Source organism: Pyrgilauda ruficollis, unplaced genomic scaffold, assembly GCF_017590135.1.
Source record: "Pyrgilauda ruficollis isolate IOZ18807 unplaced genomic scaffold, ASM1759013v1 scaffold108, whole genome shotgun sequence".
NCBI classification, from domain to species: Eukaryota; Metazoa; Chordata; class Aves; order Passeriformes; family Passeridae; genus Pyrgilauda; species Pyrgilauda ruficollis.
Genome location: NW_024508988.1, coordinates 1,442,048 through 1,514,136, shown reverse-complemented (window position 1 = coordinate 1,514,136; position 72,089 = coordinate 1,442,048). Strand labels below are relative to the sequence as shown.

Here is a 72,089-nt window from a genome sequence, read left to right as displayed (position 1 = left end):
CTCATGCTTTTCAGATCTGTGTGAACTCAATGCAGGCACTCAGCCTGGAAAGCAGGAGGACAAAATACACACAGCCTGGAGAGAAGGCTTACAGGACAGGCTGGGAAATGACCAAAATGAACGTGGAGTGTATCTTATAAAAAATCTAGGAACCACTAATAACTCTTTTATGGACACTAGCATTCAGAAAATGCTTTGAATACTGTGGTTGGGGCACAACATCTGGATGTGTTCATATGATCAGGCCCTGTTTGAAGCCAGTAGATGCTGCATTGGGAAAAAAAGAATGCAGGATGTGAAAAAAGCTCAACTAATGGATGAAAACTGATGATTTTTGCCACAGGTGTTGTGAGATTTTGGGATTATTTTAACAGAGGCAACTGAAAAAAGGACACCCTGCTACGTTCCACAGAAACTGCAATTGAATTGGCCATGACATGTAGGATCTGTCAACAATGGTGAAAAATTACTGTCTGCAGAAATATTCAGAGGGGAAAACCAACCTTTGGTTTGCCCAGGTCTCTTTATAGCCAGTAAAGTTCATTAAGTTACTGATGTCCATTTGCAGAACTGTTAAGGGTTTGTGAAACTCACCTTTAGGAGTGCACCTTTATCTTTTAACATTTAGAGCAGCTTCTCATATAGAAGGGTCATTGGATTGGGCTTCTTGGAACTCCAGTCTGTTTTCTTGCAAAAGCGTAAAACTTCTTGAAAAATGGAAGGGAGGGGGGAAGAATGGGCCACCTCATTTCCCAAAATCCCTAGCAGCCCTATTAAGCAAACAGTTCTAGAGAAGGGGGGAAAATCTCATTATTCAAAAACACACAGGGATTTTTCCCAAATTTTGGGAAATAAGTAATTTCTGATCTGATGCTGAGGTTGTCTTGGTGCTCTGCTAAACACCATCACTGGAGGTTTACCAACTTGATCAGCAGGTTTGCTCACAATTCCTCTTCATGTGCCTTTAATCCATCATGCAGTATAGGTGCTAACAGTCCAAGCATACTCTAAGACTCTCCTGTTCATTCTTCTAGCTGGAAATTGAAAAGAAAGGTCAGAAAGCACAAAACTCTTGTCTTGTACAATACAGAAGCCATGGGGTTGGGAAGTAGTCATGATGTGGACACAACATGTATGTCTGGAATTCTTTTAAAAGTATGTTGGAACTTGTTGAAAAATATTCCTAAGGTTTAGGGCCCAGTGGTGAGAAGCTTTAGAAGAAAGTGCTACACTGTCTTTTTTTGTTGTTGTTGTATCAACAACTATTAGTAAGTCTGGTTCTTAGCTTGTATTCATTTTGCCTCTTAGCCTTTCTCAGTTTCATCTTTTGTGTAGCTTACTTTCACATCTCAAATAATCAGGCATACTTTTTCCATTTAAAAACATTTAAAAAAATCAAGAATTCTTTGCTTAATAGTTTTCTATTTCATATTATCAATTATGCAAATGCATTTTGCTTTACTGAATTGCCAGGTAACAGATGAAGAGGATGATGTCACATCAGATTTCTACAAAGATTTAACTCCCCTGAGTGAAAGTGCTTCTGGCAGTAGTTCATCTACTCATAGTGGTAAACATTCTTCTGGTATCCCATTTTTATTCTCAAGAAAGACACGGGTCCAGGTTACATCATCTTCATCGTTCAAGAAAGCTATTGAAGCCTCGTATGAAAAGGTAGTTGAATATTGCCTTCAATTTCTTTCTTTCAGTTGATTTGTGTCTGCTCATTCCAGAACTGAGCTGCCAAAGGCTACTTTCCCTATCAAGACATTGGCCCACTAGAATTAGGTATTGAAAAAATCCTCTTCTGATACTACAACATGCTCCTGGTTGTAACATACCTTTTGTAATGCATCATGGTTTTCTGAGTTTAGTACAGAAAACATAGGCTTGCTCTGCTTTTAAAAAGCATAGATTTGGCGTATGACATATTCAGTAAACCACTCCTTCCCCTACTCTGATTAGATTAAGAGGGCATAATACCTAACAGCAGCAGACAACTAAAAAAATAAAGGAAGTGCACTCAAGAATGTTATACATATGCATGTACTGGGTATTAATCTACATTATTTTTTTATTTGGTAACTAAGTTGCATATTGGAGTCTCATGTTGGAGTCTCAAACACCAAGATGCATTTGGTCATAAAGATAATCTCAGAAATAACACACCCACAGAAAAGTTTCTCAGAACAGGTAACATTTTTCCCAGAAGATTCTCTGCCTTTAAAGCAAATTAATACTGGTAGGGTAAAAGATTATGTATTTTTATACCTTAATGTCAGTAAATGATGGACTATTGCATTTCTGCATGGGAAAGGCCATAGGAATGAATGAAGCTAAGGCCTGTTGAAACCCAGGAGTTCTAATGCAATAACAGTGAAACTTGGCAAAAATATTAGTCTTAACATTAAGACTTCCTATGATGGAAGTTTGCTGCAGAACTTGCTCACTTGTCCTAATGGTTAAGCAACTTGATTGCTTCAACAGTTCATTGCTTCTAGTTTGAATACAACTATCCTGAAGTTCCAGCTGCTGGAAACCTGCTCACTTTCATGCCCATGCACACAGAGCAGGCAGCTCTCTTGTACAACTGGGAAGTTTATTTTGGGGGAACAGTGGCTTCTTATTGGTTTAAGCCTAGACCAGAGCTAATTATGAAAATGTTAATTTAGGTTAAACTTCCAACAGAAAATTCATTTTGCATATACGTTGGTTTTCAGCATTGTTGTCATGGAAGGTGGTGAGGCACAGGAACAGGTTGCCCAGATAAGCTGTGGATGCCCCATGGTGGGGAGTGCTCAAGGCTGGGTTTGATGCCACTTTGAGCAGCCTGGTCCAGTGGAAGTTGTTTCTGCCCACAGCAGTGGTGTTAAACCTAGATGGTCTTTAAGGTCCCTTCCAACCCAAACAATTACATGACTATGTGAAATCACAGATACCCACCAATAACTTAGTCTGGTGTTGGCTAAAGATGACATGGTTTAAAATCCTTTCTCAATGAACAGCAGGACTATTACCTTGGATCTTCCTTGTGTTATCAACTGCATCAGACAGGAAGCCTCTCTTTTTATCTCTGTCTCCATAAATTGTATTAGTGAGTGTTTTTTTAGGCAGATGTGTACTTGTGTATGTTTGAGAGACCTACGAGTAAATTTGCAACACTTCCTTATAGAGTGAAAAAAGAATACTATATTGATCACTTAAAAAGAGAGGGGAACTTTCCTGTGCTTTGGGACGTTTCATACAGACCTACATGTTAAAATATGTATAAATAAGATGTTAATATTCTTGGCTCCTCTAGTTTCTTCACTTACTTCCCTCTGAATGTGCTAAGACTCCCCTTTTCTTATTTCTAGAACTCAAACTTTATTAGAGTCCATAAAGTAATTTCTGTTGCAAACTTCACAATGAAACAGTCAGATCTGCAGCTATCAGACGTCTTTCTAAAAGCACTTAACCAGTTGCCCCTGGAGTACAACTATGCTTTATACAGCAGAATATTTGATGACTTTGGCACTCATTACTACACCTCTGGGAAGATGGGTGGTTCCTATGATATTCTTTACCAATATAGCTCTGAGGAACTGCAGAACTCAGGTATGTAATCTTTAACAAGAAAATGTAATTATTTGTTTAACAGCTTTTCTTATCCCTGCTTTTAGGTCTTACACCACAGAGTAAGTTCTTCAACAGCAAAAAATTCTTTAGACATTCACAGACTCATTAATTACTCACACTGCTTACATATAGAGCAAGAAGAAATTTTTGCTCTACACTGTATTTGAAAAGTTCAGGAGATTCCTTATTTGGTAAATGTCACTGTGTTCAGTGAAACCACTTAAGAACTTCAGACCAGGTGCCACCAGGAAAAGTTGTTCCAGTTGTTCCTACAGCATGGGACTGAGGTCTGAGAGGTATAAGGGATACTTTTTGGGATGCAGCCAATAAAGTTGATGGTCTGATTAGAAACTACTTTAAAATTTTCCCATGACTGCTAGACTCTCAAAATGAAAATACACCACCACAAAAATGGAAATCTAAAGTGAAAAGCTGTGACCTTTAATGCCACTACTGTAACTTGCATGGCATGGGAGGGTAGCTGAAGCATACCTCTGTCCAACACTGTACGTGGGGCAGCACGTGCCTGCTGTAGTGACATCTCCAGTGGCTGATGAGGAGCATGGGAAGTTGCCAGCTCACCTCAGTGTGGGAGCTTAGGGCATGATGCCCACCATATATCATAGTTGTGCTGATAGAGATGCTGCTGTGTGCTATTTCTAGGCCTGTCTATTGAGGAATCAACAGAGTGTGTCCGAACAGAAACAATCAGGCGTGTGTTCTTCATAAAGAAAAAGAAAGTCAGTACCAAATGCACCACAAACAGGATGACTGTGAAACATGAAGGTGAGCATGATGAGAACAGGACCCATGTCCTGTTACTTACCCTGAGAGATCAATTTCCCTCAGCTGCCCCAGGTGACCTCTCAGCTTTGTTGAACTACAAATGCACTGTCAGAGCAGCCAGTATTTCATTGTCTGGCTCTGATACTCAGAGCCAGACAATGCACTGAAATCAGATTCTCATTTGCAAAAGAAATTATGATGTAGGTGTGTTATTTCTCTGCTCTGAAGTGCCATCACTGGGGATCTGGTATCACTGGCTCTCCGGCTGGTCACAGATCTGCCAAACATTACCCCTCACCCTGGGTCCAGGGCCAGGAATGCTGAACTGAAAAATGAGCAAAGCTAGAAATTTGTGTTTATAACTCAGTCCCTGATCTTCTTTAAGGGTTGCTCAGAGCTCATTGAGAGAGTTGGGCTGTAATAACACACTCCCTGACTTTTCCTTCCCCCCTTCCTCAAGCCAAGCAGATATTTAGGCACCAGGGTGCCAGAAATGTGTCTCAGAAACTGCAGTAAGCTGGTGCATTTTCCATGAGGATGGCAGGAGTCGTGTTCTGCATCACTAAGGATAGGAATTTCATCACTTCCACCATGTTTTTGTCCTCAGTAGTTGATATCTTTTACTTGGATGTTTACAGCAAGGACTGAACCTGCCATGCTGTGCATTCAAGAGGTAGTCTCCTACCATGCTGTGTGCTCTAGAGGAGGCTACTGCATCCTCTGCATTTTCCACTATTGTCTTACACTCTCGATATCCCCATGGCTCAGGTCTCAAACACTTTCATTTGAAATATTATCACAGGCTTCTGTCATAGCAGGCAGGGATTGTTCTTCTGAGATTTTACTTCATTTTTCCAAGGATAGTTTAAAAAAACTAATCTTCGTATATTCTTTAATATCCTCTTATACTTTTTCTTATAGTTGTGTTGTCACATATGTTGTCTTTGGAAGCCTTTTTCTGAAAATACTGTGATGGAATCATCTTTCAGGTTCCATTTTGGAGTCAGCCGAACGATCAATTTCCCTGGTAAAAGGTGGCAGGTCAGAGTATGCAGCAGCTCTGGCCTGGGAGAAAAAGGGGGCTTTTCCAGGACACACAGTCTTCAGAGACTGGCTGGAATCAACAAAGGACAATCCTGTGGTGATTGACTTTGAGGTAAGAGAAGAACAAGAAAAACACTGAGATAACAAAGACTAACTGCTCTTCATAGGGCTGTGCAGATATTTTTTTCCCTGTAAAAAGGAATGATGATGTGTGTGAATGAATGTAGATAAATATGGGCGTAACATAAACATACAGAACTTTTATTAGGACAACTTCTTATGCATGTTGGTTTATAAGGCACACTTGTTTTGCATTGTCCATGGAGAGTGGGATTAAGAGTGAGGAATGTGAATTACTTGCTCTAGCACCAGCCCGAGTTCAGGCATAGGCAGGGGTTAGTTGCTGTGCAGGAAAACAGTGCATGGTATCATTCCCTTGTCAGGCCTATGTTGAAAAGTATGTCACATAGCTAAACTGAAATAAAACAGGAACACCCTCTGTCTCTGTCCTGCTCCTTCAGTGCAGCATGCCGCTGCTGCTGTGAGTGCACCGAGCTGTCTCCCTCCTCAGCTGGTGCAGCAGCTGCTCAGCAGCACTTGAGGCAAACAGCAAAACCTGCCTGAATCCAGCATCCACTGAGGTCTGTCCTGCTGCAGCTGCTGAACTCCTGAAGGCAACATAGGGATGTCTGACATGACAGGGACTGGATGTAAGCAAACCCTACATTGTCACAGACGTATTTTATGAAAAATCCTTTTACCAGGATCTTTTCTCCTGAGAAGCTGGGAAGCTTCAGCTTCTTCAAGTTTTGCTGCTTTGGTATGTGATTTGGAGAACTGTTTACCCAGCATGTGGAATTGTTTTTACTTGATGACCAATGACAGCCACCTGTGTCAAGGCTGCGAGCAATCACAAGATCCTTTCCTTTCTCCTTTCCTTTCCTTTCCTGCCTTCCGATAGATCCTTTCTCTCTATTCTTTTTAGCATAGTTTTAGTATAGCATTTTAATATAATATAATACCATAATATAATAAATCAGCCTTCTGAAACATGGAGTCAAGATTCTCATCTCTTCCCTCATCCTAGGACCCTCAAACACAACCATACTACATCACATAGTGATGTGATGTGTGGTAGAGAGTGTCCTGAATTTTAGGACATAGTATCCCACTTGGTTGATTCTCCCCTTGCTCACAGAGTCCTAAACTGGGGAGATAAAAGAACAGGGCCCATGTCCTGTTACTTACCCTGAGAGATCAATTTCCCTCAGCTGCCCCAGGTGACCTCTCAGCTTTGTTGAACTACAGATGCACTGTCAGAGCAGCCAGTGTTTCACTGCCTGGCTCTGATACAAGCACTGAAACAGGATAACATATATGTATAGCACTGCCGTTCTCCTTTAAAACATCCGTAATTCCTGCGTGATACAGCTTCGTATGTAGCCTCTAGCTCCTTCAAAAAGCTCTGGCTGCCCCAGTGAGGGCGTTGCGGTTCCCGCTGACTGACCAGCTCTCTGCCAGGTGTCGCCCATCGTGGACCTGGTGCGGAACGTGCCGTGCGCGGTGACCAAGCGCCGCCACCTGCGGCGGGCGCTGCGGGAGCAGGCGGGCGGGCTGGACGCGTGCCGCTGCGCGCCGTGCCCCGGCGGCGGCCGGCCCGTGCTCGCGGGCACTCGGTGCCTGTGCCTCTGCCCGCCCGGCACCCACGGCCCCCACTGCGCCACGCGGGCTCCGGGACACGCTCCAGGTAACCTCGGCCTTCCGCTGTCTCTTTGACGGGGTTAATCTGCCATAACCTGCCCTTGCTGAAGGCACAGCGCTTCTTACCACATGGTGATGTCCAAAAAGCATAAGGGTAAATGTAGAGATTGCAAATGAAAAAATCAAACTGGAGAGCCATGACTCCAAGGACAGTGTGAGACATGGTAAAATATTCCTTATCTACATAATTAAGGTAATTTGAAATGAGCGATTCAGCAATAAGGTGAAGCTGAGATCAAAGATAATTGATGTGAAAAATTAAGAAACCTATTGCTTAGTTTTCCCTATAGCCTATTATGCTTAAGACTAAATGGCTAATGAACATAAAAATTGATTACAGTTTAGAAGGAAAACTCAGTTGTCATAAGGAGAGAGAACATAATCACCATTCTGGAAGATTTAAAGAGCAATTTAATGCAAAAACGTTTTTGAATTAAATTTGCACTAGTGCCATACCTAAGGGAAACAAAGGAGACATGATATATGTTTATATTCCCCAGTCAAAAGGGAGCATAAGTTAAAGTCACTCGGGCACGTACAGTTCTCATTGTCTGACCCTGATGGAGGAATATTTTGAAAGGAACAAACAACTGAAGACAGAGATGGATACAGAAAGTCTATTGCATGCAGAAAAGAAAGGGTGTGTAAGGAAAAAAATGATGCATGTTTCATGCTGATACAGATAATAGATGCCAGGGGTTAAGAGAAAACAGTAATAGTAATGTTTTAATGTAACTGGCATAGGATGTAGATTTGGGGTTTAGACATGGTGTTAGAACTCAGTTTTAGTTGAAAACTCATTAAATAATTACCTATCTAAGAAACTTGTCAGTACATGAAAACACACACATCTGTGAGCCCAGTAAAAGTGTAAAATATGCTGCTTCTGAATTTTAATGTTTCTTGCAGCCAAAAATAGGGAGGTAAAGTATTTTTGGCTTTTATGAAGCAGCTGGAATTTAACTGGACAGCATTTGGAAAATTTTATGTTCTAGATGCGAGCTATTCCCTTAACCTTAACTTTAAATTTTCTGAAAATGGCTAATATGAATTTACCATCATCCCTCTCATGTGTGGCCTTAAAAAAAACATTGTGTATGGTACTGGTCTGCCAATAAAATATGGTGTCTCTTTTATTCCTTGCAGTTGCTGTTGATGGCCGATGGGGTTGCTGGTCTGAATGGAGTCCATGCGATGCTTCCTTCAAAAAAAGAAGGACCCGGGAATGCAATAACCCCTCCCCAATGAACGGTGGGAAGCCATGTGAAGGGGAGCGGGAAGAAGAGGAGGACTGTTACATCTCTGTGTTCACAGACAGGTAAGAAGATCAAAAGATCTCCTTAGTCATGGGATAGTTAAGGAGAGCTCCAGAGTGGCTCTGTGACTACCAAGGAGAAATAGCAGACAACTTTGCCCTCTGAATTTCTTTGGTGGAGCATAGAAAAGGCAAACTCTGAAAATCTCTGCAATTTGCTTCGCATTCGGATTTATTAATGTTTTATTCCTAGAAAATTGCTGATTAATTGAATACTAAAGCATGCCTGTAGATCTTGTATGCTGCTTTGCGTGGCTTCTTTTCCAAAGCCAAGGAAAAATCTTTTCCTCCTCTTCATGGGAGTTCACAGTTTCTATTTTTTTCCCTATCCCCTCTTTTCTAAGAGATTTAGATCTGAACTCAGTCACAGAGAGAGTTTGGATGAAGCTACCAAGTTTCTCATATTTCCACTCCAAGTATGCCTGATTTACCATTTTAGCATGGTTTCAATTTCAAATCCTAACTCCAAACTGGCTCAATTTTTTTTCATCTTCAAGCCCAAGGCTTCAGGTTTTTTTCCTTGCTGGAGTGAATAGGAGAAGATTACAAGCAGTGGGCTCCACACTCAGTTAGACACCATAAGAGACCAGCACCTTTAACCACTGCCTTGGGGCAACAGAATTACATGGATTATTTAGAGATGTCCTATTAGGTTATTCTTTGCTGACTCTTTTTCTTGCTGTACGAAAATATTTAATTAATTATGTTGATAGATGCATTTAGTGCTTTTTACTGCTCTCATGCTCTCCCCCTTATCAACCTGCAGTTTTGTCCACCATCTTTTATTTAAAAGAATAAAATTATAGGGGGAGGATGACAGGACACACTTGCAACTCTCCTGACTTTCTGCCATTGTTACTTGGTGATGTGAATGCTTAAGATACAGCCTTACAGCAAATTTTCACTTTTCAGAGGTGCTCCTTGTATAAATGATGATGAAGCCAAGAGAGAAGAGAATGTCTTGATTGGTGAACCTGCATCTGGATGTTCTAGGCCAGAACCACCAGAATACGGCTTTATCAGGGTGAGCATGAACAATGATACAGAAGCAAAGTGTAGTAGTTGCAGAGATTGGAAATTTTGCGCTTCTCTGCTGTATGTGCCTGATATCCAATCTAGCTACCATGCTAGTGGAAGTGCTGTGTTCAAGGAATGCTGCAGGACTCTAGCCCACCACACTACACCAGCAACTGAAGCAAAGTCAAGGTAAAATTCATTTCAAGTGGTCCTTGAATCCTTGTTTGGTAACCATGACACCAGTTACTGCAACTGGAAAAAGTTATCATTATATTGGTGAGTGGATGACTCATATTTCAGAGTAGAAAATGCATGCATTCATTACATCTTATCAGGATTTCACTATTGTTTCCTTTGACAATGCCCAGTCTCGTTACCATAGATCCTCACAGAGCTTTTTGATGTGGGTTTCTTAATTTTTTTTAATTATTATTATTTTAATTTTTTTTTTTTTTTTTTTTTTAAAATGAAAAGAACCAGTATGCTGTTGGAGAGGAAGTTGAAATTGCGTGTGTGAGTGGGCATAGCCTCAGTGGCTATCAATACCTTCGGTGTCTGCCAGATCAAACCTGGACACAGCAACATATTGAGTGCCAACGTAAGAAAGACATAATGAACAAAATGCACAGCAACAAAATAGAAGGGGAAGAAAACATACAAAAAAGATTCTAATAAAGGTCTTTTAGAAATGAATCTCTAACATATCTGAAAAGATAGCATTTTAAGAAGGTATTTCATGTAGACGTGGCAAAAACATCGTGAGTCACTACATCACTCCCCTTTCAATTCAGAAGTGTTGCTATTATGTGCTTTGTAAGGAAATTGTAATATGCAGTGCATTAGAAAATCCTCAGATGGATGCTGCGAGATCCTTCTCTTTTCTAGTTTTAAATAGCTTTAACAAAAGAACTCGCCTTTTGTTTTCAGACTTACATAGATGTCTTTAGGTTGATGCAGTTATGAAGAAGAAATAATTCCTACAGAAATTTGTCTACTGTTTTTATATTAAATGGATGACGTGTTTCTAACTATGACCTCCCAGGCTGCCTTGAAAATCTCTGCTATAAATCAGTGCCTTTAAGAATTTATAGGTCAGTTAAGAATTAAGGATCAGAATCGGTCTGTATTTGCTAACAAGAGAGATTTCAATAGTTTTCTAAAACTTGGTGTATTGACTTAGTCTTCATTTTAACAAAAAGAAGAACCTGAATATACTTATGAGCTTTTTATTGCCATTGACTTTCTTCCATTTACAAAAGGAAAAATTAAAAAATGCTGTTAAATGGCATTCTTACTATTTTTAAACAACAAAATTAAATTACTTATATTGGCATACATTAGAAACATTTTGTCATTATTTAGTTATTACTTGAAAAATATTTTAAAGACTATGACAGTGCACTGAAAATTTCTAGACTTAATTATGCTAATTTTTTATTAGTTTTGAATGTCAGACAAATGTTCAGTATTACTGAGTGTCTTTATATGGTTCTTCAGATAAAGCATTATCACTTTCTGTAAATATCCACAGAGCATTAAACCAACAAGAATTATGCTTTTTTTAATTGTTTGTTACAGCCTCAGTATGCCTCAGGCCACCAATATCTGACAGTGTCACAATTTCCCCATATAAGCAACAGTACAGCATTGGTGAAACAATGAAGCTGAGCTGCCAAGCTGGGTTTATAGTCACTGGTCACGCAAAGTATACCTGTGGGAAAGACTTGTCCTGGATACCTCCTATTTTGAGGTCTATTACATGTGAAAAAGGTTAGTATGCCTGCAGATACTTACTGTTTCCATATTGCTGGTATTAACAGTACTGTCTATTTCAGCTAGCTAGAACTAGAAGGCTGATGACTGGGTTTAAGACATATAGCAGCTGTTCATTAATTATAGTTTTTCTTTTTGTCTCCTATGGTGACAGAATTTCAGCTCTAAACTTCTGCATTAAGTTTAGAATTTTTGGATGCAATGTACTGTAAACTTTAATAATGAAATTGAGACACTGCAACTGTTTGCTTAAAATCAAAACCAAATCAAACTAAACCCCAACTGCATTAACGAGGCTTTGTGAAAGCAAAGTAGGAAAATGCATTCTATTGAAACTTTAGCTGCTCTTGTTATTTTCCAGTGATTTTTACAAAGACTGATGAAAATACTTGTGGCATGCCAACGAGGGAGCTTTTGAAAAGAGAAACTTAGGACAAAGAGAAATAAATCCATTTTAGCTTTTATGGTAGGAGTATAAGATATTTCTGTTCTCTCCTTACTAGTTATGGTAGTTCTCACTTCTTGTTTCAGATGTGCTAACCAAAATTAGAGGTATTTGCAGTCCAGGACAAAAACAGGTTGGATCTCAGTGTGTTTGTATGTCTCCAGAAGAAGATTGTGGGTAAGTGCTGTAATTAGAAATCAAAGCTTCTCTAATGATAGACCAAGAAGCCATTGTGACACCAAACAGGAAGAGCAGGAAAAGACAACTGCAAATCAAGACTACTCTCTCTTCAGATATTACCTAGCTGTTCCCCTGTATTCAAATTACAGTCCTGTTTGTAGCCTATGAAATAAATAAAAAGTTACAGAGTAACAGAATGGACTAGGTTGGAGGGGTCCCCAGTGATCTCCTGGCCCAGCCTCCCTGGTCAAGCAGAGCCATCCCAGAGCACACGGCACAAGCTTGTGTGCAGATTGTGCTTGGGTGTTTCCAGTGAGGGAGACTCCACAACCTCTCTGTGCAAACTATTTCATCCACAACAATCCACTTCTTCCTTCTGTTCAGGTTGAATTTTCTGTGCACCACTCACTGCCCATTGCCTCTTGTCCTATTGCTCAGCAGCACCGAGCAGAGCCCGGTCCCTGCTCTGACCCCTCCCTGCAGACCCCGACAGACACTGATGAGGTCCCCCTCAGCTGTCTCTTCCCAAGGCTGAACAGAGACAGCTTCCACAGCTTTTTTTCTCATAATAGGGATACTCCAGTCCCTTGATCATCTTTGTAACCCTCCACTAGACCTGCTCCAGGAGTTTCATGCCTCTGTTGTGCTGAGGAGCCCAGAACTGGACGCAGCTCTCCACATGTCCCTCACCGTGGCTGAATTGATATGCAGGGTCACTGCCCATAATCTGCTCCCTCTAATGAACCCAGTTACATTACTGTAATGAGACACCACAGCACATCCTTTTAATCTACACTGCTCTCTGCTCCTGGAGACCCCTGGAAAGTCTGGAAACAGAGACTCCTGGAAACTCTTTTCTTCTCTTTATTTCTCCAATGTCATCACCATGCACAAGGAGTATGCAAGAACTGTGATCTCTAAGGTTCCTTCCAGTCCAAACCATTCTATGATTTTATGACCCTCTTTTTGGAAGATGACTAAGCTCCACAAAATGATGCTGCTTGGAAATGCATGCACCTTCTAGGAATTAATTCACTCAGTAACCGAGAGCAGTACAGAAAAAAGTAAACTACAAGCCACGTGACTGTTTTTGCCTGGTCCCTAGACACCTGCGTGTCAGAGATAGAGTTGCACACACAGCTGCAGGGATGCATTAACTCAGAAAACCCGCCCAGGCCCAGTGGAAATTTCACATCCTTGTGGAGGTAACAGCCTCTCCTTTTTCCTGTACAGATACATGTCCTTCACCTCCTAATGGCTGGACAGGACCAAAACTTCCCCATCTCACAGCACTTGTTTTATCAGGTCCAGGTCCTGCAATAGCTAGGGCAGCCTTAGGTCTTTAGGTGACTCTCCATCCTGGCCATGGCTTTGCTGTGTTTCATCTGATGCTGATGTACTGTTTAAAAGTATGGACTTGTTCCATAGCCTGCTAAAATAATTTTTCTTTTCTTTCTTTGGGCAGCCACTACTCAGAAGACATCTGTGTGCTACATGCTGTTTCTGAACAGAATGTGACCAAGCCCAGCTGTCAGTACTCAGCTGAAATGTGCCTTGGAGTGCAGTCATTTCATTTCTTGCATGCTGGCCCTTGCCATGGTAATTCCAACCTGGACTGGGCTATTGAGCGGGCAAAGCTCTCTACAAATAGCGTGAAGAAAGTGCCCTGTGGCTATGACACCTGCTACGACTGGGAGGATTGTCAAGGTATGACTTCTGAATGGTGAGATTCAGCCATCCCTTTGAATCTAAAAGTAAAATGCACTGACTTTCACTGCTCCAAGAACAGGATTTACAGACAGCGTGGTCCCTCTGGGCACACAGAGTGTGAAAGTGTGTTCAGCCATGTGTCCCTGCTACCTAGGGTTACACTTAGATATGTGCCTTTTCCCTTTACTCACAACTAGTGTAGTGTTGTTACTTACCACTAGAAAGGCACAAGAGGAACTTGGAAATTGAGATAACTTTTTCAGGAGAACTAACATTTGAATCTTTAATCACAAAAATGTAGTTGGTAATATTTTCACCCATTCTTTGTAAAGCTACTAGCTCCTAGTTTGTACTTCAGGAATTAATTTGGGCCACACCCTCTATAACATATGATTAAATTGTGAAATTAAATCATGATACTACTTCAAAAGCAAGACTGGGGCCATCAGCCTTAATGGGATTTTAATGGTAAAATTTGCAAAAACACATATGTGAAAACTGTGTCTGTCAAGATTTTTAATGAACTAGCTAAGCTGGTAAAAAAACCTAAGAGGATTATTTTCTAAACAATATTGTGCAGCTTGGCTATTTACTGTGTAACCCGGTGATAAGTAGTAGGTTTTTCTGTAAATGTCTGAGGGGCTGACTGGCTCTGCTCATATCAAGTGTTTGCCAGGTAAAGGCTGAGTGACACACATGCTCACTCCGTCCCTTGCTGCCAGAGACAAATCTGATTCTTATCACACCTGGTCTACTTAATGATAAATAAAGCAACAGCAGTGTGCAGCAATCCCAAGCCTCTGTTTTGAAGATGCAAGATTTCTGCAGCAGAGAATTTGAAGTAAATATGGCTGTAAAATTACTGCATGACCTGTTGTCCCTTGTGGGCTCAAGCAGAGGGCATGACCAGGTATGTCCATCAATGGACATGCTCTGGTGGAGCCTCTAGGTACCATGTGCTCCTGGGAAAAAGGTAGTAATTTTTTTTAATTGCTTATTCCAGAGCCTCTAAGAAGCCTAGTTCTGCTTCTACTGTGCAAGTGTCTTCAAGCTGGATCTTGTGCCAGCACTTCAGTGTTTTTCTCTCAAAAGACTACAGAGGAGATCTGTTCAGAAAAATAAGAGAAAGGGGAGAAAAATGTATTAAATAAAATTAGTTGTCAGTGTGGTGCTCAAGAGATTAGAACTGGACTCTTTACCATCTCCACAGAAGTCTACTTTTCCTGAGTGTGCACAAACATTTAGGAAATGAATGTTTTGTTTTTCCTGAAAGTGAGTAGTTGGTATCAACACAGGAACAGAACATACTGCAGAGAAGATACTGCAGTGTCATGAAAGAAGCTAAATGGAGGAAAGCATACATTTTTCATGTTGTAAAAAACTGAAGGCAGAAACTCTGCCTAGGGAATTTCTGGGAAAGAATATAAAGAGTCAGAACCTGATTAGATCAAAAATGGGTAATGAAATAACCAGCAGGACTGAGCTTTACCACAGGCCAGCAGTAGGTAGCTTAGTATTCATAAAGAGAGCTTTAATGAAATAGGAGCTGACACAATATGGACCTTAAGACTCCATTTCATAGCAAGATTGTGTTCAAGGATAATTGGGAAAAGAAAGTCAACTTAATATATCTTTGTTTAGAAGAAAAGTCAGGGAAAGCCAGTGGATAAAAGCAGTTAGATCAATTCTGCTTTTGTATGGGCCATTGCTGAAAAAAACTGTTATTTAAAGCTGATTATGCCTCTATTCCTAATATCCAACCATCTAGTGAATGCACTACAGGCTTTTTGTAACTAATATATCACAAACATCCACTAGTGTTTTTCCCTGTTGAACTTTGAAATGTCATCAAAGTATAAAATCTGGTTTTAGTCATCACATTTGCTGCTATATTTCCACACATTCATTCCCAGAGACGCAGACCCAGTGCTCCTGCCTGATGCCTTACCAGTGCCCCAAAGGAGAGATCCGCCCTCACTGCATCCAAATGGAGACGACGGGGAGGAGGAGGACAGTCAGTCATTGCATGCTGGCAGCCATGAAGTGTGCTGGCATCAAACTGCAGGTGCTGGAGCAGGGGAGCTGCCTACCATAACCCATTCGCTCTCTGCACACACCATGATCATTGCATCAAATGCAAACTGAGCCACCCGCGGAAAAGCTTGGTCGGTTATGAAAGGATAAATGGATCAAAACAAAAGGATGATAAAAAAAAATCCAGCTTGTTAAACAGCTTTCTGGGAGATGGGTGGCAGTGACTTTTTTCTGTCTGAAAATGACCTGGGCTCAGGGGTATAAAGGGCAACTTGTCATTGCTGACACCTCTGGCGATGTGCAGAGGAAGGGAGGGGAACAAATGGAAAGGGAGAAAAATAAATATTGCCTTTGGTCTCCCCTAGATCTGCATAAGACTTTTCCTTTCCTCAGCCATTTGTTGCTTTGTCCTTGTGCTTGTGACTGCTGTTCACTCTTGTCTAACTGGCTGAGTACCTGCTGTATCACACAGGCAAACAGAACAAGCACTTCAGCACCACTTCTGACATCAAATGGGGAAGGGGTAGCAAGAAGCTTCCTGCTTACCAACAAACATCAGAACAATGACAATCAGGAAAAAAGCCCCACACATTCATAGAATCATAGAATTTGCTGAGCTGGAAAGGACCCGTATGGATCATCAAAGTCCAGCTGGCCCTCTACAGGACACCCCAAGGATCACACCATATGCCTGAGAGCATTGTCAAAATGCTTCTTGGACTCAGACAGCTTGATGCTGTGACCACTGCCCTGGGAAGCCTCTTCCAGTGCCCAATCACCCTCTGGGTGAAGAACCTTCTTCTAACAGCAACCTAAACCTCTCCTGACACAACTCCAGGCCCTTCCCTCTGGTCCTGTCACTGGTCACCACAGAGAAGAGATCAGTGCCAGCCTCTCCTCCTCTTCTCATGAGGGAGTTGTAGCTTCAGTGATGTCTCCCCTCAGCCTCCTCCAGGCTGAACAGACCAAGAGACCTCAGCTACTCCATGTACAGCCTCCCCTCCAGACCCTTCACCATTCTCATGGCTCTCCTTTGGACACTCTCTAATAGTTTCATATCTTTTTTGTGTTGTAGCACCCAAAACTGCCCCCCAGCACTTGAGGTGAGGCCACCCCAGTGCAGAGCAGAGTGGGACAATTCCCTCCCTTGCCCAGCTGTTGGTGCTGTGCCTGATGCCCCCAGGACAGGGTTGGCCCTCCTGGCTCCCAAAGCACTGCTGGCTCACCTTCATATTGCCATCAACCAGGACCCCCAGGTCTCTCCATGGCCCTGCTTTCCAGCTTCTCATTTCCCAGTCTGTCCATACATCCAAGAGTGACCTGTCTCAGGTGCAGAATCAAACACTTTTTTCTCGTGGAACTTCATAATGTTGGTGATTGACCAGCCCTTTCATCAAGGATTTCTCTTCCCAAATTAGTATCCCTTCCAGTCCTGCATCCAAAGTTGCTTTTGAAGATGCACAGGGTCCATGATAGAGCCCTGAAGAACTCCATATGTGACCAGTTGCCACTCTGATGTGACTCTATTCACTACAACCCTTTACATCTGACACATCAGCCAGTTGCTCACCCATTGAAAGGTGCCTGAGAAGTATCCATTACTGAACAGCCTGCCCTGTGTGTAAGTGTCACACCTTGCCAGAGGCTGGGCAAAGTCACCTGGGAGCTGGGAGTGGGCTGGATGTGAAGTGGCTATCTTTACCTACAAAGAAACATATCTGGAATGTTGTCAAGCTCCTTAGAGCTGCTCCTAGCAGCAGCTAGTCTCAACTTGATGGAGCACAAGAAAAATAAGAAATTAATCCTGCTGCTAAATACAGTAAATGTATGCTTTCTTGCTTAAAATTTATAGTAAAAATTATTATAAAAGCCTGAGATAGGCTTTTCTTTGTAGTTCTATAGTGCTTTCCTCCAGCTGAAAATCTATAGTAATATGCTAGTGGTGACCTAGGAGTGAGTTGCAAATTTGATTATGTTTAGATTGGATTTTAGTGCCCTTGTTTCTTCCTGCTGGTTGCATTCTGTGGAGAAAGAATCACTCAGAATGGTTGTGTATGCACCACCAACAAACAATGAAGATTTCTTGCTTCTGATCCTCTAACTTTAATACTAGCTTTTCATTACAGGCCTCTGATTCCAGTCTAGCAAAATTTCTGATAAAGGGAATTTTTTATCCCTGATACTTTTCACCATGATAAATTGTCAGATGAAGTTATTTCCTGATAAACAGAAGGCAGCCAGGTGCTCTCTGACTGCCCCCACTTCTCCATCACCTCTGGTCTCAGAGTGGTTGTGTGCTGTGCAAGTGTTCACAGTAAGTCTTGCTTTGTTCTCTCTTGCTGATGGGGATAATTCCCATAGTTTCTGTTTTGCAGTTGAGCATCACAGCAGAGAATGGAGACATCACCTGCCACTCACTAATGAGGGGATGATTCTGCCATATACTGAATCCAGAGGATTCAGCATGCTGAAATAAGTGGGATTTTTACTGCTGGCTTCAGTAGGGTCCAGACTGCACTTCACAAGGACTTTGGGTTTGCTCCTGTGCTCTGTCACAGGGGTCCCCCACCCTTAGACCAAGGACTGAAGTTCTTTAATATTTCCTCCAACATCTGTCTTTTCCTTAGATGTGATGACTTATATTAGGTAATGACAGTTTTCTTGTTCACTGTGGGCAGGAAATGCCATCCCTCCTTTGCCATTGTAAGTCCCAAGTAACAGGTATACCTGGCCTGATGGATCATTGCCTTGGGCCATAACTTATAATTGGAGAAGATACAGCAAACCTGAAGTTAATCTGTCAGGGTAACCTAGGTCACAGAGACCTTACCAATTCTCAAAGGACATCTTTCTTGGTAATGCAGCTTCTCTAATGCACAGAAAAAAACCCATCTATTTGGTCTTAACATTAGAGAGGAAGCATGATCCAAAATAAATATAATGAGCCTTTCCACACAAATTTCTGTAGAAATTCCAACATTTCTAATTTTTCACTAGCACAAGAGTGGGTGTGATGTATATAGAATACACTTAACAGGGACGGAGACAGCTGAGGCATGATTCAATGGCTGGACAATTAGCAGTGCTGTTTGTCTCACCACGGCTTCTGTATAAATGCTTACGGTAATGTAGAATGCAAAATTTGAGAAAATATAGAAGAGAACTGAATAGTATCTGTTATAATGTTTATCCTTATGCAACCTCAGAAAGGGGTAATCTGGAGTTTTCTTCAAAGGTTTGAAGGAAAATCAAATATATAGGTTTAAATATCAACTGCCAAACTTTTGCTGAGGAGCCACAGCTTAGTTATAGCAATTATTATTGCTTGTTGCAAATGTGAAAACATCTGGTATTAAATGTTTGAATCCTGATGTCTTTATATTTCAGATGCTCTGAGAGTGGTATTTCTTGATTTAAGATTTTGGTGCAAAATAAGACAATTGAATGCAAAATTGCTAGACAATGTAAACACAGTAGAAAATAGGTGGTTTTGCTAGTAACAATTTCCCAGTGAATGATAAAACAGAGATTATCTCAGCCAGTGTCTTTCCAGCAAGTTCTGGCAGAGCTCATTACTGTCCACTGCACTCTCAAGTTTGTACTCCAGAAAGGGCATCTCCAGCAGCAATATAAATTGTGGCATTCATGATAGCTCCAGCTCAACATTTTCAGTTGTGTATTCAGAGGGAGCAAAAGTCTATCACATTTCTGCTCACACCGATGTCCTTGAGCAGTGGGTTTTGACTATTTTTTTCAGAAAAGGGAAGCTTCAACTGTATCTGTAACAGAAACAATTCATTTTCACTGATAAAGGGTTATGGAATAAAGATGCCACAAATAACATGTTTTTAAAAGCAAAACTGAACTAAATTAATGAAACTTGTGCTCACAGATGTCAATCTTACTACAAGGGGGGTCTTTGAACAGCTGTGTTCGTATGTGGGTTGGTGTGAAGATTTCAAACACAGATAGGACTGAGCAAGCTGATCTTCATTCCTTGATTATCACAAATGAGATGCCTCCAAAAGGTGTATGGCTGCACCCAAGTTAATCATCTGCACCAAGTTAATCTCCTTTTAGTCAGCAGAGGAGAGAAACAGACTCTTAGAAGACAGAATTTCTGTCTTAGACATCTCAGGCTGGGTGATTCATGTCCTAATGGTGCCTGCCTTCCTGTGCTGACTTTGAAGGAAGGTGAGGGGTTGACTAGGACAAATACAAATGTTTATACTATAGATTTCCAAAACTGGATAAAACTTTCCTACTTCTGTTTCTGAAACAGAATATGTTTAAGATATTTAATTTATACTTAATTTCCAGCACTAAATTATTTTTCTTCCAGATCAGCACTATTTGTATTATTACTTCTTTTCAGAAATAACTGGCTCCATCCACGAAAGACCAAAGCTGTTGTGGGGTTCAGCACTGTGATAACTTATCCTGAAAGGGTGCTGAGCACCAAACGAGGTGCCTGTGCATCCTTCCCATTGCATGTTCTGTCAGAGTTATTTGCACATGGGTAGAAGAGATGAAGGTGTCTGTATGAGACACAGCCAGACATGAGCAGAACAAGGATGGGGGACGAGTGGCTGCTGTGCATCCTGCCCAGCTCATTGCCCAGAGCCCAGTTGTTCCTGGACCTGCAATAACCAAACCCAGAGCAGACAGAACTTGATATCAACTCAACCTTTGTTCATTTTTTTAGTTAAGCCTTGTTGCTAAAATTCCCATTTTATCTTTGGAAGCTGTTACTTTCATAATGTGTGGGGTAGCGGACCCTTTCACTCAGCATCATCCTTATCTGGGGAAATAATTTACCCAGAGCACATATGGTATCTCAAGCATTAGGGCATGAGGGGTGCAGGCACACTTATGGTCCAGACCAGCTTCTCATGAGAATTCCCCATCTATCCATGGCCCAGGAAACTGTTTCAGCCTCCCAAAGCTGTCAGGCCCTGCTCCTCCTGGTCATTGACTTTGCTGGTTGGGATCCCTGCCCACGGACCAATATACCAGGCTGGCCTTGGCTTGTCCCTATCCTCAGGAAGGTGCCCAGGGCTGGGGCTGCCTGGCTGTCTGGGTGTGGGGTGGAGGCTGGACCTGTTGGAATGAACCCAGAGGAGGCCACAAAGATGATCAGGTCCTGGAACATCTCTCCTATGAGGAAAGAATGACAGAGTTTGGGCTGTTCAGCCAGGAGAAGACTCCTGGGAGACTTTGTAGCACCTTCCAGTATCTAAATGGGGCCCACAGGAGAACTGGAGAGGGACTTTTTACAACAAGAGCATATAGTGATAGGACAAGGGGAAATGACTTCAAGTTGAAAGAGGGCAGATTTAGATTAGATGTTAGGAAGATATTCTTTACTGTGAATGTGGTGGGGCACTGGAACAGGTTGCCCAGAGAAATTGTGGATGCCTCAGGCTGGATAGGACTCTGAGCAACCTGGTCTAGTGAAAGATATCCTTGCCTATGGAATGGGGATTGGATTAAAAGATCTTTAAAGGGCCTTTCAACCACAAGCATTTTATGATTGATTTAAGCTACCAGATATTGCTTGCTGCCCTGGGGGTCCCTAGGGAGGCACGGCCCCTATGGCACACAGCAAGATGAAGAAGTGCACATTTATCTGTACATCAAAAACATGTCAGCAGGTGCAAACTTGCAATGATATTTTCTATACTGAGCACATAACCTGGTTACCAGGGACTTTCTCCCTCTCATGTTCTCTACTGCTGAGACCTTGCTGAATAATAGAATCAATCTTCCTCTTTTATTAGATTCTTCTGTAAGTATAGTGTAATTGTGCAGCTGATAGAAGAGCCTTAGATTTTACGTGATACCTTACTTTTCAGACACATCAGCTACAAAAAATGATCACACGAGTGATTGTGGGTAACTGCACCAAGTGTGAATTTCAGACCCATGTGTTAAGGTCAATGTGACCCATGTGTTAAAACCCACTCAGGGAGAAAATAAAGCTGATTATCTGCAGTTTCTTCAGTTCACTGGCTGTTTATGTGTATCTCAGCAAGGTTTTCTGACACAGTACTGTAAAGCAGCCAATCTGTAGCTTCATATTACCAGTCCCAAGAGAGAGCTGCAATAAACAGTAAAGCAGAAATGAGATCTGTTCCTGGAAATCAGCTCAGCTAGAGGCAATTGAAACTTATAGCAGAATCAACCATGACTGGTTGAAAGCACTTAATTTTTTGTTTTTCTCAATTTCCACAATTGTTGTTTATGAGGCACATCAAATCAGGAAGATCCAGGTTATATTAACGAGGTGGCATATGTGTCACGGTCAAAGCCTCTTTCCAGAAATGAGTCACTGAACCACCATCAGCCACTCTGGGGGGTGCAGGACTGAGGAAGGCCCTGACCTCATTGGAGCCCATCAATGCTTCCCCCAGTACAGCTAGATAAGATTACGGAAAGGTGGTGATCTTGGTTTACCAGGAAAAATACCTATTAGAAAAACACATCTTGTCCAAGGACTACAGGGATAAAGAACCATGACACCAGCCAGGTTCCTGTATTCAACAGGCATCCTTCAGATTTTAGAAGGTGAAAGTAAGCTGGCCTTCTCTCAGGTTTGGGGAGTACAGAGCTCTAGAGACACTTGTGTCCTTGTCAGAGCTGTAGAATAGAAGATAATGAAGCCACGTGCCCAGTACTTGATTGAAAATGTCTCAATGACCCACAAACTCTCTTTCTCCATCTTGGTCCCTGTAATTGTGACATTGACATGAATAGGCTATTGAAAAGAGAAAGTCTTAGTGAGGATTGGACTGAGACTGGCTACCACTGGGAAATGAATTCTTTGTAACTATCAAATGCCTTGATTTAGGTCCACATTTTCAATGCCAAATTTGATGGCTAGTCCTTGGATTAACAAAAGTTCTATGATTTCTGGTTACAAAGCTTTGTACTGCATGTAACGACCTACTGATTTCATTTGCAAAGGTTTGAAAGGTAGAAATGAGCCTGACAAATAAGTACCTCTCATGAAATCATTTTGGGAGATAAAAAAGTATTTAGCAAATAAATAGCACTTCAGAGCTGGACTTCAGCAATGGCCTAATTTCCTGGAGGTATTTCAGAACAGTTACTTTATAAAGCAGTAGCATTTAAGACTTTATTGCTTGTTTAAGTTCAGGATACTTTTAAAGAGAAGTGGTTTTTGTTATGTGTTCCCAGAAGCAGCAGAGAAGGGTCACCATAACATTGCAGCCATTTCTCTCCTGTGTCAAGCAGCCTGGTAGTATCTGTGCTGCTAAAATGAAAGAGGACCAGGGCATGGGGTCCAGAAAGTGGCACATGATTATCTTTCCTGTTGAATTATTTAATATGATTTTGGTCTGTAATAGCTGGTTCTCTCCCAAAAGAGTATTTGAGGCCAACTAAACCACTCACATGAGCCAGGACTGTTTCCAGCAAGACAACTGTTTTTGTGGGGTTTGCTGGCTGGATGTGAACTGACCTATATCCCTTTGCCTCTGGGACTGAAAAATGAGGCCTGTTCAGATTTATTTACTGTTACAATCACTGGTTATTTGCTCTTTCCCAGGAATTCCTAGACTTGATTTACTTTATCCCATGCCCATATCTGTTATGAAACTCCCTAGCATGCATTAAGGATGGACAACAGTCCATTAGGGACAAACAACAGTCCAAAGGGTCAGAGCTCAGGGCCAGAGAAATGTTCCAGTTTTTGGAGTAAAAATGAAACATGACATAGTGTTTCAGTCATCTGAGACATCTAAAACCAAGATGTCTTCTCAGTATTTACCAAATCCTCAAGCAATATTCCCTATGTGTCTTCAAGCTCTTTTTAAGTAAAACCTGCATGCTACAATACCTGATGGTATTAGATTATAATCACCTCATATCCTTGGTTTTGTTTGCTAGGGAATAATTTCTTAATAAATACATGTGAAATCCTGGGTTATTGGATTAGCATCTGTGAACACATGGTTGTTTTGTCTGTGAAATTCCTCTGAGAGTTACTGTGTCAACATTTGTTGTGCAATGCTTTTATTTGCTGTGTAACAGGGTGAGACCAGCAGTGAGTTTTCCCGTAAATGTAAATTTTTTCTTGGCTGACACAGCTTGCAGGGCCCGGCTAAAAACATTTGGATAGTGGCTGCATTCCTTACTGGCTTGATGGATGTGCCTGGCGGGTGTGTGCAGGTATGTGTGTGCCCACAGGTGCAAAACTACACATTTACTGGAGGGACTGGAAATGCTTTAGCACTGGCCAGCTCCAGTACATGTCTTAGTGTCTTGGCTTAGTTTTTAGCCTTATGATATATGTCCTATCATTCTAAAATCAATGAGACCTGAGAAAAACCTTGATTTCAGCAGCAAAACAGCACAAGCAGTCAGTCCTTGTTAGTCCTTGCAGTTGGGGCTAGCACTGCTGGCCCCAGCTCTTTATTTGTGCCAACTCTTAAGAGCCTTAAAGATGGCTGAAGTCTCAAAGCACTGCCTGGTGTTCATGTTAATGCATTCCAACCTAAGTGCTTATTAGCTAGACAGTGTATGTCTCCTGTGCAGCTACATGGTCTCCAGACCAGGCTGTCTTGTGTCTAGACAGCTTAAAGAGCAGGAAGAGTTGGTATACATAGCCTAAAACCATCTTTGGGATTCACACGGATCCAGTTGTCTCAGAATGAGACTTTATTGGTGAGTTTCCATAAAATCTGAAGAAACAATGTAGTGAGAGAAAAAGAATAAAAGCCAAATTATTCTGTAGATAATGTTCCCAAATTTTCCCTTTGAGAGACTCAATACCTCTCCCTCTTGTTACAACCAGTGTTTGAAGGACCAGGAGAAGTTTGATTGCATCTTGGTAGGAGCTTCACATACTGAGAAAGACAATATCCAGTATGTGTGTTCTGGGAACAATGGTATATAGTGAAATAAAGATGACAATCCTGTTTTCAGGTCTGTATCAACATGTATGTGTCCTGGGAAATTATGTAAATAAATTCACTCTCACTCAAGGAATGCCAGCTTTGGCATCTTTTTTCTATTTGGAGAGGATTTGCAGCAGTCTTTGCTTCTACATGTGCCCGGACTAACGCACAAGTAGAATGCTATAACCAGCTTTATGTATGTCCCAGTACTTACACAGCTCTCCTCATCATAAGATTTGATAACCAGAGTAATAGTTCCCAAAATAAAAGAACATATCTTGTGTTGGTTAGCTGTCTGTTGGGATCAATAATGCCTGTAGTATGAGCAAGTTCAGTTATCAATACAAATAGCATAATTATTCAGAAAGTGAATAATAAAATCACTTTAAAAGTCTCAGTGTAATTGATGTCAACAGTAAATTAAAAAACCATGGCTTTGCTTTACCAGAAGCTACTGATCAAGTCTTGTTAAACAATCACTGACCAAAAGCAGTGCTGGCAGCTGTTTGCCACTGCTTATCTCTTGCTAAAGTTTATTCTGCAAATTCACACCATACAGTTCTTTGAGGCTGCATAATAAAAATCCATTTATTATGGATTAGAGAAGTATGAAAGTGAGTTGATAGTTTTCTTTTGCATGTTGTGGCATAGAACTCTGCTTACTGGCCCCTGACCACAAGAAGTGAAAAGAGCCACCTAAGGAACACATGCAGGAGAGGTCCCAGAGGCTGAGCTCTGAGAATTAGCATGTCTCCTGAGTTAAGCCAGAAGATCTCATGTGCCAACAGCATCCTTCTGCTCGTCAGAAACAACTCCTTTGTGTTTTGCACTAGAGAGAGAAAGACATGAATAGTAGTTTATATTCCTGTGCCCCCTGTCATATACAGTAATGCCTCTGCTGTTTCTTACAGTAGCAGCTCATCATAGTGAGCAATGTGGCAGAGCCCCAGCGTGGTGGAAAAGGAGATGATCTGTAATAGTGTTATGAACGTGGTGATGCAATGGCTTTAGATGGTAGCAAGACCAGGGCAGGAGGTTATTGAATAAGATTCTATTTGAGCTAGAGAGAGAATAAACAAAGAAGTGATGCAACAGCTCTCAGACTGAAAGCAATTGGCAAAATTGTCAGGTATAAAGAAATTGTGATGGTGGTTTGTCGAGTTATGACTGGCAAACAAGGGGAAACAGCAAGTTAAGCCCTGCAAGAAGAGATGGAAGAGTGAAAGTGCACTGGCCAAAGCTGTCTAAAGACATTAAGAGAAGAGGGAGAAAAGGGACTGCTCGATGGTGGGGAAAAATATATCTTTTAAATGTTATTTTTGACAGCTTTTTCATGTTTTCAAGTTATGTTCTACCTCAAAACATTTTTATTTCAGTTAATGTGTTTTGCTTTTGGCAGGGCACTAAACTCCTGATCTGTTTTCACCTGGGAGGGCCTTGCCCAGGGCTGCAAATCAGAGAGTGCTTTGGGAATCACAGCATCCTGCTTCATGTGTCTCTCATTCTGTAAGGCAAAGGATGCCTACAGGTCTCAGGGGATGAGCTCCAGGAGCCATGAGAAGCACACTGGGGAAATGAAGTCTCCAGTGAAAAAGAGATTTGCAAAGGATATCTCACACTACTAGTGTTACTATTACTACTTTAACAACAGCAGGTTGGTAGACAGAACTTGCTATCCTTCAGTTAGTCCCCAGATATACACTGGTCCCAAATCTTGTTTATGCGGGTGGACTCCCATCTGGCAGGAATTTGAGAAGATTCTCCCATGTCACTGTATAGAACTCTGCAGATGTTAATTTTCTGCTCCCAGGTTAGGAAAAAATGTATCAGAAGAGTTTTATTCCTTCCTAGGTTTCTATTAGCTTTTTGGCTGTTCTGCCTGGAGATATTCCATATCTTATGCTTAACCTGCAGACATTACTGCTTTGTGATATTCCTGATGTGTCCTTTCCACCTCCACTTCTAGGGCATCTCCTTCTTTTTCCAGCTTGTCATTTTTCACAAAGGGAGCCTGTCACATGGTTATTTGAGCAGAAGTCTAGTTTTGTGATCTCTTCAATAGTATATGAACCTGTAGTTTATCTTTTAAAAACATGTAATGCATTATTAGATCTGAAAGGTATGGATTCTTCATTACCTTTCATGAAAATATGCAGGTAAGGAGAGGAAGATCTCTCCTATGTCTGCCTCAAGGGGACAGACATAATGCAGACTTAATTCCTATTACTCTGATTATCTACACCAAAAATAAATTCCTAGGAAACCAAGTTTTAATAGTGTTGCTGCTTAGCAGATCACCTTTTTGCAAGGAAACCACAAAGGCTGAATTTCACCCCACATTTTGAAAATGTTTACTGAATACTGTTAACTAGGAGGAATTTTTTCAGCATTCCTGTTTTATAGAGATCCCTCCATTCTGTTCTTGTACTTACTGGTCTGCAACAGGCAAGCCTTTTTACTGGGCAGTTTGTGATATCTTCCAAGTCACTGGCCTCAGATGATCTTAGCACTGTGGATAACAAGCTTATCCTACCTACCTAGATCTGTTTAGCTTACCTTGATCTGAGTTAAATTTAATCTTTCACAGCTGTTCAGAGCTCAGGTCATCTAATATCAAACTCCTCCCAAGTATCCTGATACATGGTCATAGGGAAAATGCATGGTCATTTAATTCAGGTAAAGCAAAGGGGTTTACCACTCTCTGCCAGGTAATTTTGCTTAGTTTATTGATTCCATGGAACCATGATACCCCTGTTGTTCCCCTCATCTGACACTTATTCATCTGATTTTGGTTTCATACTGAGAAAAAAAATCCTGAGTTTATTTGTCAGTTTAATATCAGTATGGTGGACCACAGTGACTGGAGATGCTTCTGTACTGAAAGGGACAATGTGTGGCCAGCAGATATGAATACCATAGGAGTGACTGTGTGACTGGACAGACTGTGTGACTGGACAGACTGTGTGACTGGACAGTGTCATCCCTGACACTGGTCCTACATGAACCTGTTTTTCTTTCAATGAATAGTCATATTCCTTTGAAGAAAATTTCAACCTATTCACCTTACTTTTCCTCTCATGAGCATTAGGCAGCCAGCTAGTTGGTTAAAAAACAAACAAATAAAAGCCCATAATGTGTATTCTAAAATGCTGTAAGATGTACTCAGGTTTTCAGGAGGAGTATGGAACTGAAATGCCCCTGATGTGGCAGGGAAGTCACAAGTCAGGCAGGGAAAGGAATGTGGTATCACAGTAGGAAGGAGAGCAGATCCTTACTGGACACCTTCAGTCTAGCAGCAGGAGAGAAAGTGAGGAGCCCACAGAGAAGGAGCTGACTGGACTTAGAAGTAGGAGAGGAAAAGATGGAGTGGGTAATTAGAAAGAAAAAGGAGAGAGAAAAAGTATTCAGATGGGTCAGATAAACAGTGAGCTGTCAGGGACCACATGAAACATCTGAAAGACAGCCTTCATTAATATTTTGGCTGCCTTATCTCAGACTAATTTATTTTATAGACATGGAGAGCTGCTCCTGCTGATGTATTGAGATGATTATCTGGCAACTTTATTGTTTTTTGAAACAGACATTCTCAATGTTTCTTGAGGCTCTGTGCTGGTTTTCCACATTTCCCTGTGTTTGAAGACATGAATCACCAAGTCATTATATCTCTGTGCTATCTATCAGGAAATTTCCAGGTAATTTTTTTTCTTGCCTTGAGCAGATATGGAAGCTATTGCTATCCAGCAGACTCATGGTCCAACCACATTTTGTGCTAAATGCCACAAGAAAAAGGTTAGAAATTGTGGACAAGAGACTTGAGAGTAATCGAGTAAGCAAACATCTGGGTGCTCTACAAACTACTACTTACTACTCCAGAGCAAATTATGAAGACAAAACAGCTGACTAAATTTATTTGGATTTTATTCTACTTATTTTCATCTGTATGCTATTCGCAAAAATTTATTATTTGCTCATGAAGAAAAAATAACCAAAATCCACAACCTAATATTATTTTCCAGACAGCAGGAAAAGGTTATAAGCGTCAGGAAGTCCTTTCAGTTAGTGTGTGGCAACCTTCCCCTCCAGCATGGGTACCCCCACAAAAGAGAGTCTCCAAGGAAAGCCACTCCTGTTCTGGCTAACTGTTTATTGTGAGCATTAAAGAAAGTAAAGCTTTATCCAGCTGAGGGTAAGGTTTATGCAAGGAAACTACTGGTAGAAACACGATAAACAAGAGAGATGTTTAATCTTACTATATTACTGATAGTAAGAAATAAAATGCATTGCTTTGAAAGCATACATACATATCATACATGCTGATAGTACTGTACTTGGTTGAATATCCACTTGCTATCCCGCCCTTTGTCCTTGTTTGCATCCAAGAATAGTCAGAAGGAATGGGACTGTCATTATGGGTACCTGAAGGGACTTGAAATATGTAAGCAAAGTTGTCATGGTCCAGCTATGCCAGAGAGAATGCTTAGCTCTGTAAAGAAAGAGGGTGGGAGACTTCTTTTATTCAGGAATAGTCTTTGAAGATTATCCAGTGGTATCTCCAAGGGGATTGAATGCAGAATGTCTTCAGTGCTGTAAAGATGTGTTTTCCCTAATAGTTGCCTTTGAGAAAGTTTTGCTAAGGCAGAAGGCCTCTGTGCAATCATCAGTAAGGAAACCAGCCTTGGCACGAACATAAATGCATGTGACAAATGGAACTGAGTTACCTGTGCTTACAAGTGTAGCTCATTACAATAATAATAATGACAACGTAAAATGGTGACTTTTCATGAAGTGGTTCTGTGTATAAGAAGCTGCAAGCATAGATGTATTCTCATTTTTGTGGCTTTACTATTAATGCACATCGTTTTGATGTTTGAGTGCATCAGGCTCAAGAACACATTCAGTTCTGTGCAGACTGTTTGCTCAACTGAGTAGCGCATGGTGGAAAGAAGCTGCTTTATTAAAAGAGAAGGATCATACCTCTTACTCTGTAAAGCTTGGTCTGTATGTTTTGCTAATCTAAATCAACTCAGTGCAAGCATATATTTGTGTGGCTTTAAGAAAAACATATTGACAATGTCAGACATGGTAATCCATCACTATAATACCTACTTTGGCAATCACACTTCAGCAGTACTTTTTAATTCTGATGGAAATATGAAGTAAATCCACCAGTGGTAAGGCTGGTGCCTAAGCAAGAGCTCTGTTGTGAGCAGCCGTGGCAAGTGCATCTCAGTCTAACAAAGAGCCTCAGGCCTTGATTCAGAGCTGACCAGATGCACTGTCTCATCAGCTGTGGCGCATTTCACAGCAGAGCTGACATTTGGCAGAGCAAGGTTCAAAGTATGTCCTGATCAAAAGCTGACACATTTTGACATATCCTCCAGCAATAAGCATAACATATCTTATTTACTCTGCGTGTCACAGGGCCTTATGCTGACAAGGGTGACAGTCTCCCCCCGGCACCTGAGCAGCCCAACCTCGCACTCGGTCATGGTCCGACGGGCAGCAGAGCCGCTCACTTCAGCACAGACCTGGGCACCTCCCTCCTCACACAGCCCATCTTCATCACAAACACAGGTGTTGGATGGCACTAAGCAAAAGCACAGAGGAAAAACACTCAGTATAGCAAGCAAGTCACCAAAAACATTTCTAGGAAATCTATAAGACTGAAAGCAATTTTCTGGAGGGTGGTCAGCTTTCACAAGAAAGACATGGACCTGTTGGAGCAGGATCAGAGGAAACCACAAAAATTATCAGAGGGCTGGAGCACCTCTCCTACACAGACTGGCTGAGAGATTTGCCATTGTTCAGCCTGGAGAAGAGAGGGCTTTGGGGAGACATTATAGCACCTTCCAGTACCTAAAGGGGGCTTATAAGAAAGACAGGGATAGACATTTTAATAGGGACTGCAATTCTAAGACAAGGGATAATGGTTTTAATCTAAAGGAGACCATATTCAGACTAGATATGAAGAAGAAGGATGAAGGTGGTGAAACACAGGACCAAGTTGGTCAGAGAGATGGTTAAGGCCCAATCCCTGGAAACATTCAAGACCATGTTGGACAGGGCTCTAAGCAGTCTGGTCTAGTTTAAGAGATCCTGGGTGATTGCAAGGGAGTTGGACTAGAGGATCTATACAGGTCCCTTACAACCCAAAGTTTCCTGTCATTCTTTCCTTAACCTAATTCCCTAATTCTTTCAGTAACATTAGCTGATATTCAGGCTCAGTGAAAAAACTAGAAGTGGAAACAAATTGTGCACTGCTAGGGCTTCCTCTGCTTGGAGAGGCTGATCTGCTTGTGGAAAAATTTACCCAACATGTCTCAGATGCAGTACTCAAAGTTTTCTCTGATGTTACTTCTTGAACTGGTCCATGTATCTACTACTCTAGAGCTTAGATAACTTGTAAGATGAGAGATCTGTCTTTGGACGCTAATCAACTGGTCATGCAAACCCTTACCACTGGTATCTATACTTTCATACAGACAGTTTCATGAAGATCAAAGGATCTACTCCTATAAATAAATGTGTGTAGCTGTGTCAGTGACATTCAGGTAAGAAGATTCCACCCGATATTTATTTTTCATTTTTTCATAACTGTGTCTTCTATTTTTTTTTCCAGTGTTGTATGCAATTTTTTTGCCTGTGTTTTTCTTTGCTGAAGCTCCAGACAGTTTTGACTTTGTTGTTGTTATTATTTTTGTCTGTTCAACCCTGCTAGACAAAACAGATTAACTCTTACCTAGTAATCCTTTTCCTTTTCAAATTATGACAATAATCATGCCTCTAGCTTGGGCACTTCTAAAACCCTAATTTATTAGTTCATATTTCCATTCCTGGCAACCCTTCATTAAATGCAATGTAGCATAAGACACTCAGGGAAAATAAATCAGGGATTTGAAAACTTCCACTGCAGACTGATTACAAAAACCAGGAACTATTTCCTCTGAGGGAAGAGACCTCACCTTTAATCATTATACAAGAAACTGGGGATAGACAGTGAGCAAACTGTACAAACCTACAACAGTATCTGGCTTTCCCAGCTAGCATACAATAAGACTTTTAATTCCTAACCACAGGATCCTGCTGGTGAGACTGCTTGGCAAATTTCAGGAGAGGATGAGTTACTCCCATGGGGAGTAAGGATTCCTGCAATTGCTGTTTTAAGGAATCTGAGCAGGTAGATACAGTGAAAAAGAGTACGGCAGGGGTTTCACCCAGAGGAGAAAGTGGGCCAAAAGGATGATTCACTTAACAGGGACTAGGAATAAGCTTTTCCTGTACATAGTACATTTTGTTACAATATCCTTTAGGGTTCTCTTTCTGTGGTGGAAGACCCCTGCCCTGTTTGGATACCAAACACTTGGCTAATGGTTTGAGCCAGCTTAGCAGTGCCTGGTGCTTCTGGGAGGGACTGCAGATGCTGTACCAGGACAGACCAAGTGCCCAACTACTAATGTGTAATTGGGAATAAAGATTTCCTTTTGGTCATATGAACAATTTTGCTTACAGTTCTGAAGAATCTCTTACCATTGCATTTTTCCCATGAACGGCATGATCCACAAGGTATTTCAGCTGCCTGGGGTACTTTGCAGTTTTCTACATTAGTCAGAGAGTATTTTCTGCCCATGCACTCCAGGGCATGCATCTTGCAAACAGTTAAAGGTGTGTTTCTCTTGGTTCTTTGATCTGTAGCGCAAGTGTCCAGGGAAGGACTGAAAACAAAAGCAGGAATTGCATTATTTAAATGTGCTTTATCTTGGTAATTCTTAGAAAGAGCTGAGGGACTGGAAAACATTCAGAGTCTAGTTACAACTTCTCCGTTCATTTAAGTACCTCCTAAGAGTACAGCAAAGAACTCAAGACAGACATACAGACAGTCCAAACCTCCTCCTTTTCCACAGCATGCTGTACCTCAGCAGAGTCAAGATTGTCCCATCTGAAGGACAGGGATATTACCATCCTTTTGCCATTGACCTCAGCAGCAGTAACAGAAGAGTTTAGTCAAAAATATTTCAGATCTCAATTATTCTCTAATTTATGACACATGCATGAACATAAGTACACATACAGAAAACATTTCTTGTATGGCATATACAAACATGCACATACAATATTTTATAAATATTTCTTAATTTTAATATATTTTAAGATTTTTATTCTGCTGTCTTTTAAAATGCTCAGCTTTTGCTAAATAATACCTTATAATCAACCATGAGAAACTAAAGATATTTCTGGAAATACACATACATCTCCACAGAAATTTAAAGAAAAAAAATTACTCAGAAAAATTGCCTACTTCTTGAAATGTGGGTAGAGCTTTAACACCCACATAAATGAGCTTTTAAAACCGGTAATAACAATTCCTGGGCAACCTTAAATGGTGTTTGCTTTGGGGACAGTTCCAGGAAGTTGCCACCATTTGTGTTTCATGCTCCAAGTGTAGGAGGAGAGTAAAAAACCCTTCCATTACTTCAATTCCAGGAAGTTGTCATTATTTGTGTTTCATGTTCCAAGTGTAGGAGGGGAGGAAAAAAACCCCTTTCCATTACTTCTGAGTTTTAATCTTGAACTCCTAGCTTCTCCACTTGTTCTCAATGCAATCAGCAGTATTTGTGTGGAATGAACAAAAGAGTGGCTATCCAGAGCAGAGCATGCCTGTGCTCTCCTGGATGCAGTTAACAGCCACGGGTAAGGGACTTCACAGGGTACCAGAGAGCAGAGATAGGCTCCCAGGGGATGGAGAGCTTTGAAATTCAGACCCAATGCCTAATTTTCAGCACAGCTCCTCATTTTAAGCTCACAAACACTTCCACTGAAACTTTTGGTGTCTAATAGACCGGTTCTGAACATCAAGCTCAGCTAAACAGGTGCTTGGTGGGGAGAAGAGACTGATGAGGTACAAGTAAATGGCCCTAATGAGGAACAGGCAAATGGCCCTAATAATCTTCATGAGGGTGACTGAAGGGAAGGGGAGAGAATGCCTGTAGGAGGAGGGAAGAGAAAAGTCTAGTAAGAATGCAAGTTTTGCAAGAATGCAAGTTTTGCCAGAATGCAAAACTTGCTGACTTAATGGTCGGGCATTAAGGTAACTTTTCTGGTTTGGTTTTTGGGGTTTTTTTGGGTTGTTTTTTTTTTTCCCCTGTGTATTAGGAAGTGGATATTGATCTATAAATAAGGCACTGAGGAAAAGAGCCTTCTCCAAGCTTTGGGAATGGTTCTTCAGAAGATGACTTTGAAGGCTTGTGGAAGAGCTGGCTTTACAAAAATTTTAAAATACCTGTAACATAGTGCATCTTTAAGGTACTTAAAATATAGCATGGGGTTCATTAGCTGAGCCTGAAAAGTTTGGTGCATCTGCCTGTGACCAAATATTTTTATGAACTGTATTATATCTTCTACTTAGGTTGTTAGCATGCTCAACCACAGGTTGAGGTCCCTTAACTGCTGTGCTGGGTCAAAATGACAGCTACTAAATCCCTAGTAAAGTTTGCTGCACGAATTTTCCTTAATCCTCTATTGTTAATATAAAGAATGAGGTTAACACTCTTGTTCTGAGGCACAAGAGAAGAGACCAAGGGATATATAGCAACAGGTACCTGATAAAGGAAACAGGTGCACTTGTATGCATTGTACTGTTTGGTCATCTGGCTGCACAGTCTCTAAGACAGTGGAGCCCTGATTTTTATATGAAAGCTATCTTTACAGACAGAAGTATAGCTCCCTGTTTATAGATCATCTTAGAGAACAAAGTGTGTTCCAGGGGAAGCAATTGTATTTAATCTGTAATTAAATTTTTTGTTATATTTTAAAATTTTCAGATGTCTTCTTTACTTGCCTAAATGATAAATCTCAATATTTGAGTCTTAAGGTCAAAATCTGGCAGAGAAGGCAGCTTAATTTACCTAAAAATATTAAGAACAGACCTCTGCACTAATCTGTCTGCTTTGTACCATTTTAGAAACACCCACAAGAGGAAAGGGAGCTGATTTAACCAGCTGCCAAAGTTTGAACCCAGGAGTTCAGGGACCATGTTGCCAAACTCTCACTAGAGTTCAATGCCTCATGCTGTCTTGAGAGTGATTTACGTATTTGCTATAGCTGGGTCAGCAGAAGAAAGACAGTGGCAATCAACATATTAAGATGCATAAGAAAAAGAATGGAGAATCTTCACTCATAAGAGAAATTAATAATTTGCACTCACTGCTGAGAAAGGATATTTCCCAAGGCTGGGAATATTACATCATTGCAATAAAAATTTTTAGAAGCAAGAAACATTCCTTGTCTAAAGTGAATGTGGGAAATTCAATACTTTTTACCTTAAAAAAATAAGGTTAAGGATAAGAACAATATTTTACTAAAGCACATATTGTGAGAAATTAAGTAATATCTATCGCTACCTTTCACCTGCAATAAGAGGTAGGAAACTTTTGGTGAAAAATTCATCTTGCTGGGAATGATTTTAACTTCCTGGAATTACATTTGAGATGAGAAGTTTTAATGTAACACAGTCCAAGAACTCTCAGGAGTGACATAGATGTTTTGCAAACAAATTTGAAAAAAAAAAAAAGAGGGGATAGTACTTAAAAATTGTAAAATCTCATGTTTCACTGTGGAGATAGCTCCTAGATATGGGAGGCTGAGGTTCCATCTGTATTAACACACCATGCTCTGGCCCCTTCCATATGTTAGGGACAATTTTCAGAGTAGCTGGTGTCCCTCTTTGCCCCAGAAGATGGGGACTACATCAGAACTGGAATGGTCTCTCATCCTGGTCACTCCTGAGCTGTGCCTGGGAATTATACAGGAACTGGCCCTTGTCAAAGGTCTACCACGAACTGCTATAGCAATTTAGATGCTCTGTTACCTAGAGATCATTCCCTTGCTCTCACTGATGAGGACAGATGTAGCCTAAGGCACTCTACCACGAGGGACAAATTACCAGCCTGTTCTAGGGTTCCTGTGCTGTTATGGGCAGTCTCTGTAGCTAGTCTCTTGGAAAGTGAATGGATGGTCTGAAAAAAAAAGAGGTCTGAAAGTACGGTGTTCCTGAATTACCACATGAACTCTTCTTGCTCCACTCTTCAGAGAAGAGGCTACTGCTGAAAGTCACTGCCAAAACAAAGCAAGTTAATTCTGCTCTCTGAGGAAAGATCGGACCAAGATCTGCTTGCATGCTTTACTCCTACGGCTTTATAACAGACTGGAAGATTAGTCTGCTTTGACAGCTGATGATTTATCTCTCTATCATTAGATGCATTATTTCAAGACAGTGAAATGATGGCATAAGGTAACAAAAATGACTGTTATCTATATTCTTGCCATTTTTAACATAATTATAAAAAATAGAAACAGGCAAGTAGTAGATTAATTACAAATGAAGCTTCAAAGTGTAGCTAAATGTAATTCATTTAATCGCCAAGGTTACTGTGACTCTGCCCAAGGCCTTCCCTAGATCTGACTCCCCTGTATTCTGTGTAACTGAGCTCAACACATACTTAAACCAGAAAAGGAGTTGCTGATCCTTTTAAATAACTGTTGAGAGAAAAGAGCAGGACCAGATTACTTGAAGCATTTAGGTGTTTAAGGATAGGAATAACATTAGATTGCAGAGTTATTACAAACATGGCAATTACCTTTGCACACAGGACAATGGCCTTTGACCCTAGGGAACTACCCAGCGGATCTGCATCTGAACTAAGCTCACCAATTTTAATTTTGAGATGTTCAGAGCGCTAATCTTGTCTTAAAATCAGAGTCATCATGCAGAGCACACTTGGTCTATGTGCCTGATGAGAAGTACACATGCTCCGCTAAAAGTTCTACCTTGAAATCACTTGAAACATCTTCACAGTTTCTTCCTCCTACTACACATAGGTAAGACATATTTGGTCTGTTGTCCTGAAGCTTCCAAACTACGCAACTCAGTCATATAAATCTGGCCAGATTTCATATCTAGAGCCCATGCCCACTATATAGGAGCGACTTGATAGGAGACGTCATCCAGTCTATGCAAACCAGCCCAAATGTTGGACTGCTAAACTCATTGGCACATCTGTTCAGCAGGGCCATTTGGTCTCAGGTGTCTTCTTCTTATTCCTCCATTTTCATTCTCTTCCTTTTGTGTCTCTCAAAGAACTGAGAGACTTACTAATTTCCTTACATTATTTCTTCTGCATTGCTTATTGCAGAATATAGGCTTAGATTAAACAGGAAACAGCAAACACTAATCTGCAAGTTATGAAGTCAGGAAAAGTGACATGACTGGCCTGTGAAAACTGCTGTGTAAATGTGAGATGAAATTAGATTACTGTGCCTTTCATAACCCTCTAGTCTCACAGCAGTGAAAAGAAATATGCTTTATTCCACTAGCTTATTTCTTTGATGGTTTGTATCCCAAGGGCCTCTGTTCTAACTTTTCCTCAATCTTCTAAATCTTGAAAATATAATTTTATTTTTTTCCATCTGCTTCACAGATCAAGCAAAATTATGCCTTAACTTTCTGTCATCCAACCAAATTCCAGCACTGCTAAAACCCACTTATAGTTCTGACAAGGCACGTAAGTGATGAAGAGGACACTGATTGAGGTGTAAAGCAAACCAAGTATGTCTCTGCCTCATGCAAGTAATATTCTCCTCTATCACAGACTGAAAACTTTATGAATTTAATTGGTCTTGAATAAAGTGAGAATCTAATTGCCAAATTGAGCCTGGACTTACCCACACTCATAGGGCATTTTGCACACACATTGTGACTGATATACTTTCTCCCATGGCTGACATTTAGTCTCTGTCACTTCTGTTTTCACACTGGGCACTGAAGTAGAAGAACACACAGATATTAAGGGTCAGAAAAACAAGATCTGCTGTGAAATTATCAGTTGAGTTTAAAAGGCACTGAATTATTATAATAATGACACAAAGTCACGTCCTACATGGTCATTAAAAGTGTCTACTGCAGGGAAGTAATCAACAGTATGAAAAAGATAGGATACACTTTGCAAAGTTACTGTTCAGTAATTTATCCATGGGTCACCAGCCAGATGGAAAGAGAGAGGTACTATGTTAAAACTTAAACATCCATCTCATTTCTGCAGCAGTTATTTGTTTTTGTTAAATTTAGCACCGCTGAATCATAGCTGGGAACAGTTTTGTCATTGGGTTTCAGAATTATTGACTTCACTGTTGTCACTAGAAAAGCTAAGGATCCAAAACCCTATGTGAACCCAAATACCTTTATACACTGATGGCAATGAAAATTACAGTCCTCAGTATGTACCAACATTTAAAATAAAAATAGTAGTAATTATTAGGGAATTTTCATGATTGCAGGTGTACCATTCTTTAAGTAGAGAGTTGTACTCCAAATTTTGCTAAACATTTCTCTGTAACATGTTAACAGCAAGACTTTGCTAACTCCGTATAGACACAGTTTCCAAGGAGGTTTTATCCTGATTTTTTTTTCAGATCGCGTGTCTGCTAACATGAAAGTTTAGTACTACAGATTGCCTTTCCTAAAAAAAACCTCCCTTACAGGTTGACTTGCTAAGCAAAACAGACCAATTACCAGAGAAGAAGAAAAAAAAATAAAAGAAAAAGTAAGAATTTCAGTGCATTATGATACAGACAGCAAGCATAACCCTGTCTTCCTGCAGAGAGGAAATTTTCACCAAAAAACACTGCATTTTCTTTATCCCCTGGGTAGTTGGTTGCATAGTGACTAAGCATTCCCATCCAAACAGATGTACGCCACTGTGTCTGTGAATACTTATCTTCATAATTTTTACCCTTCTTATCTCATACTCCTTGAGTCTTTAACTGTTATTAATCCAATTGTTATTCTTTATTTTTTTAGCTTTTATACTAATATAATGCTTCCACACAACCAAACACAAGCTGTTTTTCTTTCTGATGGAAGTATTTGACACTTTCCAATTATTGCTGGAATTTGAGAACATGATGTTAGCAAAAAAAAAAAAAAAAAAGAAAAAAAAAGAAAAGAAAATCAGTCACTAGTCACTGAGGCTAAGCCTAAGTAACTGGTAACAGAACAGCAGTTCAGCACTGCTGCTCTGGCACTTCAGCAGCAGCAAGTAATTTATGTACAGCTATGCTATTCCTTCAGAAATCACTACACTTCCTGTTGATGTGTTTATGACAGCAGATGACTTACACCAGGAATCCCACAGGACTGCTGCCTTTTGAAGTCTAAGCCTGACTGTCACCTTCCTCTTTCTGCAGCTGAGGCAACGTCAGCAGCATTGGCTGATAAGGAGAGGACAGAAAAAAATGTAGATGTGCCTAGTTTCCTGCAGCAGTGCCTGTTGTCCCCAGTCAGGGTTCTCCCCAGATGAATATCTGGGACCTCAGGTGAAGATGTGGCACACTTGAAGCACAAGCTGCTTGGGTGCCTCTGTGTCACTGATCAGCATCACAGCAGTGCTCAAGAGAAATTCTTGTCTGTCTTCCATGGCTGGAAAAGATGACTTAGAGCTGCTTGAAGCTATAGCCTCTTTCCCTTTCTGCCACTGCCTGCCCTTATCAAACTAGAGCTTAAACAGCATGAACTTAAAGCAGCATTTTCCCATTGCTTCCAGTTCCTGGATATTTACTTCATATCAGCTGTCTGACTGCCAGATCAGCAAAAGCAGTCACCCAGCCCTGTCTTCTTCTTTCACAAGAGGCTCTGGTGCACTGAACAGCTTCAGATAGAAAAACTCTAAGGTATAGTTCATATGATGGTTGTGTTATACAATGTGTGAAAAATGAAACATATTTGGGTGGCAGAATAGACAGCATAAATCCTAGGCAATGTCTTAAAATAGTTAGTGACAACACTCGATAGCAACAGGGGAGTGGGAAGCAAAAAGCCTTAACAAAACTTCAATGAAATGCCTTCAGGCATCTTGTTTGAACAGACCACAGAAAACACGCCCTCATGTTTTCTGTGCTTCTTGCTGGTAATGTAAGTATGGCTTCTCTATCACTATATATACAGCAACAGCTCTGTATATATCTAAACTACATAATGCTTAGTTGGAAAGAAACTCCTGAATTGTACTTGAGGACTGCAGGGGCTTACCTGGTCTCTTGCACTGGATAGTCTTCATATCAGGAGACCACTTGAGGCTGGGCTCACACAAAATGGAGTGTGCCCCTTCCAAGTGCATGCCGTGTGGACAAGACAGAGTTATTCTCTCACCAATCTCGTACACAGGTTTCCATGGCTCTCCTTGCAAACCCCCCTCCAGCTCAGGCAGGAGACAAGCGGTTTCTGTGGATGGAAGCATTTGAGACAGCCACAGTCATTCCGTGGATTGCATAAAGCAGTCATGCATTTTATTTTCTCAAAAATTCCTTAAAAATTGAATGGTGAGGTTAGCTGACTTTCCTGTAGAAACCTATCAGTCAGGATATTAACTCATCACACCAGACAAACATGAAAAAATAGGGACACATGGACAATGTATTCTCCTACTGCCTGCAGGTGCAGCCCTAGCTGTATGAGGGCTTCTCTCTCCTTAGGACCCATGTTTCTGTTGGCAGTTCCCACTAGGCAACAGCTTCCTAGTAAGAGGGATATCACACATACGGGACCCTGGAAGAACATGTCCTGGTACACACAGGGATGGCCTTAAAACTAGATTTTATGGGTGTGTTTCTAATCCAGCATTATAATATCTGGATTCACTCTAGAAGTCAATTTAGACCTGATTACATCTAGGGAATTGGGAAATACAGGTGTGTCTTTTCCCCCCATTGTAGCTGGAAAGCAGATGCTCTGAGATGTTCCATTGGAATTCAGAAATGCAGCTGTAGCTCAAAACAAGAATCAGTTAGACATACCCTGGCAATATCTCTCTCCAACTTGCCACTGTAAATTACTGCGACACTTAGCAACAGGATCACCAACAAGAGAATATCCATGTTTGCATGCATAAACAATGTTTTTCCCAACTGGGTATGAGTTTTCAGCATTCTGAAAGAAAATGAACAGGTGATATTTTGGATTTAAAATACAAGAACTACCAGCAGCACTCTTTGATTCCGGAATGCAGTAGCTGAGGACAGTGAGAAGTAGTATTGCTACTCTACAACAGAGTGATGAGAGAGTCTGGAATACTGGGGGCAATCCTGGTTATCAAGTCTCTAAATGTGATCAAAAGGGATATGGAACAGTGCTCTCCTGATGGTGTGTAAACAAACTGCAAATATGGCTGTTATCAAACATTAGCGGGGCAGGATAAGATCTTGAACAGTCTTGGCCTAGAGGGAGATCAGTGGAAACTACATGGTTTTGCCAATTTTTAGGATGGAATGTTATCAGCTTTCTAAAGGTTAACAGGGACTTGAAGACACAGGTTTTTTTCTCATTTTATATTACACTGTCTTCTAAGGAGAGATCTCATGAAAAACTGAGAACTACTCCATGAATTGCAGGTCTTACCTTTAGTTTGTGAACCAAAAATATCAATGTAGGAGACAGCTATTGATTGCAAAAAAAAAAAAAAAATCACTAGCAAAAGAAGGAGGGCAAGATTTTGGATCTTGCTGTAAGTTGCAGTTGTGCAGAGGCAACTAATGAATTTTAAACTAATCCTTTTATCTATTTATTGAGCAAAGAGACTTATGACAGCCTGATAACATGAAGAAGGCATAATCCATTCCTCCAAGAGTGGAATTAGTCCCCCTTGTCAAATAGGCCTAAGCTATGGTGAGCCAAGTACTTTGCCAGGTCTTCATTTCATTTTTCATCACCAGAAAAAGCAGAATAGTGAGTTACAGAAGGAAGATTCCTAAAATCTTTTTATGAATTCGTTATAGACTTCCTGAATGACTGAGCATTTTTCTCTCTAGTTTGTTGTGATTTTGTATGTAATCCACATGGCTCAGTAAATTTTTAATACATATATGGAATAAAGGACAAGTGGATGACTTTTCTGTGTAGTTACCATGGTCCAGAGAAGCAAAGATCTTGCTCTGGTTTTGAGGGTGGGGCTTTTTTGTTTTTATCTAACTTTTAGTTTGAATAATTTTGGATACTGTCATGCAAACTTCAGACAGTGAAAAATGCTGCAAGAGTGGCTATTCACTAGGTCAGATACTAAGCTTGCCAACAGAAATACAAATTTGCAAGTGAACATCTATATTAACTGTAGAAAAGACATTGCAGGCAGGGACAGAACAGATAACAGAGCAATAGAAGTAACTCACTTGAACAAATCCATTTTCTAAGAGAGGAGGAGGTGAACAAAACTCTGTAGGATTTATGGATAAATCAAAACAGTGTGGTTCAATCAAGCTACGAAGCAAACAAAAGTACAGTTTAGTTTGAATTTAGTTTTCTTTCCTTTCAAAGTGCTACACTCCTCAGTGAAGCCCATTTTCAAGACTTATGCCTACATTTACATCATGATTATATTGAAATCAGGCACTTCCAGGCTGTCCAAGAGAGTGGTAAATAGAATGCTATCAAGTTTACTGGCTCTTACCCCATTTTCTAGCCTTATCTTCTATGACATTTACAGCTTCTGAATTTAATTTTCTTTCAACTTAAATATTAAAGCTCAGTAAGTGATCTCCTTGAATTCAATAGTTTATGCACCCTTCTGAAACAAATTTTTAAATCTTTCAGCAGTTGTCTCCAAGTATTTTTTATTACTTACCGAAGATGCTGCAACTCTTCATCTTCGCATGCTTTTCTTTCATGCTGGTCTCCCAGGCAAGCCTTCCCACCACCACGTGGGGAGGGATTGTTGCAGGTTCTACTCCTTGATTTCCTTCCCCCTGAACAAGGACTCCAGGAAGACCAGCAGCTCCAGTGTCCATCAACAACGCCTGTGCAACATTTGGAAGTATTTGGTTTAATGTGATAACTGCTCTATTTAAAGCATTCCCTCTGAGAGGTTTTAATGGCACAGGCTGCTCAAAGGTAGTGATGGCTCCAACTGAGCCCTTACAGAAAATTCCAGATTGTAATAATCTAATCTGCCATCTTTACCCAGCTTTGACATAGGTATAATTCCACAGATGCTATCTATTACCAGCATCTGAGAGAACATAAAACCAGCTTCCAGCTACTACTAAGTATAAAATGAAAAAGGAATTTTTTTTAAGTAATTGATAATTAGTTTAGGATATGTAATTACTTATAGGTGGTTGCATTGAGCAGTTAGTATTGTCCACTATATTTAATGCTAATAATAAAACCAGCTCACAAAGATTCAGGTTTGGCATGACCCTCCTCATGCCGTTTGTTTGCAGTGATGTCTCAGCCTAGCAGCCACTGCATGGGTGTGCAGTGGGACAGACAGACTCTGGCTGGAAGCAGCAGAGCACATTTTGACACTTCTAAATTCTCAAAGGTTTAAAGGGTGCTGACCTGGCTGATCTTGCACGAGAGTTCCCAGCTCACAAGCCGCTCCAAAGGTGTAAGGCTTGCAGTAACACACACATTGTGTTCCTTCCACAGCTGCCTCACCACCATTCTGGCAAGGCTGACATTTGCAGGGATCATTTTCAGCCATATATTCTTCAATGGCTTGTTTTAGATAGTACTTTTTGACTGAGGAGCAGGGCACTTCCTTTACCAGCTCATATAATGGTGTTAGCTACACACAGTAGGAAAATATGCATATTAAATAGTTATTACTGTAATATAAGAGTTTATAAACACATTTCATCATGCAAAATAATTTGTGACATATGCTTCTGCACATGGAAGTTAGCACATTAGATGCTCTAATTTGCTAATTAGCTAAAATCTTATGTTAGTATTTAATATTAGCATTTTTATGAAAAGCCAGTCCTGCTTAAAAGCATCCATTAAAGCTACTGGTATATCAGTCATGTTTAAACACATTTGAGCTGTGAGAATGCAAGTGAGATAAAAGGATAAAAGTACAACACAGACCACCACTGAACTTGAATTCTTGAATTTTCACCCAGATATTCCCAGCATAAAAAAATAAAGACATTTAGAGAGCTCACTATGGCATTTCATTGAACAGTGATCAAAGGTAACAGAAATTGAAACTATTTTGCCTTTAAACTGATTACTTTATGATATTATATGCTTTTACATTTAGCCGAAATCTTGCCAACAGAAATATTTGGGGGTTATACCATTCTTGAGTATGTGGGCAGTTCCCAAAAAGGACATAGACAATGCAACAGGGAATAGGGCCACCATGCCCAGCTCTGAAGTGTCTGACTTGGAGAATCTCCAGTTATGCTAAACTTCTGGATTCAAAGTGAAGGAGGAGAAGTAAAAGAAGTTGGCAAGTGAAGTGGAAGCCACACAGACATGCTCATATGCATTTTGGGAAAGGGACTATCTCAAATTGGGTCTTTCTCCAATGCTAACATGACCTTCTATTCCTAACCAGAACTCAATACTTAAGTCACTGAAGGCTGGTATTGAGTTGTCAATAGACTTAGATTTGTGTTGCACCTGATCATATTAGCTTCACAGCATTTTCTTCCTGAGCATTTTCCTTTTTTACAAAAGTGATTGAAAACAAAATGAGTGTAGATCATGGCATGATTAATCACCAGCTGTAGCTTCCTAATTTCTCCCCTTGAGGTGATCCCATCTGCTCACCTCTGCTTCAGGAAGATAGCCTTACCTTTTTTTTAATTACTCTGGGATAGTCTGTCACTGATGCAGCCCACAAAGTGTACATCCGACTGTTCCCAGCAGGATTATCCAGGTCTAGATAACTAAGGCCAGCAACAGCACCTGGGCTTCCTCCTTCTATGTAAGGGTCTCCTTTAATTTTATTGCCAGTGCTTCCTGTGGATTCAGGATGGGAAATACATAAAATGTAGACGTTGCTATGTTTACAAATGGAAATAGAAACAATACACACAGAAACTTTGCTAGCAAGTAGTGAAAGGGCTCACTGGTGCAGTTCAACCACCTGTGCCTGGATCAAGAGCTCCTACACTGATCATATACCACATATAGGTGGTATCTGTTTTTCCAGGTGTCTTGACAGCTCAAACTCAGGTTGTTCAGAAAAATGGTATTTTCTGGGAAAGCATTAGCAATAACTGACAAGTGCCAGAGAGCTTTTTAAACCAGACACTTGATGTCTGGGTTTAGCATATTAGGACAGAATTCATCAAAGTTATCAACACCTGCTCCTCATTTTGACAGCTATTTAGGATGAGATGAGAGATGGATACATGACAACTGTGTGAGTCACCACTGAACATTCACCTGAAGAAGTCAGTAGCAGTTCATCCAGTTTGGTGCATTCCTTCTTACGCTTTTTCACAATGAGTGCATTCCAGCCTGATGAGGTACACTTGTACAAATCTGTTATGCTGACACCTGCAGATAATCCATCCATTAATAATACTGTACACAGAAAGTGTGTTGGATTAATTTCCGAGTTTTCCACTGGCTAGAGAGGTCATGATCTCTCTTTATAAGAGATCATAAAGCTTATCATCCATAAGCTTTAGCAATGTGTGGATCTTCCCACTAACACAAATGCTAGCTGGTTACCTCCTTGTTCACTACACTTAAACTAGGAGGTTACTAACTAGCATTTGTGTGCTGTGGGGAAGATCCACACATTGCTAAATCTAATGGATGAATGCTCAGAGGTGTGAGGTGTATCTGGGAAGAGTTTACAGTATCATTTATTTTCTCACCTCAGCTCCAACTGATTTTCATTATAGGTGCCATTCTGGTGTTTGCTCTGTAACTTTTTCTGCTCTACACAGTTTTACCATCCTTGATCTCCAAGTAACCTTTAAACTTTAACCTTGTTTGAGAGTTATATTCAAGTTCAGCCTGAGATGTCCTAAACTGACTCTAATTTTTTTTATATATGCCCAGAGCACTACAGGTCACAAACATGTGGTCTAGAACTAAATGTGGCTTGAGCACATGTTTTAGTCTTCTTTCTTTTGACCATGAAGAGAATGTAGTAACTTGTTGAAGCCTGTTACTTGATTTTAGACATTAGCTGGAAAAACATACATATAATTTTTTATTCTTGATTACTGACTTTGCTTTCTGCAACAAACACTCTAGTACTCTACCTTCTGCTTTCATTTTGTCAGTATCCATATAAAAAATAACTTTGTAGTGTCCTCCTAGAGACCCAGAGTGTAAGAAGTGTGTCCCAAAATGTTCAATAAGTCTTCGGTAGATGCTGTACTCGTAGATAACTGGAAGGTTGAACAGTTCCTTCCAGAAAGACTCCGCAAGGGTGAGAAAGTCTGGGCGGTTGTTAATAAACTGAGCAACTTCCACAGTGTTCTCAACAACCATCAGCTGCTTACTCTGGGGGAAGGAAAAGCCATCAGTCATGCTCCATGTGACTATCAGAGTGGCTTCTAATAGCCAGATGGCACACACATTCTATTGGCAACTAACCAACAACTTTATAGAGCTGTTAGATATGTCTAAGCAACACAGTAAATACAAAAAGAACACCCTGAAGTAATGAAATATGGTTGGGTCTTTATTTATAATTGCTGCAACATCTTTTTCCTCCTGTGTACTAGAAAACTAGGATAAGGACAAGTGAGATCTCACTCTTCAAAAATAATGATGGCTTCCAGACTCAGAAGCCTGGCAGAAGAAGGTTAACAAACTTTGTCTGAAAGCAAACCACAGGCAGTACATTTGTTCTTTGCACCCTGTTTTGACTAGGTAAGGCTTTTGTTGTAAGGGGCTCTAGCCATTTGGAGGATGCTGCTTAATTATAAAATCCAATATGCCTCTACAATAGTGTTCACTTTAGACTCTCAAAGTTGCTTTTGAACTTAGTTATGCTGAGTCTCAAAATATGTCATTGCTAGTGTCAGCTTGGGGGCCATAAGCTGCATACATTTGTTACTTGATTTTATTTTCTCTAAAATAGAGATTGTACTTCATAATTGAAAATTACTCTCAAATTATTTATCTAATGCTCCTTTTAAAATAAGTTAAAGACATAAGCACTGTGACCTTCTGGCTGTTGAAGACACCAGATTTCTCTCTTAATGGAGTTCTACTAATGGAAAATGCATTATAAAATAAGTTAATTTTAACCACAAAGTATTTCAATCTTTTTGCTCCACTATACTGACCAAGATGTAGCAGAAAAAAGGGGACAATAAACCACTTGAAAAAAAGAAAAAGATAAATCAATTATGAGAAGAAGCCAATGATTTCTTCCTTAAATAGGGAGAAAAACACATAGTAAATAAATAAATTACTACTAAATAGTAGTACAGAGGAAGTAGAAAGAGCAGCCAACTCCTCTGGATTGATAAGCAAACCAGGGATCTCTTTCTGCAGGTTTTATGGGATATTTACTGTCATGCACTTTGTGACAAAAATGTCTTTATAAAACAAGCATTTTCATCTCACTACAAAAACACATGAATAAAATAATGAAAATATTTATGCAAAATACTAAGCTACAGGGACAAGTTATACATACCTTTTGCAGATTTTTATTCTCTGTCTGCTTGTATTTGTTTGAATTTTCATACTGCTCTACGTGTTTCATATAAGACCAGGTACTGTTGAAAAACTCATAACTAAAATCATTTTGAACTTTAACCTAGAAGGTAAAAGATAGACATCTGTATAAAGAACTTCATGTCAGATTTAAATACTGTAATGTATAGAGTAGAGCAAGGCCTTTCCAATGCAAAACAGGCTGATGTATTTTTCAGACTGAATCCATTCTAGATTTCATAAAAAGTATTGCACACTATTGGAAAAGCATGGAAATGCATTCATTCTATATCTATCTATCTATCTATCTATCTATCTATCTATCTATCTATCTATGTATTTACGCTATGCAGTAAAGTATATTATGAATTGTTTGGCCTGCTTCTGATAAATGTGAGACAAACCAAATCATTGAGACTAACTTCAAACAAAATATTTCTGGAAGATCTACATAAAGCATGCCAAAGCTCTGTATTTCACCTTCCAAAAACACTTCTTAGGGTGATTCAGGTCACTGCTTATGCTAAGGAGATTAGCTTTACATTCAGTCTGACTGTGAGAGACTTAGAAATCACATCTAAAAATTAACTATTTTTTTCCTTTTATTTTAACAAGATACACATCAATTTATATTTCAAAATAATAAGCAACTGCAGAGAGGGTACAGGTGTCAGTGGGCTGTGTTTAAGGAAGCGTAGATGCCAAAGGCTCCTGCAAGCTTTGCATCATTCTCCCAGTTTTAATCCTGACTGTAAATACAAAGCTATTCTTAATGGAAACATACCTGAAAATTATAAGCAAGAACACTTTCACTCAGCCTGTAGTATTCTCTCCTATCGCCGCTGAAGACCTTTCTGCATTGCCCTCCAAAGCTTTTTGTATGAATGACTCTTCCCTTAGTCTCACCAGTAATAATATCAAAGCTACAAGAAGAAAAAAAAATGTCATTAAGACAGAGACAAAAATTACAGAGCCATTATAACTCAGTGCGGTATCTGCAAATCATGATCACAGGCTGATTTAACCACTGGGTTATCATCTGATAGACTTTTATACATGCAGAACTGCAGTATGCATAGCATGTTACAGCATAAAGGGAAATGTTGGTCTTGATTTGTCAACAATTTAAAAATTAACACGTCATTATCTCTATAGATTAAGACATTTATATCTATCTCAACTGATTTTAAGTTTTATTGTTTGTACAATTACTGCAACACAGGAACAACAGGGCATTCATTCCAAAATGCGGGGGGGGGAGGGGGTTTATTATATTTGAGGTGTAGCATAAAAAGTGATAAATCAACACCAAAGAAACTTAAAACTATTTTGCCAGGTTGCAGTTCAGATGTAGAAAGAGAAATCTGTTTGGATCTAGAGTGCTAAATTCAACAGCAGTGAACAAAAAGAATGAATATTGGCTCATTTTTCCCATGCTGAAGATCATGTGTTACTAGAGGAAATTTGATTTAATATCTAGTAGCTGTCTTTCAATGGCAGTGCTTCAGGTCAAAGAACCTGTACATCCTGCACTGAACCACTGGCATGGTGGAAGCAGTGGTACTGAACATTTTTGCATATGGCATGTTTTACCATAAGCCCAGAAAACCTATCTGTACACCCAGAGTTTGCAAATACATCAAAATATAAGTGCATTTGGTACCAGTACTACTGAACCTGGCACAGAACATTACCCTGCTCCTGTAAGTTCTGAATTCAGAGGTGTTTTGTCAATATCACATACAGTTTTCCTCTCTTCACATTGATCTTCATCTGCGCCATCATCCTCACAGTCCTGATCGCCATTGCACACTAGGGATCTGCTAATGCACTGACCTAAATCAGGACAAACATGCATGGAGAAAGAAGTGTTTGTTAGTTTAAAAATAGATCACCTAAAATCAAAGCAGAAGTCCTATTAATCTACTGCATTAATAAGCTTATTCACTCCCATGACGAACAGACTGTGCCCATGAGGGCTTGGGAAGCATTAAATGTAGACATAAAGAAATAGTGCATAGCACACTCAAGACAGCCATAGCCATTCAAGGCTTATGATATATCAGTGAAACAGTTGACTTCTAGAGCTGCTTCCTAAGCTTTCACCCTTTGACCCAAATCCCTTTGGTGATTAACTGTGTTTGTCTCCATAGTAGCACCAAAACATGTTTATCACGGTCCTCTGTGATAAATATCTACCTATGAGATAATGTGCTCCTCTGTGAAGATAATGGGAGACGCTTGGATACATTTTATGGAGTATTAGTTTCCATGATTCAGGTCATTTCATATTTGGAAATAGCCTAGAACAGCTGCAAGACATCAGTGTAAGGTTGCATTCCTTAACTACCCCTTTATAATGAAATAATCTGTTCTCTGTGGCAAGAAAGTAAGGCAGAATGAGTTAGAGAGGGTACTGGGGCTACAGCATGTTATCTTCAATGCTCTGCAATACTCCAGATTAAATTAAAAGCATGAATAGTCAAGGCTGGAAAAAGGAAACATTCACCCAAGTCAAATTCATCTGTAGATCAAGAACACTGCAAATACATTGCCCATTTACTGAATTTGAAAGATAACAAGGTTATTTTCTTAACTTCATTAGTAGAAAATATTGAAAATGGTCTTGGATGGTACCTGAGAAACACCTGAACCGATCACCACAGCCATCTTCTGTTGGGCATCCCCTTGTGGGGGTGCAGGGTCTTGTTTCAAAGGTGTGCCCAGAGCAGGGGTTTCCTCCATACTGGCCATAAACTGCCACTGTCCGTCTCCTAATCTGAATGCAAATCAAAGGATATCTTAGAAAATACAAATGCAAAGACAGAACAGTTTGCTACTGTGAAGACAGTGCTACTAGTCTAGACATTCACTATTTTTTCTGAGAACAGCCAACCTGGTATTACCACCATATGGTAGCAAACTCTCAAGTTAATAGAAAGACAACACTTTTGTCTCTAATGTCTTCAGCCTGATGCATGAGCTTGGCTTGGTTTGTTCAAAAATCTAATATGTAACTGAAGTCAAGAGAACGCTGCTAGGAAATTTAAGTGGGTTTTTTTTTACATTTTTAATAGGAGTAACCATGCGTGATATGAATTTGTTAATGTTTTTTCAAGGTAAACAACATCATTAAGGAAGTTGATAAAATCTTACATCCAGTGGGCTAGTTTTCGTTTTTAAAAAAAGTAAGTACTGTCTCATTGCACATCTTTAATTTTGACTAATCCCTCCTTAACTGGTGAAACATCAAAGTTAATGAGAAAGAAAATCAAATGCAAGTGTCTTGCACATCTATAGAGTTGCAGTGTAAAAATCACCAACTTATTTTCATTGAAGGTAACACTTTGCAACCAAGTTTTCTTCCCTTTTCATGATGCCACTAATGAAAAATCAGTGGAGTTGGTACAAACCAGCATCAGTGGAGGAACATCTATGTGTACCAGACAGCTCAGCTGAGCTTTTTGAAACTATCACCAAAATAGAAAGAGCACAAATTGTTTTACAACATGAACATCATAGCTTTGAAAGGAAACATTGGGACAGACGGAGGATTTTTCTTCTTAGTTCTTTGCTTTTTGGTCTTCTTGTTCTGCTGGAGATTTTGTCTGAGAATCTGATTTGGGGGTTTAATGTTAGAGTGGCTTCCTAATTACTAGGGGGAAAAGTATATGCTAATGAGGTTATGAATACAAAAAAGATGTGTCCATCTATACCTGTTTTTGAGTACAGCCATTGCACTCGGACCAAGGGCCAAAAGAATTCCAGCGGCAATGGATTAGAGAAGGGCTGCTCCAGTATTGGTTTTTGCATTGAAAAAACAAACAAACAAAAACCAAACAAAACACAACAAAATAAAAACAATAACAGAAAACCCCACCCACCCCCAAAAAACAAAACAAACAAAAGAAAAGAGAGAGGAAAATCATCAGGGATTTCCATCCATAAGCATGAGTGCAAAACTTTCCTAAAAGGCAAAGCAAACCTTCAATAATAATTAGGGGTATGACCAGGTTTACTATAAAACCACTTGGATTTGCTTTTCATGTGTAACAATTAATTCAGTCCCAGCTTGGCCTTTCCAATCATTGGAAAGAAGAAACTAGACACATTCACCTAGCCTAAAGATCAGCAACAAAACAAACTGCCAATTTCCATGGGAGGTTTTGGGGGTGCAACTTGTCCCTGGTACTGAGGCTGGCATGGGGTAAGCTGCGCTGTGTTTCACAGACATGGGCTGCTGTGCCTCACACCATCACTGTGTACCCTCTTCCCCAAGGATGGCTGACTTCTCTGGGTAGAAGTTAAAGGACACCATAATGCCTCACGGTTGCTGTCACCGGTGGCAGTGTCAGAGCTGACACCAAACAGTGTGTATTTCTCCCAGGAAATATACCTGATGACCCCTTGAAATCCTGCCTCACATCATGCACCACAATTACACATGCTTAACTTTCAGCATGTATTTCATTAAACAAATATTCACCTGGAAAAAATGGGAAAGAAGCCTGAAATTTCCAGCAATAGAAAAATCCTCAGCACCTGAAAAGAAAAAGGAAGTAAAAGCAAACTTACTTTGCTTTTCTACTTTTTCCTTCCTTTTTTAGGTCATGCAGTTCTGCAAAGTTTCTGCAATCTATACACTAGTCAGCTTAAGAAATAAAAGGAAAATGTCACACAGATTTCTCAGCTTTGTTGTGCAAGCTTGATTTTAAATTTTCTTCTTTCTTGCAATGCTGTCCAATTACTTTTTTCAGCTAACTATTTCTCCATATAAATTAATATTTCATTGCACTTTCCATATTCACTTCATCAGTACAGATTAAGTAAGCAATTTTCTTACCTTCATGTTAGATAAAATACTCAGATATACAGCAATTACCAGGGAAAATGCACTTCTAGCATTTTCAATTTGGAAGCCAAAGGAGTCAGTCAGTCTGTCTTTTGCCGTTCATCTCTTCTCATTCTGCCTTGCTACCCTGCTTTTCTTTCCCTAAAAGGGTTGAACATTGCCAAGGAATTTTAACCTTAACCCATCTAGTTCTCTCCAGGGACACAGCCAGCTTTGGGAGCTGCTCAGTATTTTTAAGACATATAAATCAAGGCTTGGATATATTAACTGGGGCTGGCAGAAAATTATGAGCACTTACTGAAAGAAGAATCATCTTTTCTTTATCTTCTCATAGTTTCTTTCCTCTGAACAAGACCTTTGAGAGATCCCAGGCCACATGTACTACACCATGGCTAATTCACAGCTGCAGCAGGAAGAACTGCTCTAAACCTGATGTTGCTAAGGTTTCATTTTAAGCACAAATATTCATTCTCCACTTCCAAAGTCATGTTGATTTTTATGTACCAAATTTCACTGTGAAAATCAGCTTATGGATCTGAATGCAAGTTTTGGTCAATACTGGTCTGGTTCTTCAAGTTTTTTGTGGATATACTAATAAAAAATAAGAACACTTAATTTTCCCTTCCTTATCCTGCCATGTCCTCTTATTTTTAGTTTTGATTTTTTTCCCACTTTTCAGAGCGGATCCACTGCAGTAACAGCATGAAAATGCCAATGAAAATGCTGGGGAAATTTACATTAATTTATCCTAGTGGACCCCAGATAAAACCCTCATGGAAAGGTAGCACCCCTATGTGAAGATACCTCATATACTAGATCTCAGCTACTGCACCAATTTTGAACTGCTTACACAGTCCTCAGAAAACTAAATGCTTCATGTCATAGCATCACAATATGGTGAGTTCTAAGCCCTGCCCTATGTCAGCATGCTCTGCTTTCCTCAAGAAGACACCTAGATCTTGGGTCACACTACTCCATTCACGTGAGAGATGCCTATGTCCATACTTCAGAGCCAATACTGATAAGCCAGAGCCTGTCTTTGGGACTTTTCAGGTTTAGCAACTATGAATCTCTTTGATAATGTAATTCACAGACTTTCAACACTTCTGTACATGTTTTATTGCTTTTCATCAAAATCCTCATGCTCCTATTTAGACCAATTTGTGCAACACTGACAGTGATCATTTGCCTACAAATGAAATTATTAGAACTGAGTTAAGACATTTAATAGCTGACCCAGAATACAGGAACTGCAAAGAATATTTTATCAATCCAGACATATGTCTTAATGTTTCATCAGCTGTTTTAATGGCTTAGATAGCAATTTCATTTTTTGCAAGTATATCATTAGCTATAATAACCCTCAAGACCAAGATATATTGTAATTTGGTCCCAAACAAAACATGCAAATAAATATTAAAAACGACAAGTACAGCTAGCAAAGAAAGTGTGTGTGTTGGTAGAGATCTGGTCTCAATTAATAGTATTGGTATCGTATTCAAATGAGTTTGAATTGATAGACTGTCTTCCTACAAGAAGTATTTCAGCAAGACAAAAATGTTACTCTGGCAGATGCTGTATAACAGTCCTTTCAGCACACATTTTGAGGTATTTCAACCTAACAATTTTATCTTCTTTTCTTTGGAAATAGGACCCTGTTTTTTCCTGATCTTGTCTTCAGAGTAGCAAAAGAAAAGAAACTGAACCAACATGGTGCAAACCAGAGTGAGGGCAGAGCTGGATTTGTGCTGTTCCTAGGACTGCAAGTCCACAGGCCCCATGGCACTTCGCTGCTTTGCAGTGGATGGGTGTTCAGTCTCTCTTCTAGAGTAGTGGGACTGGGAATGGCTGATTCTTATTTCATTTCATAGGGTACTTACAGCAGCTTTTTTCTACCTAACATTTAAGCTCTCAACCATTTATACAGTTTCCTACCTTTTTGTGCGTGTTGTTGATGCTTAAAGCAACATCCAGTAGCATAAACATCTATTTCCACTTGAATTTTGTGGCTGTGCAACACCTAGTACAGTCTCAGGTTGACATCAATTATAATAAAAGGCCTGATTGGGAAGCTTCCCAATAACTTCCCCTGATGGCAGAGCAGTAAAGGTCAGAGTGCAACTAACAGAGAAGTAGAAGCTGATTTTCCCTTACTGTTTGTGAAAATGGCAACAATCTAGTAACCACTTTACTGTCTCATCCGCAACTTCTGGTTCTTGCTAAACATTTCTACTGTGTATTCATAAATAAACCTTTAAAATGAATAAAATAAATAAATTTTTAGAATAAAAAACTATGTTTTAGGGGATTAAAAGTGGAGTAGTTTAAGAGATACAAAGGGTTAGCCATAAGCCAGGGCACTTTTTGTCTTGCATCAAATGATAGTCCTAGCACAGGAATGATTAATGCAATGCTTCATTTGCTGGGCTAATGATATCCTGCCTGGTCTAGAGACAGCCTGAAATGGTATTGTCTGTATTCCACTTCACACTAAGGTCAGCCAGAATATAATTATATCAATGATATTTCCCTGTAGACTTCTGGCCTTTCATAGGATTGATGCTAAGGTTACTCAATAGTTTACCAAGCTTTAAATAGTCTCGTGTCTTCATTGTCCAAGTTCATTATGTATTACAGCCCTAAAGACAGTCTGTGCTCTGTGACTGTTGCAAATGCCAAGGTTCCAATGACAACTGAGTGGAGAAAGAACATCCTGTTATTATGGTTTTGAATTGTGAAATTGACTTGGGAGAATTTTTGTATTGTTTCTGTATGCTAAGGCAATCTCACTTTCTTTTTTTAAAGCTTTTTAATTGCCTGTTTTGCTTTTAATATATTTGCCGCATTTCAGGGATTAATGACAATGCCTTGGGATGTGTCTCCATGAAATATGTCAAATAGCATTACTGCTGTGCTAACTTTAATGCAAATGATTCTCTCTCAGGGGACCTTGTAGAAAGATATTGTCTTAGATACTGGAATTTGTATGCTGCAGAAACTACACCAAACAAACAAGGGCTGTGCGGGTTCTGGTTTGAAAGAACTGGGTTAGAACAAAAGAGCTCAAGTTATTAGGATTCAAAACTCAGAGAGCTTCAGTGGTATACTGGCAATACCTGAGACTTGTCTGGAGCACAGACATTTCATAATAATTACTACTCTTTAGAGTTATGTTCTGATCTTAAAACAAAAGACATGGCGAATAAACTCTGCAGCTTGAATCTGCCCAAAGCTGAGTTACTGTTCTGTTTTTTCCACATCTTTGCCTGCTTTTATTCGCAATCACCACCATGTGCTTGCTTCTTCTGCATGTCTGGTGCTGCCTTTGGCACACTTCAGTCCTCTCTGAGCCAGTTCAATTTATCATAATAGCAGAAAATGAATCCAGGGGAAAAAAATCTGGGTGGGTTTGAGCTGTTTTTATGAGGTAGGTCGTCTCCCAGAAAGGTCCAGCGAGCAACAGACCCATGGAGAGGGTAAAAACATACACAGTCACAGAAACAAGAGATAGGGCAAAAGAGGAGGAAAGTGGGAAAATAAGGAGGGCAAGAGGAGAACTTTCTGTTTGCAGATGCAGCTAGCCACTGCATCTGCTCAAGTGCCAGTGAACCACCCCCTTGCACAAACTCTTCTGTTTTCTGCTCATCCTAAACTAGCAGATAGTGCTCACTGCTTCCAAGGATTCCCCTGTACAGGACTGTGTCATCCAAATGCACCATACTATCTAGCAATCAGTTGCCTAGATAGGCCTGATTTAGCTGTTCATTGAAGGTGAACATTTATCTTTCATTGCTACTGTTACTAATAATTGCCTCCCTGAGACATTCTACCTTCTGGCTGACAAAACTGCTCAGATTCAGACCGTCTGTCTGGGGAGATGACAGCAAACAAAGTATGGCTAGTAAACATGAGAGGGATTTTCAATGGTCTTCATCACCAAGGGTTGGGAGCAAGCTTAGATCCGCTCTGAGTCCTTCTCAGCTTGAAAATCTTGTCCACAGAGCTCACAGGGATCAAGGGCTTCTGCACAAGCTCTTCTGAGAGCTCACCTGCCAGCTGTGTGCAGAAGCAGAGGTACTGTGTCTACGCAGAGCTATGTGCTCTTGTGTGTCCAGCAACAGCACACCTACATAAAACAGGTGAATTTAATGAACCAGAGGGCTGGTATTATGATTTTAGCACTTTAAACATGCTAACACAGGAGGAGTCACATGAAACAGGCTAGAGTGAAAGTATTATTCCATTTGTGCTAATAGTGACACAGAACCACACACAGCGTATAAAGGTATGTATTAGAGGTTAAACTACAGTGAGGACTGCAGACCCTGTTCTAAGCAATTACTCCTCAGGCCCAAAGATAGCTAGTTTTTCAAAATAATCCAATTATTTCAGTTTTTGTTGACTTTTTCTGGTATTTTTCTACATTGTTTACCCTAAGTTTAGTTCCTACAGTTTAATAAATTCATTAGGTGCTTTATATGACTGCCTGAGAGAGCAGTATCTCACACTGATAATACAGATCTCTTCTGGCCTGAGGTCTTTATGCTTTTTAAAATACCAACTCTTTCTGATCTCTGTGTAGAATGAATAGAATGTCAAATATCAAGCATTAGCAACCTTGGCCATGCTTTTATATTTCTGGTTCTTTCTGAATCAGTGAATATATTCTAGACTTATTATTGTAACTAGCTGAAAAGCTAAAATCCCTCAAGCACCAAACCTTGAACAAAATCTTTCATCAAAGTCCATTAGTCTCCCTCTGAACATTTCCAAGTATCTTGAAATTAAAATCTTAAAAATGTTTTCCAATGAGCAGAACTCCTTTCCCATAAAGGAGAGCTGGGGAACAAAAGGAAGGCAGGACTTCAAAGAAACAGATCTTATTAGGATATCTTTTTGAACTACAGCATTTTTAGGATCATCTGAAATTCATTTTCATTTTCTCAGCTTACTTGAGAAGTCAGTAATTAACCCTAACTGCTACTGTGAAACTTCCTGGAATAAGCTTTTGTGGATATTTTCCATCTGGAAACAAAGTTCAACAGATAAAGTAAGGTTTTGCAAACTTTCATAGAGGCAACAGAGATGCAGCGCATTGTGTAGAAACAGAAGTGACACAGCCTTGACTCCGGCCCTCCCTCATTCTGGACTGGCTGTGCATACAACCACCCTCAGACTGTGATAATTGAAAACGTGTACCAGTAATAAGAAAGGGATAATGCAGTTGCAGAGATTCACCTGAGCCCAGAGAAGTTTAGATGTGCTCAACATTTGCTATTTTTTCGACAACAAGCTTATAAGTGCAGCGAGTTATTCTGGTTTCTTTGTGTACTTGCAGTTCAGTTAAAAGGAGCAGGACTGAAGCACAGGGTCACTGTGACCATATTAATGATGTACTTTTTTATTTCCAGATATAAAATTCTCAGAAAAAATTCTTCCTATCCAGCCATCCAATTACTTTTATGTAAGTTTTGATTAGTTGGAGTTACATAAATAGGACATGCTTTATCTGAGAGTGGAGACCATACCACTAAACATCTCTGAAAGAAACTTCATTTCTGGAGATTGGACTTGTCCCCACTTAGCCTGAGAAGACATCCCATTCTGTGCTTATTTGGTTGAAAGACCACCATGAAAGTAATCAAAAGTATGGTATTTCTAATATAGGTGGAGGCTCTGTAGAACTTCTAATAGCTAGAAAAAAGTATTCAGCAAACAGCAATCTCCAAACTTTTCAGAATTAGCAAATAACTTTGAGATTTTTATAAATTATTTTTTTAAAAAGATATAAATACTGATAATTCCAATGAAGGAATGTAAAATATAAGGTTTGTGATAGCAACAGAAAAGGAAGCCTCCTGATTCATCCTTTGTGGGGCTTCATGGTAAGAGAGGTACACAATTCTGCTCATTTATTGGGGAATACATATTTGGTCTTCTGAGACAGTAATGAAAGCAGGTGTGCTGGGGTAGAGTTAATTTTTTTCACAGTGGCTAGTACAGGGCTGCTTTGGATTTGTGCTGAACACAGGGTTGACAATACAAAGATGTTATTATTGTTGAGCAGGGATTGCAAACAGCCAAGGCCCTTTCTGCTTTTCCTACTGCCATGCTGGCAAGGTAACTGGGGCTTGTTGGAGGTTGGGAAGAGGCACAGCTGCAACAGCTGACCCAAGGAATATTCCAGACCATATGACATCATGCTCAGTACATAAAGAGGGGAGAAGAAGGTGGTACTGGGGAACATTTGGAGTGATGATGTTTGTCTTTACAAGACATAGCCTTGATGTTTGATGGGGCTCTGCTCTCCTGGAGATGGCTGAACACCTACCTGGTCATGTGTAGCTGTGAAAGAATTCCTTATTTAGCTCTGCTTGTTTGCACAGCATTTCCCCAGTTAAACCCTCTTTATCTTAGACCACGAGATTGCAGGCTTTTACCCTTCCAATTCGCTCCTCAATCCCACTGGTGTGGGGTGAGCAAACAGCCGCATGGGGCTTAGTTGCCATTTGGGCTTTAAGTTGGGACACCAGGACAGGAAATACTTCCATGTAAAAGCATGTGCCATCCATGAGAAAGGTACCCTGAGAAAGGTTGGTGGTCAGTTTTGCACTGAGGTCAATTACAAACTTGTAAAATGGTCGAGATACAGAGCAGAAAAAGTAAATTACCAATATTGCTACTGGGAGGGCTACAGTAAGTAGGCTTAGACTTGTCACAGTTTTGTGACCTTTACACAGTGCAACATTCTCTCAGACATTTTTCCCTTTTTGAGCAGACATTTTTTGGCTACGTATCATTCTAACGTATATTCAAGCTCTGCTCAAAAATGTGCAATTAGTTAACAAGGACTAACTAAAGGGATAACCCAAATCTGAAACTGTACATAATGGCATATTCACCACCATCTGCTGGAGAAGCTGAGTTTGCCCTGCATCATCTGGAAGATTGCCCATGCTAGGTGTGTTAGTCTAATCCACGTCTTGCGGCCACAGGATTGTAAGTTCCATTTTGTGATCAAAAAAGAAGTTCAAAAAGCTCAATTTCTTTTCTGTGTCCTCTTTACACACACTAATAAGGTTAGGCACTATTTTGTCTTCTATTTTTGGTAAAGTGAATTAGTGTTAAGAGGGAAATTGTACATGGGTGTTAGGGGAATTCCCTGATGGAGCCAGTATGCCTCAGTTCCAGTAAATGCAAAGCTGAAAATGTCTGATACAGGGAAAACATTCCAGAATAAACAGAAGATAGCATTTGTAACTGCAAAGCTGAGCTGACCTTTGTTAGCAAATCATTTGTACTTAGGGACGGTTCTCAGCCAGTGAAAATAATAAAATGCAACAGTGATTTTGAAAAAGGAAAGTGAACTTAGGAATAAGCCTTTATCTTCAGTAAACATAAAACTTAAATTTGTCTGTTCCACTGCAAAGCCTTTTTTTTTACAGCTTGTGTCTCACATCCAAAAATGAAAATCAACCCCCACAAATTCATAAAGGGTAAAGAGTGTTAAGCAAATGACAGGGTTTTATACTTCAAAGTGGGCTTATAATTTTATTTCTAGAGAAGGGACAGGATGACCAGGGAAAGCAATCATTTGTAGTAGTCCTAGAGCAAGAAAAACATAAATTCTTTAAGACTCCTGAAGTGAGATGTAAGATAAAGTAAATACATATATAAACAACTAATATCTTAGGCTCATTTTGCTGGTTTTCAGATCAAACATGAGTGCCTCAATTTTCTTCAATGCCCTATTCTTTGACCTTCCGCTTTACTGCAGACACTTATCCTTCTTCCTGAGTATTAGATCTAAAGTAAAACTGGAAACTTATAAACAATAAATATTTGTGAGAAATTGATTTTTCCTAAAGAAAATCAGATACCTTACATTTTTGTGCACAGCTTTGCATTTACTCACATACGTGGATAGTTCTAATTGCAATATACATGGAAAATTTGAAAATTTACCACGTATATGCTGTAGCAGTTCTTTTAACACTAACAGGTGCCAAACCTGGATGAGTCCTGTAAAACTCAACTACCTGTTTACCTTGGGAGACAGAAAGCAGTGTAAAAAGACATGTCTCTGTATTTCTTCAGCACTTCCAGGAAGAGAGTATCAACCCATGTTCTAAGGAATGGGTGGTGAGAAGTAAAATCATTCACATTTAGTAAAATCAGACTATTATGAAAGATAGCCATTCACATATGCACTTATAGGATAGCTGAGAAACACAAGGAGGGAATATAATACTGGAGATATACCTAGCCAAGCATTTAATTCCACATAAAAAGAGGGTAAAATAACCAAAGACTTTTACTCCCAACACTTCTGAAGGAAAGAGATGTTTTTTTCCCAACCAGTTGATACTGTACTTTTCCAAAGATTATGCCTATGTATCATTCATACAGAACATTTGGAAATATAAAAGAATTGACATTGTAAGTTATGTTTAGACATTCAGCTTCCAAGTTAGCAAATTTCAACCATAATGCCTGGGCTTAGGTATAGGATGTGTCTAGCTATAAGTGAGACAAATTTTGATATTTTTTCAGTACAAAAGAAAGGAAAGAAAACATTTTTAAAACAGCTAAGTGTGTACCATCTGTGTATGTGTCTGCACAGAAAGATACACACAAGTAACACAGAATATTCTGAGTTGGAAAGGATCCACAAGGATGATCGAGCCCAGCTCTTATCCCCTACAGGCCCATACAGGGATCAAAACCACAACTTTGGTGTTATTAGCATCATGCTCTGACCTACTGAGCTAATCTCAGGATCATGACTAATATTTTCTTTTCAGTTATATAATTGTTTTCAATAATAAATTTTTTGGGTTTAATGCACTTTAGAATAACTCCAAAAATGCAAGTCAGAGATTTGCACAACATGGGGAAAGGATGGATGTTTAAAATGAAGGCCTGTCGGTGGGCATGTAAGAAAGGGGACACAGCACCTATTTGGCCAGCCACCACAAGAAAAAAAGCCATCACTACGAGAAAAGTAGACAAAATTTGAAAGTAGAATTAATGAAGATCTGACCTTTTTTTTCCAAGTATAAAATTGGTCAAATGCATTTTTCAGAGAAAATGACAGCCTTAGAGATTAGATACACTTATGCCTCTATAGTTAGTGACCTTTATGAAATCACAGCATGACAAAACTACAGCTGGAAGAAACCTCAGAAGGTCATCCAGCTTATTTTCCTTCCCACTAAAAGATCCACTAAATCTATGCCATTTCCGACAATCATTTGACCAGCCTTTTCTCAAAAATTCCAGAACCATCTGAAGGAAAATTAAGTCCCGTACTATGCAGTATGTACTAGTATAAACATTTTCCTCACAGCTCACTAAAATATTTTCTGCAATGTAAGAGGCATGTGGTTAGAAGCTAAGCATTTCCACCTGGAATGTGATTCAGACTACAATACCAGAGGTGGTAGCTCAAATGCTTTTTGTACCTTCTCAATGAAAACTTTGCTCCAGGCTTGTCTGTGCATACATTTTTGCATGAATAATGCAACAAAGTTTTAAGACAACAGCGTCAAACAAGACAACATCAAGAAAGGTTGTTTTTTATCAAAATAATACCTACAAGAATATTTTGTTGTTATAGAACTGAGAAGTAAATGGCTGTCACCTTGTAAAGGAACTTGTGGCTTTCTCCTATGCATCCTGTTTGGTGCTCAGCCTGAACTGCCATGCAACCACCTCTGCAAACAAGGAAATCCTTGCTGAGAATTTGGTGCAACAAAGCTTCACAACCCTGTACTGTAGCTAAGCATAAGCCTTAAACAGAAAGAAAAAAAAAAAAACAAAAAACAACAAGACTAAACAGAACCAAAGCAAAAAAAACCAAACAAACAAAAAAATGGTCATTTTAAAATTCTGAATTTTCTGAATTCTGTTGCACTGTGTAGCCAGCATTCCCAGGCTTTTTCCTACCTCTGCTAAGAAGAAATATGCACTCTGTTCCCCTAGACAGATGGAACAGGAAAGATTCTAGTGTGTTTTGTAGCGGGGAAGAAACCAGGATCCCCCCTGCAACTACTCTTAGATAAAGGTTAAAGGCAGCAGAGGAAATGGGTGGGGAGCTCTTCCTGCTTTGTTTGTATGGCAGTCATGCTTTTGCCATGATCTACAAGTATTAGTGCTAATCCCAAGGTGGTCTGAAGGCTATTATCTAGTCTCTCTCTCTAATGCTGATGTGAAATACAAAGTTGTGTTTTGTGTCAGGGACACACAGGTAACATGTGTATTTGTGATTGCAACATGTGTGGAAGTCAAGCATGGGACAGTTATGAAGACGAATTCTAATAAACTACTGAGGAAATAAAGCATGGAAGGAGGCCTTTAAACCTACCCGTTGTTCGCAATTAACCTTTATAAGTCTTAAGTTGATTTAGGAGTATTTGAATTAAAGCTTTAAGGATGTTGCTGTTTGACAGGAACTTTCTGCTTGTAGCTAAGCCTTGAAGAGTTTTGCAATAATAACCTTTTGAAGTATAATTTTAGAATACTGCTTGTAGTAAGGATCTTTGAAACTACAGCTTTAGAATATATAAAAAGGAAACATGCTTATCTCTATGCCTTAACAAAACAGTGAAAAGCAGCTTGAGAAAGGAAGATGAACATCAACTCAAGGATTGATAGTTTCAACCAAGGGAAGCTGGACGTCACTGTTATGAGATTTATAGTCCTTGCAATTAAAAGCTGGACCCACATCTGGAATCTGGACCTCACCAGCTGGGAGACTTCTTTCTTCTTTCGGAAGCTGGACCCCACCATCTGGGGATACTCCTTTCTGGGATACATCCTGAGAAAAACTAAATCACAATAGTGTATAGAATTGTGATGTAAAAATTGGGAATAGAAACTGCTGAGAAAGCTTATGAGTACCCCTATAAATACCTGTAAGCCTCAACTATCGGTGTGCAGTTGCAGGGAGAACTTCCCCCACTGTACCCAGTGCTGTATTGCTCATAGTTTACCACAATTAATTAATAAATTGATTGCTGCTTGAATATTGGCCTAGTCAAGCTTCTCATTTATAACACTGAGGAGTGAAAATAGAATAACAGAATGGTTAGGGTTGAAGGAACCTTAAAGATCATATTGTTCCACCTCCCTGCCACAGGCAGAGACATGTTCTACTAGGCCAGCCCCATCCAGCCCAGTATTGAACACTTACATGGAAGGGGCACACACAGCTTCTCTGCTCTGACAATACATAATTTCTTACTAATACCTAATCTTAACTTGCCTTTCTTCAGCTTAAGGCCTTTTCCTCCTTCAGCTTAAGGCTTTTTCCTCTTTCTCCTACCACTACATGCCCTTGTAAAAAGTCTCCCTTCATCCTACTTGTAAGCACCCTTTAGGTACTGGCAGGCTGCCATAGAATTGTAATTAAAAAATATTTTTTATCACTTCCAGTATATTTTAACAAGCAATTTCAGAAGTCAATGTCAGCTGTTTAATTTTCTTTTATTCATTTTCATCTTAAACAAACAGAAAGACTTTTCTATTATGCTTATTAGTTTCTTAGCAGGATGCAACAGCCTTATTCATAAGCACTGTTGTTTGCTAAAATTTTCTGTTATTGCCATAAAGATTAAGAACTGTACAGACAATATTAATTAATATTTCAATTTATTAACCTAATATACTGTTACTGTTTGAGAGTTTTTACTGAGTTGTTTAGTAAAAAGGTTTTACTTGAACTCTACTGCCATCTTGTGGTGACCAATGTTTCTGGTTCAAACTCGCATACAAAAGTTTTCAAACTGAAGAATCTGGATATTATACAGATGAAGTTATGCTGCTTCCACCTGCTAGGTAACAAACAATCAGTGTCTTCCCCACTAATTCCAACTGAGATATTTACCTCTGCAAATCAGGATGATAACCAGACACAAAGGCAACCAAACCAACCCTCATGAAAATGTTGCCCTTGAATACCTCAGTTTTCCTGTAACATTCCTGAGACGCTGTTACCTATGTTGAAGTGTTTGATATTCAGGAGAATACCGAAAGGCATGCCTTTGATCTACAAGACCACACTAAGAAATAAAGACTTCAGTCTGTCTGCACCACTGAAGATAATTGAAGATAGTATTTAGTGTTGACTACCTTCAAACATCTATATATGAAGGTTTATTCCCATCCCTTTAACTCCTCCCTGCTTGAGCAAAGGGTGCTACACATGCACAAACGAGTCACACCATATGATGACATTACACAGAACTTGCTTGGATATCAGTTGCTCATTTTTACACACTAGTCCTTTCAGCAGTTCAAGTTCAGTAAAACCAGTTCAACTCCTCTGTTTTGTGTCACACCACAGGTATGTATGGCCGTACTGCACCCCAGTGATGGTGTGATGTAGTGGCATGACATCAAACCTGAGAAAAACAAATACCACTGAGGTTATCTGTGGCTCACACAACCCTTCCTCTCTAATGCCTACCCAGTCCTGGTTCTGGTCTCCCTGTCCTTGAACTAGACTTAAATTTAAGGCTTATTTCTAAAGGCATATCTATTTTTTTCACTTCAGCGTTTTAACTCCAACCAAATCAGCCAGGCTGAGGAACATGGTGCAGAACATAGTGTTCAATAAACCCTAGCCTAGAAGATTAATAGGATCACTGTTTGCTGGCACAACAAAGTATTTTTTTCCATCAACAAACCTGTCTGCACCAAAATTGCTGCACGGAAGATGTGACGGGATACCAGCTTCAGTGACAGACTCCTGTGTCCTATATCAAAAAGACAGTTCTGAAATCCAGACATGTCACCTTCTAAATTTCTGATTGCTTCCTATGCAACAAAGAAGCAGCATGAATTAGTCAGTGCTGAATTTAGACTGGTGCCGCTCAGCAGCTGCCAGTACATGAGCCTGTGGGTTCTGAGCAATGGACAATGAACTCTTCTCCCCTGTGAGCTACACACAAGCTAAGACCTTCTGGAAGGGTACGGGGTCAGCCACAGCTCTGCCCATTCTCTACCCTAAAAGTAATCCTGAATACTAAAGAGAAATGCATGATGATAGCAACAGTCTTTCTTTCTGAACAGGTTTGAAGACATGTAAATGAAAAAGATTATTTTTATCCCACAAAGGACAGGAATAATTCCTGCATATTCTTGCAGGCAGCCAAACGAACAGACTTCCTTTGGAGGCCGTTGCCATGGCACCTGTCCAATGTCCATGCCATCTTCCAGATTTCTGAGATTTACTGAGAAAGAAAGAGCAAAGGACGCACTAGATAAAAGGCACACAGCAATGTTGCTGGGAGAAAGATGACTCCACTTCAGCCTGTAGGATGTATTCATACCATTTGAGTTAAGTGGTTTGTTTTGGGTTTTTTTTCTGAATGGTATTTCATCCACAGCACGCTGCCATTTCTGGTAAGGAAGACAGAATTGCTATAAAATATATTCATTGAGTCAAGTCAGGGTAAAATTAATTTTACCTAAATTAAGCCACCTATGTGCCCAGCCTAAAGGGTCTGCCTAGTCCTCTCTTAGAATTCATGGAAGAAGGGTTACTCCCAAGGATCATTTCTTCACCCTACTTCAGACACCTAATTTAAGATGGGATGATTTACCATTTGGAACCAATCTCTCCTTTTTAACTACTGCAGGACCATAGTTGGGGTGAATGTCTGGATTTCATGTGAGGTAAAATTAATACAAGCAAAGATTTCTGTTATTTCAGAAAGAGAAATTGCCACCCAAAAATGAGAGAACTGAGTGAATAGCCTGAGCCACATCTTTTTGGGTCTGGAAGCCATACTGCTAAAGTCAAAATGGCTTTTTCCCCCATCCCTCAAACTTAGCAGAGGTCAAATGCCTCCCACTACATAAATTAGCACCTAAAGAATTCAACAAGAGGCTACACTCCAAAACAACTGAGGACAAATTAATATTTAGACAACCATATGAACATGATTTGTCCAGGAGTGAAAATGCAGCAGGTCAGACACAGCTTTACTAATTTGGGGACTGTAGCATGGGACTACCCCGTTTTTTGACCAATGAGCTCCATGTCACAGGGGTTCAACTGATTCATAGTGGGTGGGTTATTCACAGTTTGTTGGCTTCTGCTTGGCCCAGACAGATGGACTTGTGAAAAGCTGCATTTTTCCTCAGTAAACAAGGACTGAGATCTAGCCTACCAGACAAAGACATGTTTTCATCAAGTACTGTAAGACAAGATGCGTAATTCTACAATCAAAGATAAATAAACTGGCTTTAGCATCAATTTCTGGCTCTGTTTGGGATGACAAGGTAATGATCTGGTAATAAGGTATACACAAATTTCTCCAATTTCCCCTGAAATGAACTCTCTCAAGATAAAATTGTGTATAGATTGTAAACCTACTGAAGGTGCATAGTAGGAAGGCATGTGAGAATTTAAATAGTAGATTTTCAGAGAATCACAGAACATGCTGAGTTGGAAGGGACCCCTAGGGATCATCAACCAATTCTTGGCCCTGCATAAGACAGCCTCAAGAATCACTCCTTGAGTCTAGAGCATTGTCCTGATGCCAAATGTCCGAATGTTTCTTGGATCCAGGCTCGGTGCTGTCATCACTTCCCTCTTCTGTGCCCATGATGTCCATTGCAACGCTTTTGATCCCAGGCAGACTGTGCAGCACTGTGGAGGGGTCTGGGGGAGGACATGGACAAACAGAGCGCAGGAAAGCCTGTTGTTCAAGGCAGCTTACTTTGAAACTCATGTATTACAGGCAGGAGTACCCTGTGCCTGAATTTCACTCATAAAAACTCACCCATTACACCTATTGCTCTCTATAAGTACCTGAAAGGAAGGTGTAGTGTGGTGAGGGCCAGTCTCTTCTACTGTGCTTACAGACAGAATAGAAAATGGTGTGAAACTGAGATTCACGTTAAAAATGTTGTCAGTGCTCGGGTGGGCAGAAATTAGTTACCTGGAAGGTGGTGGAATCGCTCTCCCTGGAGGTATTCAATAGGCGTCTGTGTTTGGCATTGGGTGATGTGGTTTAGGGGTTTTAGGGTTACAGGGGCAGCGCTGGGTGGACTGGTGGACTGTATAGTCTTGTATATCTCTTCCAAAATTGGTGATTCTGTGATTCTGTAAAAATAACTTCGACTGTAAGTGTGAGCAGGATCAGGACTTGGCGCTGAGCCACTCGCCTGGCACCGCGGACACTGCTGTAGAGCTGCACCCCTGAGGTGCCCCGCGCTGTGCCCGGCCGGGCTCTGCCGCCGCCAGGCGCCGCCTCACGCAGGACTCGGCCCGGGTCCGCCAGACGCCCCCTCACAGCGGGCCCGCTCCGTGCTCCCCAGCCACCGCTCACAGCGGGCCCGCTCCGTGGAGAGGCTCCGCGCTGTGCCGTGGCCGGGCTGGACGGCAGGGCTGAGGCCGGGGGCTGGCGGCGGGCGCTGGCGGCGGGCGCGGCTGCTGCCCCGGGCCGGGCAGGGAGGCCGTGGTGCGGTGTGGGGCCGCGGGCGCTCCGGGGACTCCTGCTTCGTACCTGCTGCAGCCGTGGCCGAGCCGCCGGGCGGTAACGTAGCAGGAGGGGTTTCGGTCGCCACGGGTGAGTGTGTGGCGGCTGCGTGTGAAGCGAGTTACTTTTCGTCGGGAGAGAGCAGTTTGTTGCTTTAGGGTGATGGGTGTGGGGAGAGAGGCGCCGATGTAAGCGCGCCGTGGCTCCGGCACAGCGCGTTTTGCTTCAGCACAGGGGCGGGGGCACATAAGGAATGGCGGCAGCGGGTCCTGAAAATGGAGGCTACTCGTAATTAAAACTGAGTTGGGGTTTAGAGTTGAATGTGCCTCTGACGTGTTTATAGGACTCGGTTTGCGCTCGGGTTTTTAAGGCTTGTTTAGTTTGGCGATTTGGAAGTGTTAGTGATATTTTCATGTCTTGAAATGCTTTTCAGACGAAGGGTACCTCGTCGTTTGGTAAGCGACGAAATAAGACACACACCCTGTGTCGTCGATGTGGGTCCAAGGCGTACCATCTGCAAAAATCGACCTGTGGGAAATGTGGTTACCCTGCTAAGCGTAAGAGAAAGTGTAAGTAACAAACTTTTAATTGGCTGTAGTTTTAAAAATTGTGTACTTTTTCTTCAGTAGTTTGACTTGTTTTCCAGTCAAGGAGGAAAACTTTGTGTAACGTTGTTTTGCAGTTTGGACCTTTTTTCGAATTAATGATGCTTTAACTATGTGCTAGGTAATACGCAGTATTTGTGCGTATATGAATCAGAAACTGATTTCAATTATAGTAAATTTTTTTGTCAGCTTGAATAATTGTACCGTGCAAATGTGACTTGCAACCAAAATTACTTGGTGTGGATAAATAACCGTGTCTTACATATTTTAGATAACTGGAGTGCAAAGGCTAAAAGACGCAACACCACTGGTACTGGTCGCATGAGGCACCTGAAAAAGGTCTACCGTCGATTCAGGTATAACATTTTATTACAGACTAGCATGCTGTGAAATCCTGCATAGACACCATTTAATGACAAAATTCACCATTCTAAGTCAACATTTCAATTTGGTTTCAGTACCACTTAATGATGTCATGAAATAATGTGGTTTGTATAGTTGTCTGCATTTTATTCTCTTTGGAAGATAAAAACTTACTGGTAAGACAAAGGGTGTGTAAAAAATTACAATGTTTATACTAAACGAAGGTAGTACAGAACATAAATGTTACAGTAGTAAGAAGCTCACATATAAAAATTATTTGTGTGGTATTTTGCTTATTTGTGATGCAGTTAAATAGATGATTACACTAAAGGTTTATTGAGATAAGTCTCAAAATGCACTCCAGTCCCCATTTGCTCACTCAGAAGAAAGTTCAGGACAGGAACAACTTCTGGTCCCTCTCTTTATTTAGAGTTCAGTCGGTGTTAATTAGGTATTACATCAGATCCGGAGTTGCAAAAACCTTTTGAGTTGTACTTGGGAGGTAGTGGGAGTGTTGTGTTTCCCATTTTGTGTAGTCCTATGGGGTTCTGTAGCTTCTGGGCTACCGCACAAGAATGCTATATGAAAGATGCTACGTAATTCAGGAGTGTTGTCATAAAAATGCAGATTAGCTTTATTAGCAAAAGGTAAGAGACTTAATCTCAGTTGTGAATGTGGTTGATGTATCAGTTCATTTGTTTTGATTAGCTCATCCTTTTCCAGTGACAGCCATAAAACACCATCCAGTGTGCAGCTGTACCTTGCTTTCCACTGAGTGTTGCTCGAGTAGATAGATTTTTAATAATGTGTTTCTTTTTGAAAAGGTCTGAATGTGTGAACTCTGTATTTATTTCAGTGCATTATTAAGATAAATTGAAAAAATCTAGTGAGCTTCATCTAAAACCTGAGTGTCAGAAAATAATGCGGAGCAAGAATCAACTTCTCAGAAAATGGTAACCATATTTCTACTTGCAGGAATGGATTCCGTGAGGGAACCACACCGAAGCCCAAGAGAGCAGCTGTTGCAGCCTCCAGTTCATCTTAAAGACTCATCTATTTGTTAAATAAATGGTCTTAACCAGAAAATCTGTCACCTTTTTTTACATACTTCACTGAAACGTAGTATTCATGAAAATACATAAATACTTGAAACCACAAATTTTGAACTGATTAATTTAAAACAATCCTTTATTGACTCTTCATTTGGTAGTACCTTTGTCTTGAAAAGGACCATAATCTCTGCACTGAACTGAAAAAGAGGCTTGTATGTATTACTCAAAGGAGGTCTCCAGCTGGAGAAGTGGAATATTGGTACTGGGGATTTGCCCTGTGTGCCTCTGATCTCAGTTTGCCATAGCATGGAGAGGTAGAATTTTGTTTTGAAGATAGTAGCTATAATAATAGCTCTGTGTGCTGTCTTGGGAGGCGTTCGTGAAAGAGGGATTTCCAATATTCTTTTTTTCACTGCTCTGTGATACTGGAAAGCCTGCGAAGGTGCTACTATGTGGATCATTGCTTCTTGGGCAAAAAGAAACTCCCAAGCCTGGAGCGTGTGTACTGCAGATACAGGGGATTGGAGATCTGTGGGTGGGACAAAATTGCCTGAGTGGCCTGGTGGCATTGGTGTGGAAAGCTGACACACAGATCTGAGTTAACTGTGTTGTGTGTAAATAGTAAATTAATACCAGACAGTAAGTCAGTTGGAGCTGCATTAAAATTATCGCTAAATTAATTTGTACCTTACATTGTGTATTACTGGCATTCGAGCTCGCACTAAGTGATTATGAAGCGCTGCTATGAAAGTTTGAGGAATTGCAGTTGTTACTGTGAGAGTTTACAGGAGTGTAAGATTGCCTTGCAGAGACAATACTAGAAACGGAAAAACTTGTGATGCTTTAAGCTTCTGAGGCCCACTGCTCTTAGTTTTGTCATGAACTTCCAGAAGCAGGATATTGCTTTGTCTCTGTATGATCAGTAGTTAATGTATCACCTGCAAAATCACAGAAATTTTCAGTCAGGTGTGAAATTGGAGTACCAAACTGCACTTTCCTACGTTTTGAAATGGAGTTAGAACTTTCGGATAATGCAGTTTATCAACCTCAGCTGTCTAAACCAAAAGAAGTCATTTGCTGCTGTTCTGTAACATGTAACAAATAGACTACTTGCTCTAGATTCAGCTGGTCCATTTGAGAAAGTTGGAATGTAAGTGATAGTGATGCTCTTAAAATATACTGCACAGTACCGGCCATGTATTCCCAGGTCTAAGGAGTATCCCTGAAATTATTTTGGTGACGGTTGGGAAACATGTAGGGAGGAAGTAATCATAAATGTGCCCTTATTCTCTAAGAATAAACTCAAGACCATTATAAAAGCAGGTCAGCAGGATTCTAAGGGCTTTTTGAGCAATGTTGGATTGGTGGTATGGCAGGTATTCTGACTAGGGTTGGGAGTGAAAGCCTTTGCTTGACAAGTCTTTGGTGATCTTTCTGTAGCATGGGATTTTGCTCTGAACAGCCTGTTTGACCTGCAGACATAAAACACTAAGGGCAAGTGCTTACCTGCTTGCTGCTGTTACCTATTAGCTTCTCATGAGTTCTGCTGAAAAGTGAACATTAGTATAAGCAATACACCATGATAACAGTGACTGAAACTTCCAATGACTTGGAGTAACTGAAACCCTTTATTTCACAGAGAATTTTACTTGCAGCAAGAATGAATTTATGGACAAGAATTTTGACAGCTGTTTTCAATTGTTTTAAAATCCTTGGTGAGAAGCAGGAAATTGATTTTTTTGTGGGTTTTTTTGTCCTGTTCAGAAAGGATTGTGTACTTCATGTGTCAGTTATATTTGCACTGTACAGGAAATAGATTTTGATTTTTTGATTGTTCTTTGTAGTGTGTTGTTAAACACTGAAAGGCTGCTTTGCTGGTTGCACAGGGTATAATCTTTTGCTGAAATCTCATAAAGCATTTTATCTTGAGTGCTATCTATTGAACCTCTGCATAATGCTTACTGTATACTTTATGTGTACAGTAGTATTGTCATACCCAGTCTGTAATGTATGATTTTTGCATCCTTCAGACTGATAGATGGTGTAGTCCAAATTACATCAGAAATTACATTTCCTATTGTTCAGTGTACAAGTTTAACTTTTTAAAAGTGTATTGGATGAAGGTTTCTTAAAGGCATAGAGGTGTTCAAGTGACTACAGTGGTGAAAGATGGATTGCCTTTGGTAAAAGATCCTTGTGTGGTGATGTATTATGTCCTCAAACATCTCCCCCACCTCCTCATTGCCACCAAAACTGCCCTTGAACTTACCAGAAACACTGTCCATACCAGGGCCTTTGTTGCCTAACCAAGGAAGGTGACAAGAGACAGTAAGTCATCCCCTGATAGCATCCCCTGGGAATGTTACTTGCTTGAAACAGCCTGAGTGGAACGATATGGTTACAGACTTTGGAAAATTTCCGGTAATTACTGCCTTGGATGGTGGCTAATATGGAAACTGCCTGAGGACTGAAGTCGGTCATCTTGCAACCCTATAAACAGTGGTCCTAAGTGAGGCCCTTTGAGCTCCCTGGCACAACAGCAGGCTGCATGAGCACCTACCTTCCTGCAGGAGAGTTCAGCAATTCTTAGGTTCTAGGAGCTAGTCCATGGGACCCACTGCCCTCAGAGTGGGAGTGGAACAGAGCTGGCAGATCTT

General features: G+C 40.2%; 3 protein-coding genes across 3 annotated transcripts in view; 2 read left to right on the top strand and 1 right to left on the bottom strand.

The window, feature by feature from the left end:
- Positions 1-16,002, top strand: part of C6 (complement C6) — a 23,070-nt gene extending 7,068 nt beyond the window's left edge. The window contains exons 7-18 of the mRNA XM_041472391.1: positions 1,474-1,674; positions 3,357-3,597; positions 4,282-4,404; positions 5,394-5,560; positions 6,970-7,195; positions 8,356-8,527; positions 9,437-9,547; positions 10,006-10,139; positions 11,120-11,311; positions 11,846-11,936; positions 13,405-13,646; positions 15,563-16,002. Of these exons, the coding sequence (XP_041328325.1) occupies positions 1,474-1,674; positions 3,357-3,597; positions 4,282-4,404; positions 5,394-5,560; positions 6,970-7,195; positions 8,356-8,527; positions 9,437-9,547; positions 10,006-10,139; positions 11,120-11,311; positions 11,846-11,936; positions 13,405-13,646; positions 15,563-15,744 (2,082 nt within the window). The 3' untranslated portion in view covers positions 15,745-16,002. The remainder of the gene's footprint in view (positions 1-1,473; positions 1,675-3,356; positions 3,598-4,281; positions 4,405-5,393; positions 5,561-6,969; positions 7,196-8,355; positions 8,528-9,436; positions 9,548-10,005; positions 10,140-11,119; positions 11,312-11,845; positions 11,937-13,404; positions 13,647-15,562) is intronic.
- Positions 16,003-28,731: 12,729 nt separating this feature from the next.
- C7 (complement C7) lies at positions 28,732-52,067 on the bottom strand. The gene is made up of 18 exons (XM_041472478.1): positions 51,913-52,067; positions 51,556-51,611; positions 50,786-50,858; positions 49,707-49,848; positions 48,764-48,905; positions 47,854-47,992; positions 47,050-47,172; positions 45,659-45,902; positions 44,826-44,939; positions 44,230-44,396; positions 42,984-43,212; positions 42,268-42,439; positions 41,816-41,903; positions 40,448-40,580; positions 39,684-39,875; positions 37,322-37,418; positions 32,132-32,316; positions 28,732-30,191 (listed from the first exon to the last, which is right to left on the bottom strand). The coding sequence occupies exons 1-18, from the start codon at positions 51,916-51,918 to the stop codon at positions 30,004-30,006; spliced, it is 2,490 nt and encodes an 829-aa protein (XP_041328412.1). The 5' UTR covers positions 51,919-52,067; the 3' UTR covers positions 28,732-30,003.
- Positions 52,068-67,833: 15,766 nt separating this feature from the next.
- RPL37 (ribosomal protein L37) lies at positions 67,834-69,466 on the top strand (the record flags this gene model as incomplete). The annotated part of the gene is made up of 3 exons (XM_041472583.1): positions 67,834-67,981; positions 68,289-68,373; positions 69,356-69,466. Coding segments are annotated over 3 exons (303 nt in total), but the record flags the coding sequence as incomplete, so codon positions are not given.
- Positions 69,467-72,089: the final 2,623 nt, after the last annotated feature.

What these genes read in the sequence shown, in the direction of transcription:
- C7 (XM_041472478.1), bottom strand. An exon ending in TCAGAACTTACAGGAGCAGG is followed by an intron (nt 47,993 to 48,763) that starts GTAATGTTCTGT and finishes TTCTTCTTGTAG; the next exon opens with CTTTGATATTATTACTGGTG. An exon ending in ACTGCTACTGACTTCTTCAG is followed by an intron (nt 44,397 to 44,825) that starts GTGAATGTTCAG and finishes CTGAATCCACAG; the next exon opens with GAAGCACTGGCAATAAAATT.